The 67,157-nt window shown below is 41.4% G+C and overlaps 1 protein-coding gene across 1 annotated transcript; it reads left to right on the top strand.

Moving 5' to 3' along the window:
- The first annotated feature begins 7,804 nt into the window (after window positions 1–7,804).
- PTCHD1 (patched domain containing 1) lies at window positions 7,805–60,118 on the top strand. The gene is made up of 3 exons (XM_012656329.1): window positions 7,805–8,157; window positions 45,917–46,577; window positions 58,344–60,118. Exons 1-3 carry the CDS (start codon window positions 7,807–7,809, stop codon window positions 59,996–59,998), a joined length of 2,667 nt encoding a protein of 888 aa, XP_012511783.1. The 5' UTR covers window positions 7,805–7,806; the 3' UTR covers window positions 59,999–60,118.
- The last annotated feature ends 7,039 nt before the right edge of the window (window positions 60,119–67,157 follow it).

Here is a 67,157-nt window from a genome sequence, read left to right on the forward strand (position 1 = left end):
TGTTGGTCCACAGAACTGCTCTAAAGAACGCCAACATTAGAAATGAATCCAAACACTGAAAAACTGATTAATGGATAGGCCACAATATTGCCACTTTACAACACTATTAAATGAATAGCAAATAGAGAAATAATATCAAATTGTTTATAATATTAATGGCACATTATATTATCTGATTAAGATGTTTTGACACATTATAATATCCAGTCAAGGCATTTTAGAAAGCAAATAATCAAGTAATTTTTTGCTTAAAAATAGAGTGACTGAACAGAAAAACACATATTTGGGTATCAGATAGTCCTGAGTTCTATTTATACTTCCATTACAGTGTAACCCTGGAAAAGATATTTAATCTCCTCAAGCCTCAATTTCCTCTCTTTAAAATGGGTATGACAATACTTAATGGCCCACAGAGTGATTTTGCAAATTACATAGGCTAAGATATTTGAAAGTGCCTAGGGCTAAACTTGGCACACAAAATGCATAAAAATGTTCTTTCCCCATTTTCTATAATTCCTGTAAATGTTCAGCACAATTACTCCTAAAATGCAAGAGATTATATTTTGGAGTCATTTCTAACATTTCCCTTTAAATGTCCCCTCCCCATACAAACACATCACAGGGCATAAAAGTATTGGGCACAATTTGAAATAAGATCATATTGGATCAGTGGTCCATGAATTTGAATTTATTTACATTTTAATTGGCCTGGATTAGAAAAGATGATAAACTCCTGGATTATATTAGTTTAAAGAACTTCTTTAGCCCTAAAATTTCTCTAAAACCAACTTGAAGTGACGGGGGCTGGAAAGGGTCGGAGCAGCTAGATTGAATCAGATCTGTCCCTGGTGCTGAAAGTAAAGTGAAAAATGTTCCTAAACTCTCCTCATTTAGATGCAGCGGAGGGAAAACTAGTGTGACTTTATGAAAAATCTGCATTGTACTTTGTTTGCTATTAGGAAAGTTACATTACTCAGGTATCCCCAGAATAGAGTGATCATCCTCTTTGACCAAGCTTAAAATTTTCGGACCACCCAAAGAGAAGAGAGAGGAAGGAGACCTCTACCAGCCTAGCCCAGTGATCAAAAGGCTATCAAAAGGCTGATGTGTGCTGAAACAGGATTCCCTGCCCATCCACTTGAGTTACAGATTCGTTTTTAAATGCATATACACTTTACTGCTTTTAATGTCCCAAGTACGTCAAACTATTCCTTGTAAAATGTGTCTAAACCAATGTCCCATTCAGCCCACTTTAACAAAAAGATGCTCATTGATAATTAGCAACATTTATTTGCATAATAAAATGTACATATCCAATTTAAAGGGTTTCTCTTAAATCAGCAACCCCATCTATCTTATTTACAGCCCAAATATCTCATTTGGATTAACACATATTTTGAATATGTGAAATCAGAATTGTTAACTTCTTCCTTTATTTTATCACTGATCGCTGGTTCCAGTAAAAGGATTTTAAAACTATTTGTCTAAATGTGGCAACACCCTCATCTTCCTTGAGTGATTTATGTATTTTACTCTAACAAGCCACCAACACGTATTTACTCAAGCTGGCTCCATGCAAGTCCTGACATTGAGGGTCTGAAGGTGAAATCAAAAGTTCAAGATAAGGTTCTTGGCCTTTAGAAAATTAAAATCTTAAGAGAATAGGAAATATATACATATACACACACGCACGCACACACACACACACACACACACACACACACTATAACAAAGAAACTCAAAAGAGTAATAAGCAAGATGTAACTCTAGGTTAAAGGTATTCTAAGACCAGGGACCAACCAGATATCATCTATGCTTTCTGTGAGCCCCACACACCATGGTCCAAGACCTCTTCTCTGGCATTTATCTTACACAGGTTTATATTTTAATTCTCTGTATATTTCCTCAACCATATTAGACTACAAATTCCTTGAGAGCAGGGAATCTCTTGCTCGATTTCTCCTAGTCTAGTCCTCAACCACAGTAGGAACTTGCTCACCGAAATAATTCAAATAAAATTGCTCAACAGAGTTAAATTAATCAATGTCGGTTATAGTAGTCAGAGAAAGGTTATTAGATATGTGGTCTGGGATTTTGAGAGAACCTTGAAGGATGGAAGGATTTTGAAAGGTGCAGAGAAGGTATGGCCATGCTTTCTGTTAGGAGGAAAAAGCAAAGCAAAGGTTTGGACCTGGCCACCTCAACCTACCAGTGGCATTGTGAGCACAGACATCCAGAGAATGTGTGAATATATGCCAAAATGTTTTCCTGTTAATCAATGGATGAAATATCACTCTTTTAGCCCTGAGTTCTATGTTTATTCAGGAAAATAATTTTTCATGGCTTTTTTTCCTTACATCCTCATGGATCATTCTTCTAAAAGACTCATGATGATATTGAGAGCCTGCTAAGTTGGCAGAACATCCTGAAAGACCCAGACATGATTAGCACACTTTTGAGCTGCGATCATCCTACACATAGCAGTGTGTCTCTTTACCTTAAGCAGACTATTAGAGCTTGCCACAAATGCTTTCTCTGCAAGTCTCTGCTTCAACTGCAAGTTTAAACTACCTTTAGAAGTCTCCCTTTGGGTACCATTTTGGGGAGTACAGCGTTGCTCTGCATAAAACAGCTTCTTAGTCACAACAGAGCTGAGACCCAGTAGATATTTCATGGAGACATCCCCACTCAATTCTCATGTTTGCCAGAGGAGCTTCTGCATTTTGAAAGCATAATCCTTGCTATACTTTGGCCTTCCCTGCATATGTTTCCATGTCCAAGAAATCTTACCTAGATCTTTTAGGATGGCAGAAACACCCACCACTTAGCAACGTATCAATGTTATTGAGATTAGGATGGCATAAAATAATGATAAACACACAATACTAAGTGCCACCTTCGATTGCAGGCTCCCAAATATCCTTTGCATTATATCACCTGCTATGCATAGTGACTTCATGGTTGACTTACAACTGTTTAGATTTAAGATATATGCATGAAAATATTTTGTTGTTTCTCAGGCCCAAAATGGTGGTGTGATTAAAAGCTAATGCCTGAAGCATTCGCTGGATAAGAGTAGACCCTTATTTCTAGTCTTGTCAAACCAAATAACCTTTTTAAAAAAATCCATACTCTGCATTATGATAAATCTCTCTGGCATATCTGAGCAAGACTGAGCCAAGTGACTGATTCCAAATGTAACACATGATAGAAATCCCTGTAAAGTAGGATTCAGTATTTTATCAAATAATTTAATCTGGGTGAAAGAAAGCCCTTGTCCCTTTCAATTTAACAATAATTAGAAAGGCATCTGTTAGGAGTAGTGTACTTCGGTGGTGGATATTTGACCCTAAAAAAATAATTAGAGAAACAGGCAGAGATTTATATACAGGATGTTCATCTCAGTGTTACTTACAGTAGCAAAATTAAAAAACAAAATGTCCAACAGTATGGTATAAGTTTAATAAAGTTCAGCCATATTACGGAATTCTATGCAGCCATTAAAATCTTTAATAGCAATATTAATTGACATGAGAAAATGCTCATGGGAAATGCTTAATGAGAAAAAAATGGTTACCAAACAGAATGTTTACTATGATACTCAATTTCAGAAAAAGAAAGTTTATAAACATTGTATATACATTGTTAATATCTCCTGCCAAAGACCACTAGGACCACACCAGTCCTTGATCAAGCCGGGTTTATTTCTGGTTGCAGCAAGGGACAACACACACCACAGAGAACTAAGGGGCGTCTCAATAAGAGGCTGTTAGAAAGGACTTATCATAGGATTTGGGCTTGTATTAAGTGATTTGGAGAAAGGTTGAAGTCAGCAGGGGGCTTGCTCTGAATTGTATGCCATCAGGAAGCAGGGATAGTTTTATGATTGGATGTCTTAATGAATCTTTATCTAGAGAGAGAGAAAACTAGAACAAGGCTAAAGGTGTAATTTGTTTTAAAAAGACCACAATTGCTACTCACGTTAGCCAGGGTAAGGACATGTTTAGTCATTTTTGTGATTCGGACAAGGTTCATGTTTTCTCTGTGCTCAGACATGATTATGGAGTGGTCCTAATTTTGTCTTAATCCATCAAAGTTAAAGAACGCTCTTATCTGACATTAATGTTTTGGGAAATGGTTTATGTTCAACAAGAGAACACCAAAGCTTGGTTATGAGTGCCAGGCCAGCTCCTAGCAACACCAAGGCCCTGTCGATAATACCAGGCCAGCTCCTGGATGTCAGGGACTGATTTTCTTTTCACACACACACATATAGAAAAGACTAGAATTATTAAAAATATCATTTATCAAATGCTTGTGATATTTCAGGCACTGTTTTAAGCACTTTACATCTAATCTATTTAATCCTCACAGCAACTCTATGGGTTCAGAATTATTATCATTCCCATTTTCCAGAAGAGAAAAATTGTGGCATAAAGAGGTAAATTTATTCACCCAATGCATTGTAGCTAGTAAGTGGTGGAGAAAGGATTCAACGCAGTGGCTACAGAACCAATAGCTTTAATCTCTATATTATATCATCTACATGTACAGTTAATTATCAACAGAGGTTACCTTGAAAGTTAGTGGGTGTGCACAGATACAGGTGTTTTTGCTTCCTTCTTTTTCTTGTTCTTATTTTCTAAATTGTCTAAAATTAATACGTATTAATTTTTAATCAGAAAAAATAATAATTTGCGAGCATACTGATGGAAGGTCTGTTCACAAGGTCACTGTCACAAATGCAAACCCAAGTCTTTGGTGGTGGCAATGCTCTCCTGAACATCTGAATCAAAAGAGAAGAAAAATCGGGAGGAGGCAACACTATCCCTCCCTCGCTCCCTCCCTCCAACTCAATTTAGACAACACTAACTAGTTTAGACAACATTAACTAGATCGCCCGCAGTAAAAGGTGGTCCAATATCCGTTCTCGGGCAGTTTCTGTCTCTGAACTGAAAGAGGCAGGGCGGAAGTTCCCCGAGAGTATACATAAGGACAATTAGGAATAGAGTTGGGAGGATTAGAGGAAAATGCCTTGGTCTCAAAGGAAAGGCCTTTTCCGTGTGGGAGGACAGCGCTCCCGCCCCCACCAGCTGAGCAATGCAGGGTTTCTCCCGCTCTAAGATTCAGCCCAGGCGCTGAGAGAGGGCACTCTGCTCTTCAGCCTGCCTGAGAGCTGACATTAAAAGGCTGGAAATTCTAGGGACGAGGGTGAACCAAAGTTGGGAGGGAACCATTTGAGGGTCAAATACTTCATGATGAAAAGAACTTCGCCAAAACGTTAAAGGCGCCGAAGAGACCCGTCGGCTGGTTTTCTTTCTCTTACTTTTGTCCCTGCGCTAGCATCAGGACACACGAAACGTCTCTGTTCGTTCCCTGTGCAGAGACTGATTTTAGGCCTCCTGAGAGGTGCCCACCCACTAGATGCCGCTGGCTTAGTCTCAAAGAGCCGGGTTCCCAGTATTTCCCACAGCCACCCCCCTCCCCGCCCTTCCGTCTTTCCGTCTGCCCGGGCTAAGAGCCACGCAGGGCATCCACCCTGTCATTTAGCACCTCGGCTGCGCAATGGTGGGTGGTTTCCCAAAGCGCGTGCCCTCGCAGCCACTTGCGCTCGCCTCGCCGCTTGCAGGGGCACAAGTCAATGAGGCTTTTCCCTCCGCGATCATCGTGAATCAGCAAAGCGCTGCAGAGCAGCGGCGTCTCCGCGAGCAGAAATTAAGATGCTGGGGGAAGGGCACGAGTGGAGTGTGGCAGGGGAATTTCTAGCCCCTTCAAATGTGTCCCTCCCGGGGATGGCAATACTGAGGGAGAAGGGTAGGCTGGAAGCCGCTAGACTTAAGCGTCCTGGGGAGCCTTTGGAAACAGAGAGCCGGGTGGGGGAAGAGCGAGGATGAGCAGAGAACTCCTCCGAGAGACGGGTGGAAGGACCTAAGGAGCGCAGGCAGAGCAGGCAGGTGCGCCAACGGGGTGGGCAGCGCAGCAGGTGCAGATGTTGCCGAGGGACGGCATAGGAAGGAGGGTCTGGTATGGAGGAAGGGAGGAGAAGATTTTTAAAAAGAAGGATTTCCCAGCCCGTGACTTCCTTTTTCCAACGTGCAAGTTCCCAAGTTCAGTTTGAGAAGTGGAGGGCTGCTTAGCGTAGGGGAGTCTGGAATGGGAACGTTAGGGAAATGCCTCCCTGAGGCGCGTTCTCCCACCCGTTCCTCCCTCTCTCTCCCCCTGTCTCACTCCCTCGCGCTCTCTCTCTCCCTCTCTGCCTCTGTTCCTCCTCTTCTTCTTCCTCCTCCTCCTGTCCCTATTTCGCCTTCCTTCAGCTTTGATTAATATGCAAGTCCATGCTCAGTAGTGCGGTCCACCGCCTCCCGCTCGACCCTTGGCGCTGGGAGGCTGAGCAGGAATGGGAAGGGGAGGTCGAGTGCTCAGAGCGCGGACAAAGCCAAAGAACCCCTTGTCGCGCCCAGGTCCCCACGCCCTCCCTCCCCCGGCCACAGAAAGCGCCTCAGTGACCAAGACTCCGAGATCCGGCTCGGTCTGCGTTGCAGTGGACGGACCCAGAGGCTTGGAGCGCGAAACGAAACGCGCTAAATTGTACCTGTGCGTGGCCGTTCCCGCCGCCGCCGCAGGTCTATCCCGGGCCCGAAGCCGGCGCCCGCCTTCTCAGGGAATTCTCTGGAGGGGGAGTGCGAGGGGAACCACAGTGGCTGCCGGCTAGCTCACGGCTGGCGCGCACACACACACGCCCAACTTTGCCAAGCCGTCGGCGCCCCCCGGGCTCCCCCGCGCCCCCTGCGGCTCGACACACTCGGAGACTTGTATCTCCTGTGGTCTGAGATAAGGTTCCCCCAACTCTCACACCCTCGCGTGTGGAGCAGAGGGCGGGGTGAGGGAGAGAAGAGGGTTAAAGCTACTGACTCCCTGGCCAGCCTTTCTCAAACACTCGACACCCGCAGAGACGCCCGCGCTAGCCCCGCCACACCAGGTCCCCCAGACCTGCCAGTGACGACAGAGAGAGGAGGAGGAGGAGAAGGCCGGGCGAAGACCCGGGAGCCTAGGAGCCCCGGAGCCCAGGAGCCCTAGCGATGGACGGTTCCATCGGCTGACCACCATTATCAGCACTTTTATTACTGGGGGGGCTGGGTAGGGAGCTTTGGGGTGTGCAGCAGAGCTACTCAGCCCCAATGCACTCTGGAGCGACCATAAATTAGGGGCAGAGAGATTCTCCACGGACACCTTTTGAGTGGACGTGCTCCAGACGCACACCCGGACCCTGTGGTCCCGCCAAAGCTGCAGTGTTGGGGGGTATTTTAAATGGCTCTTACTTGGGAGGAGGCGTGATTTCCACGTTCGAGCGTCTTCGCTCCCCACCCCCTCTCGGCACCAGCCAGTGCGCGCCACCACCTGAGCCTGGCGAGAGCCGGGGCGCACGCAGTCTTCAGCCAGCTCCTTTCCGCCTCTGGGGAGACTTGGCTCTCAGCGGGTCCGCCCGACGCCCCCCCACCTCCCTGGGAGAACTCTTTACTTTTTGTTTGGAAAATCGGGGCCATTTCTTTATTTATCTCTGGGTCTCCCAGGAGTAGGACAGGGGAGGGGAGCGCGAGCTCGGCGGGCCGGGACGGGGGAGGGGAGCGCGGGGAGGGGAGGGGACTGGGTGTAGCCTGGAATTCTCCGTCCTCGTGTTCCTGGGCTGGCGCGCAGAGTCTCCTGGCGATAGCGCCGCCGCCACCGCCGCCGCCGCCGCCGCCGCCGCCGCCCGAGCCCGCGCCGAGCGTGCGCCTCGCCCTCCTCCCGCGCCCGCTCTGCTCTAGGATGCTGCGGCAGGTTCTGCACAGGGGCTTGAGGACGTGTTTCTCCCGGCTCGGCCACTTCATTGCCAGTCACCCGGTCTTCTTCGCCTCGGCGCCGGTGCTCATCTCCATCCTGCTCGGCGCCAGCTTCAGCCGCTACCAGGTCGAGGAGAGCGTGGAGCACCTGCTGGCGCCCCAGCACAGCCTGGCCAAGATCGAGCGCAACCTCGTCAACAGCCTCTTCCCGGTCAACCGCTCCAAGCACCGGCTCTACTCGGACCTGCAGACCCCTGGGCGCTACGGCCGGGTCATCGTCACCTCCTTCCAGAAAGCCAACATGCTGGACCAGCATCACACCGACCTGATCTTAAAGGTGAGATGGGGGGGGCGGGTGCCGGCAGCCTCCGCCGGCTCAGCGGCCGCGGCTGGGCTGGCTCTGCGCTGGGGTCCCAGCTGAGAGCGCCACCTCTCCTATCCCGGGCGGTTGCCGCAGGGGCTCCCCTGCACCGCGCGCCCCAAGGCGGTCGAGCGGAGCCTCCCAGACTCCTGAGAAGGGAGCGTCCGGTCCGGGTCCGGCCCAGCCGTGGCCCTGTCCGCGTCGCCTCCGCCGCCACCCCGCAGTTGCTGCAACAGTTGGGGCGGCGGCGGCGGCCACGGTGCCGTGGTCGGTGCGCTTGTTTTGGTCACAGTGGGCCTGGGGGCGGGGAGGCTTTGGGTAACTGGGCCAGGAAGGAGCAGAACAAGAGAAGACATTCTAGCCAGTCCTGGTACTTGAGAACAAAATACTATGCTTGGAGGGGATCCTGAGATACCCCTCCCTGTCCCCAATTTTTTTTTCTCCCTTCCTCTGGCCCCCGGAGTGTTTGGGGAAAGGCTGCTGGGGCGGGTGGAGGTTGGAGGCTGAAGAAGAATGTGAGGCGAAATGGTGAGGAAAATGCCTCCCACCCAACCGGAAAGAAGTGTGGCCCGTGGCGAAGACAGGGGGCTGTCCTGCTGCCCTGTTCCCCCGAGCGAGAGAGCAATCTCTGCCTTCTCGGGTAGGAAATTATGTCTGTAATTCGCAGTTATTTCATCTTTCACAGTAGCTCCTCTCCTCTGAAATACAAAAACTTTGGGAAAAGAGGGAACTGATCCACTTTTATTTAGGTGCATTTGAGAGTGGGGGTGAGGGGAAGAGCCAGAGAGTGAGAACAGAAGCCATGCTGTATGGCCCTGAGAAGAGCACAGGAAACAGCGCAGCTAGTTAAGAGAAGCCGGTTGTGCCTCCAGCTGCCGCAGCGGGAGGTGGGAATTTGTTGTGAAAAGTGAGGTTAATGGTGGTAACTTTCGGGAAGTTCCTAAGAAAAGCAGAGGAGTGAGGACTAGAGATGGAAAAGTGGAGATCCCAGCAGAGAAAAGTAAAAATAGGTGAGAATGTTCCGTCTGAACCCCCGTGGGGATTGTGGGGTATGTTTACTTAATGTTCTCTTTTGGGGAGGGCAGGCGGAACCAGCCCCAGCTGGGACCCTGGGGCAGAGGCATGGACGGTGCTGGTTTTGTGTGGGTCTCTGTCCGGATCTGGGAATAGAGGACAGTTAGATTTCTAGCGTACTTATCCCAAGGGGAAGCTACCAGTGAACGTGGGGAACACTTTCCTCTTCTTTTCCTCTACAGGTAACAGTTTATCCCTAGAGACAAGCTAATTTGCCTCTATTATTTCCCTCCCTCTGTTTGTTGACATGTTATCAATCAGCAATTAGTAATGAGGGGAATCTGACTAGGGAATCACTGGAAATAGGACCTTTTTACATTGAGTGGCTCATGATATTTTTAATGGCATACAAATCATCACGCATTCACTTATCGCAGAACCTTGGTAACGTTAATCCTGAGATGTTTGCTTTTCTAATAATTATACTTCCAACATCAGAGTGGTTTTTTTCAATACTTCAGTGACCATATTTTGACACACAGATAAACTGCTCCAAATGCTTTCCCAAGAAAACATGTAGTAGATTCATCACGGGCTTAAGGAAACTATAATTTAGCCAGTCCTGACAGTTGGAAATGCCCCATCTTTTGATGAATGATCTACCAAATGATATTTCTCTTTGTATTTTTTTTCAAAGTGATGTTTCCACTGGCTTTTTCCCCCCTAACAAACCATCAAGCCACTGTGACAGGCAGTCACCAGTTACATTCACTCTCAAGGTTAATGAGACATCAACAGGCACATACATCAGATCTCTTTTCAACTGGGTTCCATTTCCCCTATTTGATTTTGATCAGTTCAGGACAGAAAATACTATTATAGGTAAAGGTTGGAACTGGAGACAGAGGCTGGGTTTGCCTCTGTGCCTAAAGGGCAACTTTAAAGGACAGTGGTTGAATCAGTGGGTTCTTTTAAGAAACGGGATGGTTTTTCATGTTCTAGGTGTCTGGGTAAAATCAAAACCAAGCCTAATAGTGGTCCAAACTCATTTGTAGCTGATGACTCTGGTCAAATGAGTTCATACAGCTTATAAAAACCTTAACTTACGAAACCAGGGAAATTGCCTTTCATTTTAAATTACATATCCATTTTTTCTTCCTTCATCCATCCCTTATTTTTGGTAGGTATAGAGCCTGGGGACAGGAAAATGGACCTTCAGTAGTCATGGTAATGTAAAGTGTGGGAGTGATCACATCATTTTTTTTTTCCATTTAAAGACATGATGACTTGTCCTTTACAAAAGGTGTCAGGAGTGAAAGAGTCACTGTTACTGCCGTTACTAGTGTTATTCTGATACTTCATTACTGGCATCAAGGATAGCACTGACAGTTAACACTGTACACAACACCAAACAGTCCCTGCCTTTTTTATGGCATGGCATTTGAAGTGAAGTGGACAGAGCATAAGCAGAGTTTGAGGTTTTCTGAGGCCCCACTACAAAACTGGAGGAAGTAACTTGTCGGGCTATGTAGGGTGCTGCTTCAAGCATGAAGAATAGACCCATTCTTTCCTTATACTGTTTTGGGGTTGTACCTGTTTAGTAAAGGAGATCCTTCTTGGGATATTAGTCCAGCTACTTGCTGACCAAAAATAAACCAGGAAGGAGGGGTGATGACAAAAAATGAAAAACCAGTTTGACTTTTTAAAAATGTAATTGAGAGTATTACAGAAAAAAAAAATTATGTTTGAAAATCCAGCTGACCCGGTTTGGAGGAGCTTTCTCAAATTTGTGCAAGTGATGTGATTACAATACTCTGTAGTGCAGAATTTGACCCCACACTACAAGGGAATGACTTTCCCTAGCAGTGGTTGGTTTCCTCTGGAGGCTACAGGGCAAAGATGTAATTTTAAGCAAAAGTGGGTGGGACCTAATGGTGGTAAGGGCTCAACCATTAATTTCTGAACCTCTTTAAATAAATGCTGCTCTTCAAAAGTCTTCATTTCGCTAGGAAATTAAATTTAGCTCATTATATCTTTTAACAGAAAATCTATGATGTTCATCTCAGAGCAAATTTGAAAGTAAGGCCTCACAAGCTTTTATAGATATGTTTCTTTTCTTCTTTGTGAACACCCAAAATGAAGTGTAAGAAGTGTAATTGATCCAGGCTGTGACCAAAACAATACTTGATTTGTTCCAGTATCATCTGTGTAGAGTGAAGAATCAGTATAGCCCAGTCCTTAAGATAATGATATCAACTTTATGGTACTTTATAAGTCAAAAAATACAGTATGTTTAAATACAATAAACTGGGAAAAGTACTGTTATTCCATTTTATTGATGGGAAGACTGCTCCTTAGAAGTTTACTGACTTGTCCGTGGAAAAAAGACAAGGACAGAACCAGAACTGGGACCCAGGATTTTGGATTCTAAGTCCAGTGCCCTATAATTGACTTTCATATGATAAACTACTTGAAAGATTTAAAATGTAAATTTTTTTATCCAAACGAATTATACTTGACCAAAGTCCCATCCCATACCGTTGTTCTAACAGTGGTAATTGGATCATAAGGACATTTTCTTGACTGATTCTGTCTGGTGTCAATTAAAATCCACATATAGAAACTCCAAATGCCAAAAGTAAACCATAAGATATTTGTAATTAGCAATATACAAAGACACAAGATTTTACTGGAAAAATCTCTGGATGGTTGAGGGTAACTGCTTCCTGTTTGAGTGCTATTCATTGGCAGGGTGCAGGTGGATTCAACTCTACTGCCTCACGCAGTCCATGGCACATAGTAGCTGCTCAAAAATTACTTGTTGAATGGACCGACCCTAGTTTACTCAGACATTTATGTGATGGGTAAGGAAAATTCCATAGAAACTACTTTGAAATGTATTTTTTAATAACATTTTTATTTTTACAACTTTACCAGCAGTTTCTAGGCTTCTTTTGTGCAAGATACTATTCTTCCATCCTTGATAACCTCTGTGGTCATAGCAAAGCATATCTCAGTTTTAAAATTGGGTAGGGGCACTTCCTTTATACAACATCTACTTCTTCAAAGGAAATTCAGGATGTTTTATTCCAAACCAAGGAAAGGACGTGTCCTCACTAAGCAAACCTTCTTCCATTTACTAGGGAATGTCATTTTGTTCAAATATTGAGTCCATTTTATTTAAACCTTTTTATGTTTAAATACATTAAGTAGAATTAAGTTGTGGCTGGGCACTGTGGCTCACGCCTGTCTGTAATCCCAACACTTTAGGAGGCCAAGGTGAGAGGATTGCTTGAGGCCAGGAGTTCGAGACCAGCCTAAGCAAGAGCAAGACCCTGTCTCTACAAAAAGTAGAAAAATTAGCTGGGTGTGGTATAGCCCTAGCTACTCGGAAGGCTGAGGCAGGAGAATGGCTTGAGCCCAGGAGCTGGAGGTTGCTATGAACTATGGTGCTTACTGTACTCTAGCCCAGGTGACTAGAGGGAGACCCTGTCTCAAAAAAAAAGAATCAAGTTGCAAAAAAGATGAATAAAATCTAACTTGGAGTTATTTACTTCAGGTTTTCCAAGAAGAGCAGCATAACTGCTAGCTCAGGATCACAAGGACCCGATAGCTGGATCAAGATCCCAGTTTTTCCAAATACTGTCTCAACACTTTGAATCATTACAGGAATCACCATCATTTCTTCCTCTACAATCTAAGATAAGCAAATTCCAGCCTATTTTTGAGCTTAGAGTGTGTTTGTACATTTTTAAAAGATTGTCAACAAAATAAAACAAAAACCAAGAAGACTATGCAGCAGAGACTATATGTGGCTTACAAAGCCTAAAATATTTACTGTTCTTTACATTAAAAGTTCCTATGTTGTATTCCAAAATTGAATTATTAGAGCAATTTTTAGAAAGTTAATACTGTAAGGCAGTAGGTCTCAACCGGGGGTGACTATGTCCCCCAAGAAACATCTAGCAATGCCTGGAGACATTTTTGTTTATCAAAGCTGGGGAGGGGGCATGTGCTACTGGCATCTAGTGGGCAGAGGCCGGGGTCACTGCTAACCATTTTATAATGCACAGGACACCCCCCACAATGAAGAATTATCTGGCCCCAAATGTCAGTAGTGCCAAGGTGAAGAAACACTCCACTTTGTGTGTGGTTTTTTTGGTTTGTTTTTAGGATTTTGTTTTAGCTAAACTGATTATGTAAAATAAAAAGCCAAAGAGAAGTTCATATCCAAAAATCTTATAGAACTTTCACTGGGGACAAATATTACAACTTCTGAGGTGATGCTCTTTTGGGCAGTTGGGCAGAGACCAGATTTTCCAGTATAATCTTTCCCAAGATGCAGTTATCTTGCTCTCTCCTATAGCTCTGTCCCCTGCCACCCACTGTAGAGGAACCCAAGAAACTGAATGCATTATAACTGCTTGAATGACAATACTGCTAAATTGACACTGGCCTTTGAGGCTTGTCAATTAGTAAAGTGCCATTATTGGCATGCCTGAAGCCTCAATCTGTAGCCGTTGCCCACTTAGGCCAGGGTACTTGTGACAGTGTGTAAGACCCTACTGTGAGTGATGACCTGCCAAGGAGGCAGGAAGCAGTGCTTTGTTGCCTATTCCAGCTGCTCTGCTTTTCTGAGTGTAAAACGACAATAGAAGAGCTTGCATCCAAGGAACATGGAATCAAAGAACCTTGGGTTTAAAAGGCTCCTTAAAGGTCATCTCTGCAGATGCTAATGCTAGAATCTGCTTTTAGCATCTCAGGGTGCTTTGTCTAGTGACAGGTGCTATGAAGCCTTGGGCAGTCTAGTCCCTTCTGTGAGTTATCCAAGTGGCAGAAACTCTTAGAAAAGATTGAGCCCAGGCCGGAAAGGACAGCATTTATGCATTTGCTGGACCAGTCAATTGCTTTTACACTTTATTTTTGCACTAGAGGAAAATTAAGGAGAGATTGAGATTGCTTTTCATTCTCCTGTCATTTCATAGGTTTGCATCCAAATAATCTAAATACAATCTCATTGTAAGGTTATCTCACTTTGAAGCATGTTTCATTTCTGTGGCTGGCATGTCCAATGCCCACCCCACTTGTCTCATTTAGATGTGGGGAATCAATCTTTTACTTCCCCATTCAGGTACACATTTGGGACAAGCTTTAGTTAAACTTCTAATTTAAGGTGAAATTTAAATATAAAGCCATAGTGTGAGAGGAAGCCCACCTAATGACTCATGGTATCTTGATAGATGCCCTGTTAGAGTTAGGGAAGGATGATTATTTTTTAAACGAACACAAAAACTGAACCTTTCGGGATTCACCAGACCTATAAACCTCACGGAATTGTTGAGCATTGAATTGGTAACTCCTTGATAAGTAAGAGAAGGAGAAGTAAGTTAACAGAAGTTATTTGTTTTCTACCTGAGTGGTTGCATCATCCTTTGGTACCAGATCTAGGCAAATGTGAGATACTGGTGAGCTGATCAGCTTTGACTTTGTGGGATGTGCCATCTGGTGCCTAACTTTGGGGCTCAACGTGAGCCCCAAGTGATACTTGAAATAGGCTTAAAGCAGACCTTTGAAGTCACCTGCCTGCAGCACTGCCTGTATCACCACGACATACCCGGAAGGCCACAGAACTACTGAGGAATCCTGCCAGACTGATTTAATGACCAGCAGGGGGGGGTGAGTAATCTCTAACCTTTAAAAGACAAGAAAAGAAAAAAAGGAAATCAACACCAGTTGTTATTTCATATGGGAAACCCTGAATAATAAGTCATGCTTTCAACTTCAGAATTCATATTTTGAACAAAAGGAGGCAATGAGGGAATAGAGAAGCTATTTTTATCTTCTTGCTCTCTAAGAAATCCTCTCAAGAATATTGTTTCTGGTATTTTGAAAGATCCCCATTGTTAGGTCTTCCACTTTAGGATTAACTCATGGGCTGCAAGTACAGTGGAGATGCAGGTTTATTCAAATGCAGTCAGTTATCTTGGGAGGTGATATTAGAAAGGCCAATAGGGGAGTGTGGAAGTAAATAGTAGCAGGAAGCCAATCAGAGGAGTATTTATCAAGCAAGTGTCCACTGTGGGCAGCCAGGGCTCAGTCTCACTGGGGAACTCTGGGAGACACCGTAGAACACGTGTTCAAGGAATCTCAACTGTGGGTAAAGAAGCTGGATATTTATTCCCCAACTCCAGCCATCATTGGTTGATCCGGCTGCATACAGGAGCATTAAATCTCTATCATTTCCATATGCTATATTTGTCCCACAACTAGAATTTAAAAAAAAAAAAAAAGCCTTGGGCACAGAGCTACAGGTGTTTGTGTTAATAGTAAGTGACCTTGGCATGTAGAGGTAAGTGTGAGCTGAGACTATATATGGGTGGAACCCTGAAAGCATCAACCCTAAGTGTCTTACACTCATCCGGAGTTATACATCTAGTGATTTAGGGCTCAGATTTCTAAGATATATTCATCCCTTCACTCAAGATGGCCACGACCTTGTCTCCATGAAGCTTACAGTCAAGAATGATCCAACATAGATGTCTAGTTATTCTTGAGTTTGACAAACACCACTGGATGCTGGTAAAGATGATTCCAAATAGGGCCTAGATGCCACCAGGAGGTGTGGTTTTAGATGCCAAACCTCTACATTTGAGTGACACATATCCAATCTTTCTTTCCTTTATGATTATAGGAGTGTGCAGGCCCCCATCTCACAGCCCCCATCTTTACACATCTACTTCTGTTGTTCTTCTCCCTAGAAATACCCTCCCTCCTTCCTTTAAGGTTCAACTCACATGCCTCCTACTTCATGAGGCTTTCTCAGATTCATGGCTTCTTCTCTTCCTTAAGTCTATGTGGATCTCATTTGTATCCACATTGTTTAATGCTTAATTGTAGACTCTTATATAATTTGCTATGTTGTCATGTGATCATTTCTCTCAAGCAAGATCATGAACTCTTCAAGGGCAGGAACAATGTCCGATACTGCCACATCTCTCCTGGAGACTAGCATAATGTGGAGTGTGCAGCAGGTGCTTAATAAATTATTGCTGGTTAATGGCTTATAAGATAGGAAATGTGCTCTCCCTCCGTACTGATTTGTTTTGGTCAACTATAATTTTGCCTGGTAGCATGACCATGTGATTTCTTTATATCTATCCTCATTTTTCATCCTTGACAAATCTTGGTTTCAAACTTGTTGATAAGCAATAAGCATCCATTCTGCTTCCAGATCTTGCCATTTACTTTACATGAGGAAAAATTCTTAGAGAACCAAACACCTTACCACTTTCTCTGGTCCTAGTACAGTTTGGGAAGGTGTGAAGTTGACCTCAGTCCCCATTCAGCAGCACATTTCCACATGGGAGGGCAAAGCACTCTGCATTTTCCAGTGAGCACCCTGGAAGTCAGCTCTCTACAGTACACATGCCCTTATTTGCTTGAAGTAAAGTCTCGAAACATTGGCCACACCCATACCCAAATGTAAACGTGAAACACACTTTTTTTTTAATTTCAGCATATTATGGGGGTACAGATGTTTAGGTTACGTATGTTGCCCTTGCCACCCCCCAAGTCTGAGCTTCAAGCATGTCCATCCCCCGGATGGTGCGCATCGCACTCTTTGTGTATGCATACACCCATCTCCTCCTCCCCCCTCCCCCTCCCCTTCCCCCCTGCCCGGCATTCAATAGAAGTTATTCTTATATGTGCACTTATGTGTTGATCAGTTAATACCAATTTGATGGTGAGTACATGTGGTGCTTGTCTTTCCATTCTTGGGATACTTCAATTAGTAGAATGCGTTCCAGCTCTATCCAGGAGTATACAAGGGGTGCTATATCACCATTGTTTCTTAAAGCTGAATAGTACTCCATGGTATACATATACCACATTTTATTAATCCACTCATGTATTGATGGGCACTTTAAAAAATAAAAAACAAGGCATTCTCCTGACCATAGCACCAATGTTCAAGAGTTCACCATTCTGATGTTACTTAGCCCCTCTCTTCTTAAGACTGAGCCCAGGGTAATAGAAAGTATTGTTCTAAAAGGTGAACTTAAAAAAAATGATACTGGTAGAAAATCAGCATGTTTTGGTGAATTTAATGAAAACACTAAAACTGCTAATTTTTTAGTATTAAAGGTGGAGATTCCTTTGCCTATTCTTTCTTGAGGCTCTCCTGCTGTCACTAATACCATGGCTTTGTCAGTTCTTTCTAAGTGTTTCAAGAAAAAAATGCATCTCTGCTACAGAGCCATCATTATAAGCACTCAGAAAATCTTTGTAATATTTAGTACCTTAGTTTTGTGAAGTTTGAGCAGTTGGCTTTTGTTTTGTTCTTATTGTGGTATAGCACCTAGGCAAGTAGTCATACTGAGTAAAGTTTGCTTGCTCTCAGACTTTGTAACATGCACACACATCACCTGGGCATCTTGTTAAATACAGATTCTGATTCAGTGGATCTGGGATGGGACCAACAAGTCTACATTTCTAAACAAGCTTTCAGGTGATGCTGATGCTACTGGTCATCAAACCTCACTTTGAGTAGGAAGGCTCATATTTAGCTATTGTAAACAGAACACTGGATTTGGAATTCAGAAAGCCAAGCTCAAGTCCCCATTCTCCTAAGTATGTGACTTTGGGCAAGTCACCTAACCTCCCTGAAAACAAGATTCCTCATTTGCACTGAGTGTAATAGCATCTCCTTCACCCACTTAAGATAAAGATACAATGAGATAAGGTATATGAAGGCACTGTGTAACCATAGCCTTCTGTAAGGTGTATTATCATTATCACTATTTACTTTGAAAATTACTGTTATTTCCTCATGTGTGCCAGCTCTTTTGGAGCCATTATTGCCTGTTGAGTAAATACACATGTAGGCATTTTTTCTTCTTTGATCCAACAGGCAATAATGGGTGCTCAACCTACATTCTCAATACTCAGATTGCCAATTTGTTGGTCTTTAATGACTCCATGTGAGTCATTACAGATGATTGGATTTATCCTACTGCTGAGCATTCAGCTCCTCTTCTCGCAGAAAGTTCTTAGGCAGGCAGAGTTGTGGATCAGTATGGGTGCACTGCATTCCAGCTCACCAAGGTTGCTTCTCTGGGCTCAGAGCCTCATCTTCATGCGTGACAGGGTTTTGCACACAAAGGAAGCCTTCACTTCCTGCTCAGGGAAGTGCCTTTGGAATTAAAAGTTATGGGATGCTGTGGGCTCCGGTTTCAAGATTCTATTCACCACATCACACAGCACAGCATACCAAAAAGGGATTCTCCAGCAATTTAAATGACAGAGTTAACAATTCTCTTTTCTTACTTAATTTACATGACTGCAGTGTTTCCCTGGGAAATCTTGCCCACATAAGTAGATCTGCAAGCATTTTACAGGGAAGAGTGTCATCAGATCAGAACCATGCAAAGCCCTTTGAAATTGAAATATAAAATTTTGCTGACTGGGGATTTTGATCATTTCGATCTGTGTGCTTCCCCAACCACCCCTTCCCAAAATTTCTTTTTATAGGGTCCTAAAAGAAATCTACCATTATTTAGGCTCCACATCAAAGCCACCAAAGAAGATTCCTCTGCCTACCTGGTTCTCTATGCTTAATCTCTTCAAACAAAACTAACCTCACTGTAAGTAAAGGTTAGCAGGGCTTCTCAAATTTGACTGTGCTTCTGCATTCCCTGGGAATTTTTATTAACATGCAAATTCTGATTCAGTAGGTCTGGGCAGCAACCCTGAAATTCTGCACTTCTAACAAGCTCCCAGGGATTTTGATGCTGTTGGTCTGCAGACCACACTTTCAATAGAGCAGTGGTTTAGTGGACCTGAGGAACCTTGCTGAAACTTTGTGTATCCTGACTAATTATGCAGTGCTATTTAATTGCTTCTATAAGCTAAAGCACTGGCTCTCCAACTTGAGAGGAGAGCTCCTGGATGGCTTGTTCAGACACAGACTTTAGGCTTCATCCCCAGAGGTTCTGTGTCAGTACGTCTGGGGTGGACCCTGAGAATTTGCATTTCTAACAGGTTGCCAAGGTGATGCTGTTCTTGCTAGTCCAGGGACAATACTTTGAGAGCCACTGCTATAAAGCATCCTGGTAATTAGCTGCCAGGACTAATTCCAAAAAATGCAGTCTCTCCCTGTAGAAGCTGGCCAACAGACACAAACAGGGTGCAAAAGTTATTTGTTCAGCAATTATTTCTGAATGATGCTATAATAGCATATTTGAAGTTTGCAGTATAAGGCAGGCATATTGGACAGAAGGGTCTGCTCCACTGCCTGTCTCCACATTTTTGAGTTCAGGAGAAAGGGGATGAGTGGAGGAAAGGACACCCTGAGATGGAAGAAGTGAGATATCCCCCCTATACACACACACACACACACACACACACACACACACACACACTCACTGTGAATTTTGTTGCTATTGTCACCACATATGTGATTTCCAAAACTTCTTTTCTTCCAAAGATTTCCCACACAGGGTCATCTGCCATTTGCCTTTGCAGAAACTTCCTTTAAAGCAAACCAGAAGGCACAGCAGGCACAAATAGGAGCTACATGCTGCGTTTCTGAGACAGGGCCCCAGCTCTGTGGTTGTGTTAAAGAAAAAAATTACTCATAACACTTGTTACAGAATGGTAAGGCAGAGTTTATTCAGGGGGAACCAATGAGAGAGGTATAGGAACTACTGCAATGGGATTTTGCAGTAGGGGAGAGAGATCAGGCTCAACTCTGAATACAGTAAGGAAAAGTGGGAATTTTTAGCTAAGGAGCAGGGTGGGGTCAGTGGATGGAAAATTACTAAGAAGAAACTTCAAGGGTAAGGGGGGATTCTGGCTAAACTGACCTGACAGGATTCTTGCTGATGGCAGGCCAGAGTGATCAGATATCAACTGAGACATGATGGGAGATGAGGAATTTGGTGAGATATCTCGAGTAATCAGATACAAAGAGTAGGGGATTCTGGCTAAATGCACTTAGCAGAAGTCTTACTAAAAACCAGGTGATGCAAAGACAGATAAGGAAGTCTGAACGCCAAAGCATAGTTGGAAAAAAGGTTCAGAGGAGCCTGACTAGAGTTTGGTCAAGGAGAGAGTCTTTGTGAGTTGCAAGGCACAAAGTGTCCACAGGGAGGGCCCCGGCAGCTATTGTTCAGTTTCAAATACTGTTTGATATCAGTGCTGTTGAAGAGAGGTCAAGGAGAGCTGCAGCTAAAGTTCTGTAAGTACTAGTTTTAGCATAGTGGAATAGGCATTGCTTCAGAACCCCAAAATTTTCTGTTTGAGGCTGTGAACTATTAATGTATTCTAGATCAAGTCACTTAACCTCTCTGAGGGTCTCAATTTCCTCATCTGTAAAATGGGATCAGCAGTATTATCATTGTAAAATCCACTCAATCTTCTCCATAACAAAGGCTGCCTCTCCAGGGGAGTGGACTTACGGGAGCAAAATTCTGAAACTTTATCTTAGGTTCCTCCCCGCCGTAGCCCCCTTCAGCCTGCCTGTCTTACCTAAGGGTTTTGGGGAGAGTCAACAAGGGCCAGAGATTCAAAGAAATATATTTGGAGCACTACGGCCAGGGAAAGGAGTAGAGGACAGGGAGAAAAGACTATATACCACTAGAGAAATACTTGTGAAGGTCACAGCCTCAAGGCACAGGTCCACTAAAAGACTAAGATTTCACTGGCAGATTATATAGCATTTCCTCTTTCCACATTTTACCACCACATCAACAGGGCTCCAGTATAACAATAGTGGATTACAGCTGAAAGAGTAACAAGACACTGACTCTGTCTGAGGAAGGGTATGATGGGAAGTCCAGAGTCAACATGAGAGACAAAAACAAGGACAATAGAGGAACTTGAAGCTTCTGGTACTATAATAAACATTAAATATATCTCAACTCCTAGATTAACAGAAATCCTCCCCATAAAGGCCTCTTTACCTCAGTTCCTATGAACTGATATAACATGTCCAGCTTTGGGAAAAGAAAATTGCAAGGCATGCCAAAAGAAAAAATATATATAGTCTGAATAGACAAAGGAAGCATCAGAACCAGACTCAGATATGACACAGATGTTACAATTATCAGACAGGGAATTTAAAGTAACTATGATTAATATGGTAAGGGCTTTAGTGGAAAAAGTAGACAACATCAAGAATGCATAGGTAATATAAGCAGAGAGATGGAAACTCTCAGGATGAGTCAAAAGGAAATGCTAAAGATTAAAAAAACACTAACAGAAATGAAGAATGGCTTTGATGAACTTATCAGTAGACTTAACATAGCAGAGGAAAGAATCAGTGAGCTTGAATATAGAGTGATAGAAACTTCACAAATTGAAACACAGTTAAAAGTGTAAAAAAAAAAAAAACAGAACATCCAAGAATTGTGGGACAATATTATCAAAAGGTACAATATACATATAATTGGAATACCAGAAGGAAGAGAGGGAATGAAGCATAAGACATATTTAAAGTAATAATGGCCAAAAACTTTCCAGAATTAAAGACACCAAACCACAGATCCAGATAGCTCAAAGAACACAGAAAAGGATAAGTATTCATAAAACTGCAATTAGGAATAGCATATTCAAGCTATAGAAAACCAAAGACAAAGAGGAAATCTTAAAGAAGCTAGAGGGAGGGAAAGAGCTTACATATAGAGGAATAAGGATAAGAACTCCATTAGACTTATCAGAAAAAACACAAGCAAGAAGAGAATGGAGAGCAATATTTAAAGTGTTGAAAGGGAAAAAACCCACTAAGCTAAAATTCTACATCCAGCAAAAGTATGCTTCGAAGTGAAGAAGATACAAAGACTTTCTCAGGTAAAAACTAAAGAGAATTCATTGTCAACAGACCTGTCCCACAAGAAATGTTTGAAGAAGTTATTCAGATAGAAGGAAATAGATACAGGTCAGAAACTCAGATCTACATAAAGAAGAATGTTGGAGATGGAATAAATGAAGGTAAAATATTTGTATTTTTATTCTTAATTAATCTAAAAGGTAACTATTCATTTAAATCAGTAATAGTAACCATATATTATATGATTATAACACAGATAAATGAAATGAATGGCAGCCATGTCACAAGGGATGTTAGGGAGAAATTGGGAATACTCTCTTATAACATAACTGTACTACATGTGATGCAATATAGTATTATTTTAAGGTGAACTTAGATTAGGTATAAATGTATATCGTAAGTGCTAGGGCAACCACTAAAATTTTTTTAAAAAGAGGCATAATTCATACACAAAGAGTGCAATGAGCACCACTCGAAGAATGGACATATTTGAAACTCGGACTCAAGGGGGGAGGTGGGGGCAAGGGCAACATACGTAACCTAAACATCTGTACCCCCGTAATATGCTGAAATAAAAAAAAACAAAAAAAGGCATAATTGATATACTAAGAGAGGATATTAAAAGCTCAATTAAAACCAGAGAAGGCAGAAGAGGGGGGAAAAAGAAACAAAAAACAAATGCCAAAAAACAGAAAACAGTTACCACTGTAGTAGATATTAATTCGGTTGTATCAGTAACCCTTTAAATGTGAATGGTATAAATATAACAAGTAAAAGACAGTGATTGTCAGAGTGGATTATGAAAAGACAAGACCCAACTTTATATTGTCTATAAGAAACCCACTTTAAATATAAAGACTCACATAAGTTAAAATTGAAGGGATGGAGAAAGATATCCCATGCAAATACTACTAATCAAAATAAAGCTGGAGTAGCTATATTAATTTCAGACAAAGCTAACTTCAGAACAAGGAAAATTATCAAGAATAAAGAGGGGCATTACATAGTGATAAAGGGATCAATTTTCCAAGAAGAAACAATAATACTGAACATGTATATTCCTAACAACAAAGCATCAAAATACACAAGGCAAGAACTGGTAGATCTGACAGGAGAAATAGACAAATCCACTATTCTAGTTGAAGACTTCAACATTCCTCAGTTAGTAACTGATAGAATAAGCAAGCTAAAATTAAGTAATGATATAGATGACCTTGACAGAGTAATGGAAATGATGTCTACTACTCTGGAAAGATTCATGATCAAACTTTTGTAAGAAGTGTCTTTACCGAAGTGTAGAGATTAAAGTGGAGAAGCAAGACATTGCAGACAGGAGACCCCCTCCTGCAATGAGGGAGCTGTTGTAAGTCTGTAAGCAAGAGGTTTGGAATAGGACAGCTGCAGAAGGAGAAGGAAGGAGATAGATTAGACCACCATTTTCCAAAATGATTTCTGGGAAAATTCCCTTTGGTGCTGCAAAAAATAAAAAATAGGAAAAAAAATCGAGCTATATGGCCAAGTAACTTTGGCAAATAATACTTGTGGTATCTCCATAAAGATCCCCATACTGAATGCACATTATCATATTAAAGGCTCTAAAAAATTCCTCTGTAAAGAAACTTATTTAACTCTATCCAGTTTAGCATTTCTCAAATCCATTTAATGTGGATACTTTTTACTTTTCTGGTGACCCCTATTAACATCCCAAGAAATTAATGTGCTTCAGAACATACACTAAAAATACTGGCCCAAAAATATGGAGATGGAATCAATAGGACTTGAGGATCATTGGATATGGGAATAAATGAAGGGAAAAGGGTGACATTGGCTTAGAAGTTTCCCACCTGGGTGAGTAGAAAGAGGATGATGCTGTTTAACAGCATGGTTACCATTACAGGAAACAGGTAGAAGAACAAATTTGGAGGATAAGATTCAGCTGTTGGATATATACCAGTTGTAATACTGCTGTAGCATTTATTTGAAAATCTTCTGGAGGCATATGGAAATTCAGATCTGGAGTTTGAAAGAGGTGAGGTACTGATGTGAACTCGAGATTGGTCAGCATAAAGGTGACAAGTCAAACCATGGAGGGGGAATTCATTGCCCATGAAGAATTTATCATGACAAGATCAGAAGTGCCAGAGACAGAGTCTTAAGTAATACCAAATTTACAAATATGCAAAAGTAGAGGAGTCAGATAGACACTTAAAGCTAGGTCGAGAGGTAGGAGGAGAGGAGAGAGTCAAAATCATGAAATTCATTATGGCAGAGAAAAAGGGTTTCAGTCAAACTACAGATATTTACTCAACACCTTTGTTTGCCAGGCACATATTAGGGAATGCAGCAGTGAAGAAATCATGTCCATGCTTTAATGGAGCCTACTGGATTCCCATAAAAAATATCAACATGCTTAACTATCTCAGATATTTTAAGTACTTCTTTGACTTTGTATTATTAACGTAACTCTGCTCAGAGTTTAAGAAGATGAGAATTAAAAAGTAGCCATTGGATGTATCTTCTTAGAAGTCATTGTTGAGTTTTGGTTGAGCTAGGATAGATTCTAGACTGTAGTGGTTTGAGAAGTGAGTGGGAGGTGAGGAAATAAAGTTAGCAAGCATGAATTACTCTTTGAAGTATAGAGACAACAAATGTAAATGGTTCTTTAAAGAAGGGGAGATATGGCAGAAGTTGGAAGGGATGTGGTGTTAATGAAGCCTTTTTAAAAAAAATATGGGAGAGACATGATCATATTAAAAAAAGTAAGAAAGAATTAGTAGCGAGAATTTGGGACATGGGAGAAGAGGAGATAAACTGTACTGGGAAGGAGAGGAAAGGCAGAACCCAATGAAACCAACTGATCTTAGAGAAAGGGAGAGTCATGACCTTGATTTTCAGAGGAGGGGAAGATGGGAACAGATATAATTATTTATATGGTGACAGCAAGTTGAAGGTAATTCCCACCTGATGACTTGGGTTTTCTATGCCAGATAGGAAGCAAAGTCAGCAGCTGAAAATGAATCTTGTCAAATGCTAGAGAAAGAACATTCTAATGTCTATGGGCGTGGCGACCAATTGACAGAGAATGAGAAGAGACTAGGTACTGAAGTGGAAGCAATCTCATTTATGAAATTTGCATATGAAAGCAAAGGGGCAGTCTCTCCTTCCCATTTGTCTCAAGGTGGGAAACGTATAGAGAAGAACTTGAAGTGAGGCAAGCTGAGAGAGTTCACACAGGATATATTTAAATTTCAGAAGAAGAATATGGATTATAAGGAAGGAAAGAGTTGTTAACTCCAAGAGTTGTTTGGCATTTGAACAGCTCATCAGAGGAGACTAAAATGACCTATAATGGTTTAATAAAGGTTGGGATGGTGTGACCTCCAAGGACCACACAACCTTCAAATTCTATCACATACTTTAGTAGTTCTCAACCATGGATACATATCAGAATCACCAGAGTAACTCAAATATAACCATGTCCAGGCCTCAAACCCGTAGATTCTTATTTCAGTGGTCTAAAACCAGGGTGGACTACTACAAATGTGGTCCAAGGACTGGCAGCCTCATCTTTGTAGGCATCCCCTAGGACCTTGTTAGAACTGCAGACTCTCACGCTCCACCCATACCTACTAAATCAGAATCTGCATTTTAACAAGATCCTCAGTTGATTCGTATACACATTAACGTCTAAGAAGTGCTGAACTAAAGCATGGTCTAGGGTGGGCCCAAACACAGGTACTTTTGAAGCTCCCTTAGGTAATTCTAATGTACAATCAGTGTTGAGAACCACTGCTGGATAGAAAAATAGATCATTTTTTAAACTATTAAGCTCATGCAATAAAATCTCATTGTATTCTACATGCACACAAAAAAAGAGTGCATGTAAAAACTGGTGAAATCTAAATAAGGCCCCCATAGTTAATAGTATTGTACCAAAGTCAGTTTTGTGGTTTTGATAATGTACTATGGTTATGCAAGATGTTATCATTAGGGGAAACTGGGTGAGGGGTACATGGGAGCTCTGAACTACATTTGCAACTTCTCATGAGTCTTAAATTATTTTAAAATAAAAAGTTAAAAAAAAACCATTTTAAGCTAATAAAGAGCCTGCCTAGGATGAGGAGCAACTGTTGTCCATCATCATCTAAGAAGTAAACAGATTCCATCATTCTTTCAGAGGAGAGCTATTGGAGGATTTAAAGCAGAGGGAAGGCAAGTTTGAATTTGTTTCAGAAAAATAAATCTGGTGGCAGTAGACTGAAAGCAAAAAAAAAAAGGTAAGTTAGGAAGCTGTTTCTGTCATCCAGGTAGATTATAAGGGCTAGAACCAAATCAGGAGCAATGAAAATGGAAGAGAGGATGGATCTGAGAGATTTTGGAGGTGAAAGTGACAAGACTTGATCAATGCAAGCGTTCTCAACCTTGGCTGTGTGTTATAGTCCCCTGGGACGCTTAAAAAAAAAATACAAATGGCTAAAAGTCTGAGATTAATCACCAGGAGATTCTAATTTAATGGTGTGAGGGTGGACCCAGGCATCTGAGCTTGTAAAGTTCCACAGGTGGTTCAAATGGGCAGGGTTGTGCAGGGCTGGATCAGAGGCTCAGGCTCAGGAAGCGAGACGTGCAGAGCAAGCCTCACAGGTTTTCGATCAAGGGTGTCAGTAACCAGCACAGGATGAGGAGGAGGCAGCAAAAATACAGCCAGGAAAAATTAGGGAAACAGTCCTTCCTCTTCCAGTTGTTTTATGTTGGGAAAAAATCACAAAACTTTGAGTTAAAATGTGTAAAGCCACAATCCTTGCAACCTAGCTACCTTCCCATGGCCTATCTAAACAAATATATTTTTAAAAGGAAATAAAACCGGTCAGTTGTTTGTGCCAACTAAACATAACTTCAGCTTATTTAAAGAAAAACACACACAACTTTCTTAACCCCCAATTTTGAAGTATATATACAAGGAAATCTTCAGGAGGCTGAGCTAGAATGGGTTGGGAACAAGGTGAAATACTTTGTTTTTACTGCTATTAGACACTGTGGGTATTCTGGAAAGCCCTTCCCAACTTGTCTCCTAACTGTTCCCACCTTCCTCTGCTAAATTCTTGTTTGGGGTTGGTTGGTTTTTGCTCCTGTGAGGCTTTTTTTTTTTTTTTTTTGGAATCCAGCCAAATGCTGCAACAGGTGCAGATTGCAGGAGTTCCTGCTCCCTGCCCTGGGGCAGCGGGGCAGCAGGCATAGCAAAGCTTCCTCAGCACTCACTGCTAATAGACCCCAAGATTCCGTGGAAGGTGTTCTGAGAACATGCACCCTGCCCTCAGACTCACAAGTGGGAAGTGGCCAATGGCTCACAGTCTGTCTTTTACAGGGTGCTCTGCCAAAGCCACCATTCTCCACCTCATAAAAAAATCTGAGACTTCCCTACGGAGAGCTGTTTATGCTGCCTATTGGGATCTCTCAAAAAGTTGTGTACAAAGCACTGTGAAAATGTTTCCACTTCAAAATGGTCTGCTCTTTAGCATTTCAGTTTTCCTCTTTAAGGACATTTTTATTCTCCATTTTTTTTAACTTAGAAAAGTTACAAAACCCACTAGTACCCATTATGCATAAGCACCTCATAATAGATGATAGGCCCATCACAGATTTTGACAATTATTTTAAGTGGTTAACATGAGATGGAAAACATTAAGGTGGCATTTACAGAAATACTGCTGTTCCACGTTCTTCTATTACATTATGTCTCAGCTTTCTCCTAGCTATGTTATTTACAAGGTAACAGAGTAACCCCTAAGCTCATCCATTTCTTAAATGAACCCAAACTGAGTTTGAGATCTGTAGGCTGTTTTATATTGATTCTGACGAAGCTACTTCAGCCTGGAAAAGGAGAGAAGAAATGATAGACTGAGAATCTTAAAATCTCTTTATTCCTAAGCCCAATATGCTATTCTTTCTAGAAATACCTGTATTAATGTCTACCTGTGTATTCCCTTGAGAGCTGGGCTAGAAAAGTATTGTTAATACTGTTTTGTTTTTAAATTGCTACAGTATCTTTACTTTTATAGGCATAAAAGTACATATACCCATTTTAACAATCATCTATTCCTACTTGTTCTGGTTCCTCATGTTTGTTTGTTTGCTTTTTTGGTTTTCTTGTTTTGCTTTTTTATTCCCTGAATCTCTGAGAACTAGCTAGTACTTTTGCTTAATCACTTCTCAATATTTAACTAGGTTTCAGGACATCCAAGGGGAAGCTGTTTAATGCATGCTAGTGATGCCAAGAAGATTGTACATGAGTATGTTGGCATGTCCAGAACGTTTCTATCTTGAGTTTTATGTGCCTACTCTTTGCGTGCACTGTGCTGGGAGTGAGGATATAACAAAGAACAAGACTAAGTTCCTTCCTTCAAAGAGCCGAAAGAAGATGCCATTATAATATGGCAAGTGATGAAACAGATGTGTCCACACACAGGGGATCAGGGCCTAATCTGTATTTCCAGGGCAGGCTTCCTGGAGGAATGACACCTAAGCTGAGCCCATCATTCTTCACAAGTCCAAACTCTTAGAAGAGAGAGTGGGGGACTGCAACTTGGCTGCTCACTATGCAGCCCTTTCCGAAACAGCCTGTTTCTTATTAGTGCTGATTTGCAACAGCTTCTCCCCCAAAATAGAAGACAGGGCTCTAAAAAGTACCCTGTAGATCCTTCCTGCCTCACATCAAGTAAGTTACGGCAGAATCAGCAGAGTATCAGATCTGGTAAACCTTGCCATTGTAGCTCCCACAAAAAGAGAAGTGCTACTTCTCACAAAGAATACAATCCTCACATCATAAGAAGAGGCACTTGCTCTATGACAGTAACACCACTAGACAGTCAGGAAGAATATTGAATTTCTAGGTATTAAATTAAAACCATCATGCAATTCATGAATAGCAACTCCTTGGTGAAGTTGCCAACTACATTTTCTGATTGAGACAAGGAAATATTTCTCAGTACACAAAAGAGTGCTGAGCACCTGTGGTGGGCTTTTCTTCTAGGCATTTTATCTATATCGTCTCATTCAGGAAATCAACAACACCGCAAGACAGTAATCCCATTTTGATGATGGGGAAACTGAGGCTCCAGAAGGGTGATTTCCTCAAGGTCATCAGGAAGTGACTAACTTAGTTAGATATGAACACAGGTCTGTATGACTCCAGTGTCAGGCTCTTTCTAGCATGCCAGGCTGCCTCTGGAGCTCTTCTCTCTTGCAGTGTTTACAGTCACTCTCACTGATCTTGAACTTGGATATTCTTCTACAAGTCAGTAAGGAAAAGACAGTACAGCCTAATATCCAAAGGAGCAAAAGGCTTGAACAGGCACTTTGGAAAAGAAGATAGCCACAGGGCTAATAAGCATGTTTAAAGGTGCTTAGTTTCAGTCATCATGGAAATGCAAATTAAAACCAAAACGTGATACCAGTATTCAACCACCAGAATGATAAAAATTAAAAAGACTGATAATACCAATTGTTGCTGGGGATATGGGGCATCCAGAACTCTCATACATTGCTAGAGGAACTGTAAAATGGTAAAATCACTTTGGAAAACTTAAACTAAATACACGCCTACTCTATGATCCCGAAATTCCACCCCTGGGTCTATATACCCATTGGTGCGCTGGGGCTGGCTCTTACTGGCCCCTTAAAAGATGATTAGGTACATCTCTTCCTAACTCACATCCCCCGGTAGCCTGAAATTGACCGTGGTGGGGGTATTTACAAACATTTATAAACCAGAGCTATTTTTGTTAGGGAATTGATTGTTAAACATTTACCAACACAACACTGTATATACCTGAGAGAAATAAGTGCATATGTCCACCAAAGGCTATGTACAAGAATGTCCATAGTCGTTTTATTTATAAAACCCCCAAACTAGAAATAGCCCAAAAGGCCTACCGACAGGACAATGGAAAAATAAATTGTGGTATCTTCACACAATGGAATATTACACAGCAAAAATAAATAAAAATAACAAACTACTGATAAACACAACATGGATGAATTGCATAGGCCATTGGTTGAAGGAAAGACAGCAGACAAAGGAGTACATACTACATGATTCCATTTATAGGAAGCTCAAGAACAAGCACAACTAGTTGAAGCTGATAGAGTCAGAAAAGTTTTCCTCTGGGGGGTGGAGGGGTATTGACTGGGAAAGGATATGAAGAGACCTTCTGGATGCTGTAGATATTCTATGTCCTGATGTGAGCAATATTTATGGGTGTGTACATATAAAAATTCATTAAACTGTACACAAGATTTGTACACTTTACTGTATATAGATGTTATACCTTAATATTGAAGAATATAGACACATAACACACACACGTTCTGGTCAGTAACCCTGTTAGTAAGGTGAAAGAGTTAGACTACCATCCTAGCAGTGCAGAGCATCCAACAATGGTGAGTACCAAGAAGAAAGGCAGCCTGAATCTTGGCAGACAAGGCCGCTCAGTTTTACTGACATCCAACACACTGCCATCATGGAGACTTTCAACACCTGTACTGGCAGCAGTGCCGATGCAAGGAGAATTTGTCTCCATCAGCACATACTCCCCAGGCACATCACTGCCTGGGAAAGAATCCAGTGAACACATCAGCTGTCTCTCCCACACACCTACTGCCATAACAGCAGAAATCCAAAAATGTAAAGATAGGGACTCTCGTCCAACTTGGGCAATATTCCAGCATTTGCTGTCAACAGAGAACACTGAAGCCTGAGACCTTACCTGCTGAGATGTTCCAGAAGGATGCAAAGAGGCTTCTAACTATGTTTCTCAGCATTTTTTTTTCAAATAAAGTAAAAGCCAAAGAAATGCCTGCCTCCTTTATCATCAGCAAGAAGAAAAATGAGAGATCATGTCATCTCGCAATTCTCCATTCCTGGCAGGATGCAGGCCTAAGCCCTTCTTGAGGAGTTATGTGTATTCTTGTCATCAGTATACCCTGGACCCAACATGTGATTAGCTTTAAGCCTTAATGAAAATATTGGACTATGTCCCAAATGAGGGGAAAGTGCAGTTGATAGCATCAGGCCATCTATACTCATGAACTTATCAGGGCCTCTTGGAGAAATATTTACTGCATACCTACTGTGTGCATCATCAGAAAAACGTGTCCACCAACAAAACGTTGAGTATGAAAAGAAGCCCACAAAATCCTAAGTTAACTCACTAGGGGTTAAATTTTGTTTTATTTCCACATAAGACATTGGGAAGTTGGTTTTAAAATGCTTTAATGTTTTGAGGACACTGGAAAACTCAGACTTGGAATATTATTGGACATTGTCTTAATTTGGGTTTCCCCAGAAGCCAGCCCTGAAACAAAAAATCAAGTAAAAACAGTTTATTTTGGAGGTGAAGGGCAACAACAAGGGGAGCAAGACAGAAAGGAGACAGAACCTAAAAGGGCATGTAATTAAGCAGGCCACTGCTGTGGGCAACTGGAGCATAATCCTACTGGGGACGCTCTGAGAACCAGTTTAAAACATACTCACCTCAGAGTGATCCCCCCCATGGGGAGGGAGCTGGGTATTTATAGGCCAACTCCCATCTGTCATTGGTTGAGGGATGCTCCCAAGAGGTGTTAATTCCCCAGCACTTCTGGCCTGCCAAGCAGATGGCAAAGTAGGCTCTCTGACAAAGAAGTGTGGGTGCTGGCATTTGAAGTCAGGCAGGTGTGCTCTCAAGAGATAAGGGCTATGAACAGGGTGCCAACCACATCTGCTACAGAGGAACTTGAAGCAATTGGCCAGGAATTTCTGTGCTTGTATGATCTATGACTGTACTTTAGAAGTGTACATACAGAAAAGTGAAAGGCCGCACATAAGCTAAATCTGCGCATCTATAAATCTGCAACTGATAGCACATTAAGACCCAACCCTGGGAAATGCATCCCAAATGTTTAATCAGTACCACGGAGCTGAAACTTGTCATCCAATTCTACTACCTGGCTTACTCCCTGGGCTAAGCTGTCCAGATCTATAAAAAAGTAGGAACATAAAACTTTTGCTTCCTTCAAGCTAGTATTCCACTGTGGTTCAGACCTTTTCACCAGTGAACTAGTTATTGCATTAGTGTTTCGCTCCATCTCCCTGAATGCACTCTTCACCCTTCCCAATCCAGCTACCACACTTCAGGCAGAGTGATCTTCCCAAGACACAATTCTAATCATCCCCCGTCTAAAACCTTTCATTGGCTCCCACTTGCCTGCAGGAAAAAATCTGTCTTCCAAGTTCAACAAACAAGGCCTTGTGTGATTTGGACCTTGCTTGCCTCTCTGACTTTCCTCTCAGTTTATTTCCATTTGCCCAGACATCCTTTTTGTGCCTCTGAAATTTTGCCCATGTCATAGCTTCTGCCTAAAATAATCTCTCCTTCAGTTCCACACCCCTGGCCAAGCCTCTGCCCGTAATGAACTTTTTCCTCATTCTTAGGTCCTGATTTAGAAGTTAGTTCCTCCTAAAAGGCTTCCCTGATGATCGCAAGGCCAGTGTGGGTACCCTTCTCTTAATACCCTCTACTTCTCCTATCTTAGAACTCCACACAGATTTTCTAATTGCCTCACTGCTTGTCTTTATCTCCCTTAGTTTGAATGCTCTGTGAGGGAAGAGCCATATCTGTCTTGTTCACATGGATTGAGGTAAGATTTACTAATAGGTACTAATAAATTTCATTGAATGGATAAATGAGAAAATCTTCCCTCATCTGGCTCCTGTCTCCTGTCCAACTTTGTATTTCATTGCACTCTCGCCACTGCTGCACACGTGCTTCACACACACACCCCTACATCCCCCTCACCAACATACACACACACACACACACACACACACACACACACACATCAACATATTAGACTCCCTGTACCCCAATGCACCCTTTAGCTACTCCTATCACAGCACTATAATACTTCACTTTGTGATTTGCCTGTGCTAACCAATTCTGAGAATCTGCCTGAAGTTCCTCCACTAGACACTAAATTTCTAGAGGGTAAAATTATGTCTTAATGTTCTTTATCTCCCCGGGACTTACATAATTCCCAGCACAGTGTAGACACTTAATACATGTGGAGTAAATGGGTCGTTGCTATAATTGGTGATGAGGTGCAGAAGACTTTATCCACATGATCTCTAATTCTCAACAAAGCAAAAAAAGCTCTGGCCTCCTACCTGCCCAATGTCTGAGATCCATCACAGACTTCATATCTGTGAGCCTTGAAAATTTTCATTAGCCAAGTCAGCGAGCCACTGTCAGCGTTAAAGCAAGATAGAATCATCCAGAGTGACATCTTCGGACATGAAAGCAATCTTTGCTCCTGGCTGAGCAATCCACTTCCAGAAGCAACATGTCAGTGAGACAGCTGAGTGGAAGCCATCTGTCAATTTCAGCAGGGGTGGTGTGCTCAGGGAAGCTAGATGAAATGTTCTAAGGGTCCTATGGATGCACCCCACCTCTAAAGTAGCGAGTAAAACTGAGCTGCAGGATAGCTGAATCCTGCAAAACATCAGAGCCTTGACGTGGAAGGAAATTGCAGTGGTGGGAAGGTAGTGTGGCTGGAAGTGGTTGGAGACAAAAGGAGTTTTCCCAAATTATTTTCCTGGAGGCCTTTATGATGACAAGGTAGTATCAGGTGCAATATTCTAGGCTTCATCAGCAGTGATGGGGCTGCAAACCAAAGGATTGTCATCTCAGGTCCACTGCGAGGCGTAAACAGATGAAGTTACATCAGTGCTTGCATCCTCTTAGACATCCATGGACAGGGAGAGTATATATCCTGGTTTGCTTGGGTTGGTTCCATTTTATGCTTGCTGTTCCTATAAAATTAACAGTGCCCTCTTGCACTTTTCAAAAGTGTTCCAGTTTGGGATGATAAATTATATGGTCATACTACCCATCAACAACCTTAATAGCAGAAGCAGAATCTTCAAATAGACATGACATTGGGTGGTAGGTACACAAGATTTTTTTATATTAGTCTCTAGACTTCTGTATTAAAAAAAAAACTTTTCAAATAAAAAAGAAACCCAAAACACAAATACACATGAAAAATTCAAACTACCCTATAATTAAGTATAGCACATAATTATTTCAGTCCCCAATTGCCTACCTAAATTGTTTCTCTGCTCTTACATTTTTTAGATTATAGTCTAATCATATTCATTTGTCTAATGAGACTAACCAGTTGTCTTCAGCATGTAAGCAACAGGACCAAATTCAATGTCATCTGTTTATTTAAGATGTAAATTATATGCATGTAGCACGGTGGCCTTTGGGTACAAATGAAGTATCATTCAGTGTCACCAGAGAAAATATAAATCAGCAAGAAGGAACAAACACTGAAGGTTCAGCCAGCACGTCTTTCTTGGGCTCCTTCCACGTGCCAAGCACTACTCTAGGTGCCTAGGATACAGGATTGAGTGAAACAGACAAAGTCCCTGCCCTCATGAGCATATATATTCTAGTGTTAAACTGCCTTTGGGGAGGGATGATACCCAAGTCCTGTAACACCCTCAACTTCAATCTGATGTTTTCAATAAATCCACACACTGCCAGGCCTTTTTACTAATATTTTCTGTAAATGTTTGTTTTGTTTTTTCTTTCCCCTTGTGTGTGAGTCTGGGTGCGGTGAGGGTAACATAGGAAACATCCATGATGCAAAGGATGCTATCTGGACTGATGAAAGTCTTGTCTCTTTTCACATCTGTTTTCTTTGTCTCTAGCTGGTTGAGCATGCTTGTCATTGGTAATGGGGTTGTGGCTTCTCTCTGAGGTTTCTGTTGTAAATATCTGACATTTGCTGGGCTTCACTATTTAATACAGGTCAGAGTCTTGTTGCTTTTCCTAGGCTGCTTTGTCACGTTTGACCCCTTGACTTTGCTGCATCATTACCATCTCATGCTATGGGCTGCCCGTGCTTAAGCTTAATACCAAACAGCAAATTTATCAATATTGAAATGCCCAAAGCAGAGAGATTACGGGATTTTGCCAAAGGAACTGCCATTAGGGGACAATCTTCTGAGCCCAGGATTTAAATCTGGGCTGATACACTTACTAAATTTGTGACCTTGGGCAAGTTATTTAAGCTTCTTGAAGCTCAGTTTCCTCACCCAGAAATGGGAGTATGATATCTACTTCTCTTAGTTGCTGTAAGCATTAAATGGGAGGATAGATATAGCATTCTTTCAACAATGTCCAACACTTAGTAGGCACTTAATACTTTTTGGTTTCCTTCTTTTACCCCCACCATCTTTACCTGCCTGCACTGGATTCCTTTACTTGTTGTGCATGGTCATCTAACTAGGGGGCTAACCTGAAGAAGAGGGGATAGTTTTTAGGCTGGGAGCTTATACTGGAATTAGGAAGTGCCAACTTTTAAACACATACTATCCTATCCAGCTATTCTCTTCAAATATTTGTACTGATGCATGCTTCTAACCCCATTTTATCCTTTAGTCTCTCATCAAAGATGTGAGCAAAAATCTGTCACCTTTACATTTCATTGAATATACTTTTCAAGAACTGAGGAAGTTCCATTATTTGAATGAAAAAAAAGTTGGGATGGAGCAAGGCAAAACCAGAAGATAGAAGTGGAATTTTCTGTTTATTCTTTTGTGTTTTTTTGGCTATCAAACATTTACTAGGTATCACTTGTGTGTCAGAGACTACCGAGCAGTTTACATTCAATTTTTCATTTATCCTACAACAATCCCAATGAGACAGTACTATTATTGTCCCCATCTTACAGATGAGGAAACGGAGGCACAGAGATAGCCATTAAATAACAGCTTCGTGTCCGAGATCATTCATCTGCTAGGTGCCAAAGCTGAGATTTGAGTCAGGCAGTCTATCTCCATGATGCCAAACCATGCCACCAACATCAGCATCTCCCAGAAGGGTCAAGGCCTTAGCAAGCTGAATCACAGAAACTATCATAGCTTGACCTTTTGCTCTATAAGACCTCTCTTTAGAACAGGAAATGGAGGGCAGCAGCTGAAATGCCGGTATGATTTTTAAGGGCAGTAGCTTTGTATGAGAACCTTGAGAACATAGAAAAATTATCGTTGGGAAAAATGCACTATCAGATATTAACGCTGTTTTATGAATGACATCAAGTACTCATTCTTGTAAGGCTCATGGTCCATAATTCAGGAGAGCCATTACCATCTCATTAGGTGGAACTTGTTTCTTATTTTTTTTTCATCAGCCATAATTTTCATTATTCTCAAGCTCAGTGCCCATAAGAAACTTAGAAAATCCTTTCAAGGAAAAAAAAGTTGCCAAAGAGCTCATCTGGTAGAGACACATATTCATAATTTTTTTAGATTTAATAGTGTTATTAATTATTCACAGTTTCGGATATTTCACGGATATGGCTTATATGGCATTTTGACTTTTGGTTTTTTTTCTTAAGCTGAAACTACTAAAAGCGTGAATTACAATTGCATGTGGGAGCTTATGCCCAAATGTGTGCAGGTCTGTTTTTGCTTTTGGAAAAGGGAATGATTGGATAGATTCGTGAGCTCCTTCCTAGCCCAAAACTGTTGTCTGTTTTCTAAAAGCCTGCCCTGGTACCACCAAATTGTCTCTTGGAAACCAAAACATTTTTCTGATACCCTCTAGGGAAACTTAGGTTCTGACAGGAATATTGGGGAGGAAGGGCCAGGAAAGGGAAAGAACAAACACTCACTGTAGGTCAGTTAGGTGAACCACATGAAACTGCAACTATTGAACCACTTTTTAACCTACACAAATGGCAATTTTATATGGTTTGACCTAATACTAAATGCCAGGCCAGACACCTTTTATATGTTATCATAATGACCCTATGTGGTAAGGATTATCCCCATTTTACAGATAATGAAACTGTATTAAATGCCTAAAGTCATTGGCTTAGTTTGGATTCCCCCAGAAGCTGACCCAGAGTCAAGGACTCCACGAAAATAGTGTATTTAGAAGACAATCCCAGGAAGCACCGAGAAGAGAATGGCAGCACGAGACAGGGAAGGGAAGCAGTCAGTTATGGGGACATTGTCAAGCCATTTGCCCGGTGGGCAACTGGAGCCTAATCCTGTTGGGGAACTCTGGGACACAGTGAGAAATACATGCTGCAGGGTTATCCCACCTTGGGGGACATGTGAGCTGTTTATACACAGACTGTCTTTAGTCACAGGTCCAGGCTGCTTGGGACTGAGATAGTATGTTAATACCCCAGTATTTCCACAGCAGACTGGAAATAGGGCTGGTGCGCTAAAGTGGTAAGGGCAAGGGGATGTGGGCAGGGCCCAGCTGTGTCTGCTACAATCCCACAGCTAGTACTAACAGAGGTGGGATTTGAACTTGTGGCATTCTAATGTCATAACCCACATCCTTCCCACTAAAGCACAAGATGTTGTCAAATTGGGAAAGATCAGGGGTCCAGGGCAATCCGGAATCAACTCTAGGTTATGTTTGGACAGCTGTAAGACCACTAACCAGAGGAGATATTATCCATGCTTCCTGCTATAGGATAACATAATTACATTTGTGTAGCCCTCCAGAGTTTACAAAAGGCATGCATATCCGTCATCTCATTTGGCCCTCATCATGCCCATGAGACAGACTAAAGTCCATTCACTCACGAAATTATTATGTTCATGTGTTTAATCCACAGCTAACTGAGTATGTGTTCAAGGCACTGTTCTAGGTAACGGAGATGTAGAGGTGGACCAAACACACACAGGTTCCACCACAGCAGAACTCATATTCTAGTGGGGGCAGCAGAATAAAGAAACAATGGTCAGTACTTTCTTTCCAGTGTTCAGTGACCATCTTGTATCATTACATGTACTCCCTAGGAATTTGGAACTAATTGATGGACACACATGGGCACAGAAAGAAGTAAAAATCGTTGGAAATCAAGAAGGGGAATGGGGAGAGGAGGAGGGGAGGAATAAAAACCTACCTAACAGGTACAATGAACAATGTTCAGGTGACGGGCACACTTACAGCCCTGACTAAAGCATTATAAAACTATCTATGTAACAAAAACATTTATACATTTATACCCACCTAATATTTTGAAATAAAAATATTTTTTTAAAAAAGAAACAATGAAACCTTTGATAACGTCCTATCATGATTGGGGCCATGAGAAAATCAGAACAAGAAAAGATGATGGTGATGCCAAGGGATGCCGCTTTGTTTTAAATTAGCTATGCAGTCAGGGAAGATGATTGCATTTAAGCAGGGAAGTAAAGGAAGTGAGGACACAAGTTTTATAGGTGTCTGAAGGAAGAACATTCCAGGCAGACTCAAAAGCCAGACAAGCAGTATGATGTGAGAATAGTAAGACACTAGTCCAGAGAGGTCAGCAAGGATACTTTCTCATGTCATTGGCCATAGTCAACACTTGGGTTTTTGCTCTGAGCATAATGGGGAATCCTTGAGGGATTTAGAGCAAAGAAGTGGCATGTTTTCATCGGTTCATTTTTTGTTTATCTCTAAGTCACATGACCATCGAGATCCAGAACCAGGGCTAAAATTGAAGCCTTCTGACTCCTGATGCAGTGCTCCTCCCACTCAGGTCATTCGCTAGACCTAAACGTCCTTGGCATCCTGTTTGTCCTGTTCTTTGCAATGATTATTTGTGTTCTCCTAACCAAATCTTAAGACAACTGTTGCCTTTTCCCTGCACACTTGGCTCTTTGGCACTTCCATTTGCAGTTTGGCCCCTCAGTCAGCTTTAACATTCTCCCGTTTCTCTGAGCATCCAGTCCTCTTAGAGCTATCCAGCAAAACTCATCACCCACAAACGTGCTCAACTGAAGTTTAAGCTTGACCATGAAATCAAGTGAGAATTTAGAGAATTAAAAAATAACCACTCGGCCGGGCACGGTGGCTCACGCCTGTAATCCTAGCTCTCTGGGAGGCCGAGGCGGGCGGATTGTTTGAGCTCAGGAGTTCGAAACCAGCCTGGGCAAGAGCGAGACCCCCGTCTCTACTAAAAATAGAAAGAAATTAATTGGACAACTAAAAATATATAGAAAAAATTAGCCGGGCATGGTGGCGCATGCCTGTAGTCCCAGCTACTCGGGAGGCTGAGGCAGGAGGATTGCTTGAGCCCAGGAGTTTGAGGTTGCTGTGAGCTAGGATGACGCCACGGCACTCTAGCCAGGGCAACGCAGTGAGACTCTGTCTCAAAAAAAAAAAAAAAAAAAAAAACACTCTAATCAGAAAGTTTAACTTTACAGATTGCCAAGCATCTTCACGATCTCAAGGATTTTTAAAAAATCAAGACCAAGTGAGATTTTTCTCCCAGATCATAGAAATAAAGAGATTATTGGACCTGTGGTTCATTGTATTATCTTTCTCATCCAGACCAATATGGAGTCAGGCAGAAGTTGCAATGAGATATTGCTATTGCATTTTCTTTCACCGTCATTATTTTTTTGTTTCTAAAATCTGAGATTTATCTGCTTCAAATCCAAAGCTGCTTTGTTTTTTTCAGCCAAGTCTGCAAAGACAAATTCAGCTTGTTTGGGGAATTACAATGTGGGGCTGCCTTGGCTGCTTTTCAGTGTCAACACCCGCAAGAACAGCGTTTACCCCTCTGTAAAGTAAGGAGCAAAACAGAAGCATTCCACTCTCCCAGACTTGCACTCGCATTGCGGTATTGACAGAGGTGACCATTTGTCTTTTGTCACTGGAACAGGTCAGCATGACACCAGGCACACATGTGCAGAGGAAGCGTGTGGATAGATAGTCACTTGTTTGGCTACATCCACAGCTTAAATTTGGTGTCCTCTGAAAATGTAATGTTTCAAAGGCAGAATGATATTTCTGTTCACTTATTAAGGGATGACTAACTTGCTTTTGGCTGCACTACAAATGAATCATGGTAACAATCCCCAACTTGCGACTTCTGGTGTTCTGATGTAATGCATTTCTATTAAAAGAAGAGGAAAGAGAGTGGGTGAGAGTGAGATCATGCAAAGACAGAACATAATACCAAAGGAGTTAGCGTAATTTATGAACCGCAGTGGCCAGATCCATCCACTTCAAGGTGTTTTCTTGTGTCCTGGGTGAGGATACCTTGCCAGGTAGTACCTACCCATTTACAGTTGCAAAATATAGATAGACCCAGATCAAGACCTGGGATTTGGAGGGATTCAGTGAAGAAAACATTTCATTTAGGGGTGAAAAACAGATATTCCTTGAAAGCATTCTTAAGCAATTTTGATGTAGTGTCACTTGGAAGGTAATATTTGGGGGCAAATGATATAGGTTAGGAAGACAAACCACAGTCTCCTTTTTTACATTTTTAAAATGCATGCAGCTTCTTTGGGAGTAGCAGAAGCGGGGGTGGGAATGTGAGACAAGGAAGGGAAGGCAGCCCATAAAGGGGGGATCATCAGGCTAACTCCCACTGGAGGTGACTGGAGCTCCATCCTGCTGGAACCTGGGGAACCCACACCTTCTCCGAGTCTTCCCTAGCACATGAGATTCCTGGGGACTGCTTAAGGCTGTTCCCAGAGCATATTAATTGCTCTGCATGGGCACAGTGGCCATCCTGCCTTCCCTCTTCTCTTTTCAACAAGAAACAAATACAAAAGAGCTGAAAGGTATTGTATAAGATCCTCTAAACCCACAGGTATTTTTCCTATGTTAGTCACCACTCAGGAGCAGATACTTCCTTCCTCCCAGATCCCTTCTGTACTCTCCTCTACAAGGTGTCCCTGCTGTCTTCTGAGGAAGATCCGAGTGTGCCAAGGAGAGGCAGAGAGGAAATTAGACTCTGGCCTGTCATGACCGGCAGCCCACACTGGCTTTGTCCCAGGCTCTGGCAGAAGGGGATTATAAGAGCCAGTGCCTCCCCAGAACGAGAAATCACTCAGAGAAGGGAATCTTTTTTTTTTGGTCAGGAAACCTATTTTCTTTACCCTATTTTCCTTCTGGGTTTCATCTACTATCAGGTCTGTCATTGTCCTAAAAAGAACATCAATGTTTTAGAAAAGCATACCTCAAGCAGCTGTAATAAAATCTCAGACTGATAAAGTTAACTTTCTCACTCAGTATCTGATTGTATAGTTTGTGAATGTCATTCATCTTAGAATTATATAGTGTTAGAACTGGAAGGGTTTGTCCTTACAGATTAGCTAGATCAGTACCCTTTTTTTTACTGATAAATCTGAGACCTGAACTCTCAAACCTAAAGAAGTAGAGTGACATTCCTAAGGTCTCTGATACTTCTAAGGTAATTAGCAGAAGCCATACTGGAAGCCATAACTTCTTATTACTGAATTCGTTGTGTCCATGGCCTTTTTTCTTAGTAAGCCTGTCTTTGAAATGTTTTATTTAGTAATTTCAGAGGCTACATGGTGATTAAGAAAAATCAATGAACTCAAAACCCATCCCCTTCGTTTCCTATTAATATTGCCATATAATATTGCCATCTGGAGATGTGGTTTGGCTGTTTGGATTATTTCTGGTGTCTCTTATTGGACCCCACATCTCCATGTGTGACCGTCCCACGGCTCAGCCATATCCACCACTAGTTATTTGAACCAGGCGGGCTGACTCTTCTTCTCTAAATTCTCTACATCCTCACTGCTGAATTTGTGTTGGTCCAGGGTAAGTGTCCTGCTGTGCAGTAAGACATGATTTAGAATCCTGCATCTGCCTTTTACTTAAACTTGGTCGTCTTAGGTGAGTGATTGAAATTCTTTAGGCCTCAGTTGCACCAGCTGTAAATTGAGGATAATCATTTAACCATTTTCATAGAGTCTTTGCATTGAATAAATTTTTGAAACTGTACAGAAAGTACTACTGTTATCATTATTCTTAACCTGAAGGGTGATGAGAGCAAAGCAGCTAATAATTTAAATGCTATGTTCAGAGCTTTAGAATGAATCTCAATTTAACGTTCAGTCCGGCCTCTTTCACAGCAAATGCAATAATAATCAAAACCGTTCTGATCAGAATTGACATTGGATTGGGCTTTACTAGTACAAAACGCTTGGCATTGTTTACTGTTAGGATATTTCCTTTGTTTTGGACATTGTATTTAGTGATTTTTCCATGCAAGAGTACAAGCACACTAAATTCAGATAAATTATCCTGCTATTGGCAACATAGGGGATTTGATGAGTACTTGTTGAATGTGTGTTGGGTGAATCATCTAGAATCTATATATAGTGATAGAAACATGGATTATATGTTGCTTCGCATGACAGATTCAGACCACATCAAGGGTGAGGACTATTACTTTGTGTCATTTTCCCTTCGTTTTCTGAAAAGAAAGTCTCTTACCTAGTTCAATATTAAGCTTGTGTGGATTGTGGTTGTCCATTTTGTGTATTATCTGAAGCATAGCTTTGATCTCTGGCTTCCTTTTTCCCCTGCGAATATATCTGGTACCATAGTTTAGAATATCTACTAATGTTTCTACTGTCCTGAGTGGGGGTCCTTTAGGAAAGTCAGGGCATTCTAAAACCCTATATGGGTAGATGTTCGGGTAGCATGTGCAGTTTGTCTGCCCATGACTTTGTGGATGTCCAAGAGTGGACTGTGTGTATACTTGATGCACAGTCATAAGAACCAAAAATCAGAACTCAGCTATCAGAAGTCATAGAAGGGAGTCCGTCTTAACTCTCCTTTCCCATGCCTCTTATTATCCTTTCACCTTTTATCCCATGGTAGAATCCCACAGACTCCCCCTGCCAGGTGGGTGGCCTCAGCAAGCACCCCCTCTCTGGCTGCTTTGTCACTCTGTATCACCCTGCCACTCAGAAGCAAAAGTGACACATGTTCTGCCCACCACTCCATCAGAAAGTCAAGGCAGCCACATCTTACAGCAGCTCTGGTGCTCAGTTAAGAAACCTGCCCTCTCAGACTTCAATAAGGTTCTCATTTTCCTATGGTCTGGTGGTACAGGGGTTAACGTGGTGCCTGCTTTCTTCAATGTATGGTCTTGGGGGTCATAGCAGTAGATCTGCAGAGTTGGCAGATCACTAAATACTTTACAACTCCCCACCCAGCAGGGCATGGTCAACTTAGAGAATGGATGGAAAATATCCCCTTGCTATAATTGGGTTCAGCCCTGTGGCTTAACACCATCTTATTTGGCAATCTTTTTCTCTTGACATATTTAGTAATCACTCTAAGGAAGATTTATTACACTGCTCATGGGAACAAACAATGCACTAAATATTACACATATGCATGCTTTCAATACCACTCCTTTTCTAGCCTCTTTTGAATCTTTCCCCAAAGTCTTTCTTTCATCTCTTATCAAAACTCTCTTGTCTTTAAATTCCTTAGTTCTTCTCTTGTCCAAAATAACCTTTTACATTTTGGAAATTTTTTGTAGTTAGGGGCTCTTTTAATCAAAATTCACTGGGCCATGCTTAGAAAAGAATGGATAAAAACACACTTTCACAGCTTAAAACCATTGAAGACATTCTGTTCACCATTAGTCCCAAAGCATCAAAACAAACAATTAGCATATGTTTAGGGTTGTGAAAATAGCCCCTTAGATATCCCTGTGTATGTAGCTATAATATTAATATTCATATATATTAATATATATGAAAGAACTCAAAATATTTCAGCCAAACATAATACAATAAAATGTTTTATGAACCTGAAGGTTGGTACCCGTGAAGAGATGTGAGGGAAAGAGGCACTGAAAATTAGGATTAACAACTCATGCTCTCTGCTAACAAAAAACCTTTGACAGGCCGGGCGCGGTGGCTCACACCTGTAATCCTAGCACTCTGGGAGGCCGAGGCAGGCGGATTGTTTGAGCTCAGGAGTTCGAAACCAGCCTGAGCAAGAGCGAGACCCCGTCTCTACTAAAAATAGAAAGAAATTAACTGGACAACTAAAAATATATAGAAAAAATTAGCCGGGCATGGTGGCGCATGCCTGTAGTCCCAGCTACTTGGGAGGCTGAAGCAGGAGGATCGCTTGAGCCCAGGAGTTTGAGGTTGCTGTGAGCTAGGATGACACCACGGCACTCTAGCCCGGGCAACACAGTGAGACTCTGTCTCAAAAAAAAAAAAAAAACTTTGACAGCCGGTGCCCCTCAGACATTTTTTTAAAAGCATAATATCCCACTCACCCAGGCACGTGCACAGCAAAATGTCTTAACAAATTACCTATCTAGAACAGAAATCTGAGAAAATTTATCAGGGTCATGGAGACTCTCAGAAGATTATAAGTTGTAATGGCACAGCTCCAGTATGGCTACTCTGTGTATGTTAAAGTCTATTTTCTTTACAAATGAAATGTTCTTCGTTCATCAGATATGCAATAATGGCTATCTGTGCTTTTGGGGGAGCCCACACAGTGCTAGGCACAGTCCTAGATATACTCATTTACTTAACACTCAACTACATGTCTGCCACTGGCCTCATTTTCCAGACTGGCCACATTTTACACAGAGAAGGCAAAGCCACCATAAGGACAAGCAGCTGGCTAGTTGAAACAGTTAAATTAGGGACCTGTGTAGCTACCACTGAAACAGTAACACAATGCCATTAAAAAAGATAGCGATTGGCCTTATCACCCCTACCTGCATGCCCTCCCCAGGCCTCAGTTGTCTCATCTGTAAAATGAACTGTTGAGAGAACTTAAGGTGTGAAGCCCTGACACATGGCAGTAGCTCATTTAAGTCCCTTGCTGCCCCTACATTGCCTTGTTTTCTTATCTTAGATTACACATATTCCTACTTGTGATTTTTAGGGGTGGGATAGTAAAAGCACAAATTCAGGAATTAGTTGCTGGCAAGAACCTTCATTCAGCTACTGGCATTGCCAGCCCAGAGGTGTATGGTGAGGAGCTAAGAGCACAGGTTCCGGAGCCAGACTGCCTGGTATAGCCCAGCTCTGCCTCTTACCATGTGTGTGACCTTGGGCAAGTGACTTGGCTTTTTTTGTCTCAATTTCCCATCTGTAAAATGAGGCTAGCAATTGTACCTACGTTGTAGTTTCTTGTAAGGATTAAATGAGCTAACCTGTATAAAGAGCCTAGAACTGTGTCTGGCATGTAGTAGGGGCAGTTAAATTTGTGCTTGTATTCTCATGTGCACTTTGATGGCAGGCATACAGTACCTGGGCAAAGCAAATTCAACGTGGGGGTAACATGCAGAATAAATCCCATTGTTCTCATTTCACATGATTCCCATGTATCCCAGCCAGGCTCTTACAGTTACAGCTTTCTTTATTCCTACATATACAGACAAAGAAAACCAAGGAATACAAGGACCCTCAAGGTGAACTTCTTGTCTTTTATGGTAGAGAGTGATTGAATTGCATGAGGAGATCATTTAGCTGCCCTGCAAATCAGCAGCAAAGGATGGACTTGCAGAGGACCTCTGCATTCGGAATTGTACCTTAGTTCACTTTTTACATCACATTTTCAAGAGGGAGACTGAACAGGGGACCTATGTAAGATTTCCAAACATTATAGACCAATTGGGTCGCAAATAAAGACCATATGGAAATAATGCTGGTGCTTTAATGTAGCACTTCTCAAACTTTAGCTGCATCAGAATTTCCTGGAGGACTTGTGAAAACCCAGATTCCTAGGCTCCACCCCCCCCCAAGAATTTTCATTTCTGACAAGCTCCCAGGTTGTGCTGATGCTGCTGGTTTAGGGGACACACTGTGAGAGCCACTGGTCAAGTGTGTGTTTTGCGTCCCTACTATCTATTTCTTATCTCAGGTTATAATATTTAATTTCAACTCTTTAGCTTAGAAATGGAATGAATGACTCCCCCCTCAAAAAACAAAAAACAGAAATATTCAAACCCACAGAGCTGATGTCTGTCTTATTAACATCTAATTTTTCAGTAATAAACACTGTCATTTTTTCCCCACAGTTGCATGCTGCTGTGACCAAGATCCAGGTTCCAAGGCCTGGTTTTAATTACACGTTTGCCCACATATGTATCCTGAATAATGATAAGACTTGCATCGTGGATGACATAGTGCATGTCCTGGAAGAGCTAAAGAATGCTCGGGCCACCAATCGGACCAATTTTGCTATCACATACCCAATCACTCACTTAAAGGACGGGAGGGCCGTGTACAATGGGCATCAGCTTGGAGGTGTCACCGTGCACAGCAAGGACCGGGTGAAATCTGCAGAGGCCATCCAGCTCACCTACTACCTGCAGTCAATCAACAGTCTCAATGACATGGTGGCTGAGAGGTGGGAGTCCAGCTTCTGCGACACTGTCAGACTGTTCCAGAAATCCAACAGCAAAGTCAAAATGTACCCTTACACGTCCTCATCACTGAGGGAAGATTTCCAGAAGACCAGCCGTGTGTCAGAACGTTACCTGGTCACCAGCCTGATCCTGGTGGTCACTATGGCCATCCTCTGCTGCTCTATGCAGGACTGCGTCCGCAGCAAACCCTGGCTAGGTCTGCTCGGGTTGGTGACCATAAGCCTGGCCACTCTCACTGCAGCTGGAATCATCAATCTTACTGGTGGGAAATACAATTCCACCTTCCTGGGAGTCCCTTTCGTCATGCTAGGTAATTACTACCCTTTATTTTTCTGTTTCCTCCTACTGTAGTGCTATGTTCCTAAAAGGCCAAGACTAGCCATCTAACAACTTTGTTTCATTTATAGTGTCCTCATTTTGCCAAGAAGTCCTGCAACCAATTCTGTAAACTGCTGGTCATTAGCAAGGGGCAACCTAATCTGGTAAATGTACCAGAAATCCAAAGTCCTGGGTTCCAGCCCTCATTCTCCATTAAGTAGCTGTGTGGTATTTAGCAGATATTAATCTTCTCTGTGCCCCAGTGTCTTAGGTTGAGCTTCCCCAGAAGCAGACCCTGAGACAAGGATTTGTATACAAGTAGTTTATTTGTGAGGTGAGCCCTGAAATCACCAGTATGGGAGCGAGGAAGTGAGACAGGAAGGTGGACAGTTCAGGGTATGTTCATGAGCAGCTTATTGCTGTGGGCACCTGTGGATCAATCCCACTGGGAACCTTTGGGAGACACTGTGAAACACACTTCAGAGAGGACCTCCCTGAGGGACGAGGAAGCTGGGCTATTTACCCAGAAACCCTGTGATTCACTGAGGGCTGCTCCCCAGGGTAGTTAACTCCCCAGCACTTCCCAGGGAAGACTGAGCCTACTCTTGCAGCCAGAGAAAGGCCTCAGGTGACTTTGTAGTAATAAGTCTTCAATGATTTCAAGAATGGTGAATAGAAGTGCACATGGATTGGGCACTAATAGTGTCTCCTACTCTCAGTTTCCCCACCTTATGAAAAGAGCGGATGTGAACATCACACAAAAGGACGTGCTAAATGTGCAAGAACTTTGAAAGTAACATGTGAGATATCAGTAGGAAGGTAACTTTTTTCCTGTTCTTCCTATGAACTCAGAGGAATATTTTAAAATGATAGTGACAGTTATAGTGTGCTTCCAGTATATTCACTTTGGGGGTGCTGCAGGAATTCCATGATAGAGATAATGGTCAAAACAAAGCCAATAGTGGTCATAACATCGGTTGCTCTGTCCATCTGGTATCCAAGATGGCATGCCCAGCAAGCCTGATGGCAGGGTTTCTGTGGGCCAAGTATTCAAGCAGTTAGCTTTCCTCCTTTTCTGTGGCAACTTCTCATCAATTCCTTTAGCAAAATCAAAATGCCGTTTGGAATCAGATACTAATATGACAAATGAAGTGGCACTTTTCTTTGACTGAGAAATAACCATGGTTGAGTTCGTTAGTATGCCTTATGCCCTGTTTTGGAGTAGTAGAAAAGACAAGAATTTCCTTGGGAAATCTCGGTTGTGTTATGGTTAAATGATAACAAGCAGGGCTGGTGGGGCTGTAAGGCCACAGAATTACATACTGCCCTCGGTGTTCTGTGGCCTGTGGGAATTGAGACCTAGTCAATAAACATAGAACTAGTAGCTTTTGTGAAAAGTTGGGCACTGTGGGGAGACTGAGCAGCCTGAGAATTTGCTCGATCAGTTTACTTGTCACTACTGAAAACAACAGAGAAGGAGTCTGCTGTATTTGTTCCTGAATCCAGTCTGTTAAAAAAGCAGCATAACTGGCCTCTTTAAAACAACCTCAAGACCATGTGGGTTGATTGTAGAATACAAGGTGGTTCCTTGAAGAATGAGTAGGACTGAGTATTAGTAGCTTCCAAAAAGGCTTGAGTCAAAGTGTAAATTAAGATGTTTTGCCCATGATTAGTCACATGCTTGAGTGTTTTGGGGATTTTTTGAGTTTTTTTTTTTAGCTTTCAATTTTCAAAATACAGTGTTTTTTGTTGTCACTTTTGCAGGAGGAAGACAAACACGAATGAGAAAAGGGTGGGGAACTGAAGGTAGATAGTAAGGTTCTTAAGGGGAGAAAAAAGGATGTCAGAGCTAGAAAAAGGACCATGGGTGCTGGTTTTATGACATTCCAGGTTGTTACCAGTAAGCCCAAAGCATATTAGAATACATAAAACTACTTAAAAATTAATTATACTAAGTAAAATGAAATTACAATATTCAAAACTTCCTAAAATTAATTTTATTAAATAAAATAAATTACAGTATTTCAAACTTTTTTTGTACCTTTTAAAGAAGTTTTAAATATTGTAAGTAAAAGTCAACACGAAAAGACTATGCCAGATAGTATTGATATAGAGAAGGAGGTAAGAGATGGCAGAATGAAAAGATGCTGTTAGCAGGAGAGTGTCTTTTAAAAACAAATCCAGAAATAGTAGTGCCATAACTCCACAGACACTGGGTATCACTGAACTTTACGTCAGAGTTCAATTGAGAAAAATCTGGCATTTGCAGTGAAAGAGACCACGCACCGCAGGTGCCCAATACGCCCTTGTTTGCAATTTGTGAGGAATGTTACATGCATTGATTTGACAGCAGTTTTCCCTGCTGACGATCAGTGTGCAACCTTTATATTTTCAGCCCAAAGAGTTCTCAAATTACTTAGTCACAACATGAAAGGAAGCTACATGTTTTAGTAGCTAAAGCCCATTTGCAATAAATACTTCGCACGATATAATGGGTGCTTATATGCTCATAAAGCTAACAGTGCGTGGATTTAGGATGGTTGCCCTTCTGTATTTCTCAGATAAACTCTTCATTCTTTAGAGTTTGATTGTGAAATGAAATATAAGCAAGAACAGGTTCACAAATGATGCATTCAAGGCCAATGTTTCATTCTGGTTTTTTGATGACCAGTTCTAAAATGCCAATAAATATTTCAAATGACCAAGAAGAAATGCCATGCTAATGGTTTTGCACTGGGTCAATAAACTGTTTGTCCAGTATTTAAATTTGCCTGTCTATAACATAAAATGGCTACAGTTAACCTAAGCAGATTTAAGCAAAACTACTTGATTTAGTATGTTATATAAATACAATATCGAATTAAATAAAAAAAATATAGCCTCATTTAGAAGGAAAAGTATCTTAGAGTCTCAAATGCAGACATTTCCTTGGTTGTCAATAGGTCTATAATGTGATAAACATTATAGATTTAAAATTCAACAAACTAAACATACTCAGTGTGATTCTGGTCACATAAGGCCAGATTCAGCCAAATGCCAAAATGGCAGTAGATTTAGAATGGAAAATTTTAAGACCACATGTGTCAAGCGGTATTAACCTGACAAAATTCCAGAAGAGGAAAGAATTTGGATAAACTCTAAGAGTTCACCATAATGGGATGTGACTGTGTGTTTCTAGCCAAGACGATACGTGACATCTCTGGCAGCAAGAATATATCCTACACAGATGAATCATTTTGGCAATGATGTAAGCATAGATACATCATGATTTAGAATGTTTTTAATCAGTGTTGTGCATATTAGACGATCCCACTTCTGCCAAAACCTCTGTCCAGATGAGTCAGATCAGTTTATTTAGAGCTGAAATCCTAAAAGGTCTACACTATTAAAAATGCTCATTGACATTTTTTAGTTACTATAATTTGGAGAAGATTTTATTTGCTATATACCCATTATAATGCATAAAATAATGTCCCTTCTTTCCAAACTACATTGATATCAAGTAGTGAAGTACTTGAATTATCATTTGTAAACATATGATACTCATCATTTTAATCTGTTATGGAGTTTCCTTAAAGGATGAAGATTTATGCCATCGATTTCTAGTTGGGTATGATTTAAGAAATTGGCATAGGTTTTGTATGTGCAAGCTCTCCTTACAGTCTTAGTATTTCCACAGCTCTGCTAATCAGACAGACACAAATCAGGAAAGGGATGGAATGTTAGAGAATATGGAAGGGAACAGAAGGAAGGTTTTCTTCCTTCTGTGTCTGGAAAGTGTGTTGCTTCATGTACATTGTGTACAGCTAAAAAGGGAGAACTGAAGTCATAGTGAAAGATAGTTTCAATATTAGTTTCTACTTGGTAATCTTATTTATAAGGGTCACTTTGCATTTATCAAGATACAAGAGCCCTGGAGATTGGATGAGATAATAAATACTCTTCAAGCCCTTTTTTAAATGTTTGGGATTTTGAGGTCAAATGTCAGGTCCAGGGTGCCCTCTTTCTACCTGTTGAATTATCCACCCAGGCCTCTCGGAGTCAAGGATGTGAAAGGAAGAAAGAATGTGGATTAGTGTTAGGAAAAGAATAATAGGAGGGAAATTTGGCTGCTTTCAGCTGTATATTCTAAGATGATCTGTATTTAGCAGAAACCAGGAGAGAGATCGAGTTCAGTTCTTGAAGAATTTATTCTCATATGATCCCACTTGAAATAGGATGCAGTATATGGAACTTATAAAGGGGGGGCAAAAATTCTTGGTGCAAGAAATTTAGTTCCAACTGGAAAACTGGAATTCTTAATTATTTTTGCTCTAAACTTAAGCAAACCTAAAAGGTTTTGCTTTCCTGATGAGTATTCTGATATATTCCTAAAGTCATGAGAACATGGGGGAAAAATCACCCAGATAATAATAAAGTTTAAACCATATGAAATTGCCAATATCCAGCCATTTTTGACCTATAAAATTGGTACCAGTATATGGCTATTTTTGAACTACAAAAATGGTAATTTTGTATGGTTTGACCTAAAACATTATTGTAAAAATCCATTCCTTGCAACAATATGACAATCTGCCTGATGGAGTAGAAGTATATTAGAGTGCTGTGAAAATACTCTGCTTAGATATAAATCAGTAATAGGTTCAGTAGTTTCTATGAAAAAAGTTGGTTTATAAGGGGTTTTGTTCACATTTTTGGTATATCTGGTTTAAAATAAGATATTTTATTTTATAATATTTTCAAAGTTTGTTTCTTGAATATCTTTTTTTGTAATGGCGCATGGTCATTATGTGACTAATTTACAAGGAGATTGTGTAATCTAGTTTTTTGATTAGTTCTCAGCCTTTTATTTTTATGCTTCATCAATCATATTATGGTGAGGGATGGGTAGAGATAAATAGGTTTGGGAAGATGGAACAAAGCAAGTTCTGTTGTTCTATTCTTAACCATAAAGTAAAACAAGAACAGGACTGAGGATGCAGGTCCGAAAAGGCAGACCTCAGGCAGAGGCTTTGTCTTTGACTCAGGACCCCTAGGTTTCCTCTGGGTGGTCCATCTAAGGAATGAAGGAGTAGCAGACCCCATAAAGGTCAGGTAGCAGGAAACAACATCAGGACACTGAGTTAAAAATAGAACACGAGGAGAAACACCTCGTATCTACATTTGGATTAGAATCTCAGAAAGTCACAGCTGGGCAGTCTTGACCAGATGGGTCTATAGGACCTCACAACCCAAGCAGATTTATAGTTATTGTCAAGGAAACCCTGCATTTCACTTAGGTTACTTTGTCAGTCAAGAACCAAAATGTAGACAGATGGAGCCCAAGAGAGGGATTCTATAACCCCTTCTTTGCTATAGCAGCACTAACATTTCTGTGCTCGTCAGGAAAATAATTACACATTCGCCTACTATCCATCTCATGTGTGCATGTGTGTGTGTATGTATATAATCTGTGTGCATAATATATATTATATATCACAATAGCTATATTATATATCATATATAATATGTCATAAGCCCATGTTATGTATTTATATGTATGCATATAATACATATATTATGCAAACATATTTCATAATATATGCAATGTGTTTATAACATATATTATGTAATATATATTGTTTGAATGTTTAAATGCTATTTGTCTTCTATATGATATACTATATATTCAAACATGTTATATGTAAATATATAAAATATGTTTGAATAGGATATACCACATATACATATATTTATATATTACATCCATTTTCTATATGAAAAGATATTATACAACGACCACAGCATATATTATGGGCCACATTTATAGACACTGGTTTCATATAGTGCATGTACACACAATATCTAACTACCTTATCTTTAAACAAGGAAGAGCTATTAGCAAATTCATTTCTAGGGGGTTTTTTTGCAGCTATGTAGTGAAGAAAAATCATTTCTAAGGTTAAAACCCAATGCTGTGATTAAAATTATCAAAATGTGACAACGCTCTAGTACAAAAAATAAGATATGTATATTCCCCCTCATGTGAACATCTGTCTTTACTTGAGCAGAGTACACCTTTACTCTTACTCTTAACTGTGAGACAAAACAGGCTGTGATAAACCAAACAATTCAGCTTAGAAAGTAAATGTTTATAACTGGCAAAGTGTAAATGTAACCCACTTAATGAACTTCTCCCTGAAAATAGATGTTACTCAATCCAGACATATATATTTACTTTAAATTTCTTTGCAAAAAACTCCAAAATCATGAATTTATGTGGATGTCATCAAAAGACAAGCATTTTATAAACATGAGCTACTTGGTGAAGCTCATCTAAGAATAAAATATGTTTTAAGCAGATTTTGCTCATGCATTATATTCTATGGATTTTCAAGAATAATGTAGTAATTGTATTTCCATCTATGAAATTTGGTACTGCCCAGGCATGCTATAAATGGCTTCATTGACGCATGATATTAAATGTTTTTACACTGAAACTGAAAGATCATCCATCAGCAAACCATCCCATTTCACTTCCTCATCTTCTCAGCAATTCCTCACTCTCAGGAACTCAGGATGAGCAAATCTTGCTAGTGTGGAAAGGATTAAAATTTGAGTAGTATCTAAAGGCATCAACCAGCCTCTGTTTATGGCTGTGTGTACTGGGGAAGGTGGGAGAATCTGGACCTGAAGAAAAATCAGACTTACAAAATCCAGATGTACAAAGTAGATCAATTTGCCTATGAATTATTCATCAAGAAACAACAACAAAAAACACAAATCACCTAGAATGTCACAAATATGATTCACTTTACAACTTTACAGAGGCATATCTACTGGGTAAAGTTAGGTTAACTTTCAACTATTTGTTAGTGGATTCTTGCCTTACTGAATTATAAACAACCCTGAAGGCTTTGGTCAGGCCCCAGAAAAGGGTCTGGGTGAGAGTGAGATTTAATCTATGAGTGTGCCTGAGAGTCACCCCATGTGACTGGAGGATTAGCCACTTGAGTTTTTTCCACCATCAGTGTTATTTATCATCTGTGCTGCTTTTCCTCTCCATTGGCTCCAAAGCCTGAAAGTTAACTGCACATTCAGATATAAAAATTCTTTGCGAAAGAAGAAAAATTATTAGCTTAAATCCTTTAGTATTTGATTTTACTAGATAACAACCCCCAAATCTGCTGCTAATAAAATTAATACAGCAATGTCCTTTTTAAAATCACACTCCTGGCATAAATTGTGTCTGAACATTGGTGAAGCACTCTATTGTCCTTAACGCAGGCCCTGACGAAAAGCCCATGTTGCCTCTAAGCATTCAGTCATGAATAATTAGAACTTGGACCTGTGTGTTTGTGTGTATGTGTATGTGTGTCTTGACATGTACCGATATGCATGTGTTCATTTGCGTGTAACAATACAGACATGCAGTGTAATAAAAATAGAAACAAACATCTTGAATGTGCATTTAAAAGACAAGTGAATGCTTTAAAGGCCTCTTTATCTTCAAAATTTGATAGAATCAGTATGTACTGTTTAACAGTTCCCTTTGGCAACTCTTCAGCCTGATGCTGTGACTGAGTGTCCTGGATGTTGCATCATCGAGGACGTTCTTTGGAATGTGAGGGTGTCAGGATGTGGAGCTTCCTGACATCCTTGCTATGATACAGTCTTGTACTTCCAGGTTTCGGGCTGTCACCTGCCCCTCTGATGATAAGCCATGACTCCCATTACCACTGTAGGGACTCTGGTCACCAAGGTCAGAATCTATTTGGAACTTCGTATCTAGGTAGCTCCTCCCCCATAAGCTCTGCTTCCAGGAAGTTTTTGGGAACAGAGTTGGGACCCTGGAGATGAGAAATTGTCCCTTGCCAAAGTGATGCTTTCTGTCAGTGACACAGGCCCTTTGGTCAGACTTAATAGAGAAGCGTATAGAGCTCAGACTTCACAGAAGAAAATTTTAAGCTAGAGCACAAAGAAAACAGCAATACTTTTGCTTTTAAAGCGCTTTTTATAAATGGGGGAAACAGTAGTCAAACCTCTGAAAAATATCTTCAGTCCACATGCAGTATCTGGTTGCCTACATCTGTAAGATTTGGCTCAGAGTCCTTGCTGGACTCCAGCTCCAAAGTTAGGAGAGTAATGGATGATGGTGACACTAAAGAAAGGAGCCACCTGCTGAGAGAGGAAAGTAGAGAGGAACGGAACCTAAGAAAACCTTACTTCTCTGCCTTTCCTTGGCTCTGATGGGCCCAGTTTCTGGAGTGGCAGTAAAAGATAAGGCCAGAGCTGGCTGGAGGAAAAATCATGAAGAAGTTAGTCTCTGTGAAATTCTCCTACCTACTATTTCCTCTTCATTCCCTCCCCATTCCCATTCTCTGTCCCATTTCCCACAGCTGAGAGAAGCCGCTTCAGTAGACCACTGTCCCAAAGCAGTCTGCATTTAAAAAGATACCCTTGGCTGGGCGCGGTGGCTCACGCCTGTAATCCTAGCACTCTGGGAGGCCGAGGCAGGGGGATTGTTTGAGCTCAGGAGTTCAAAACCAGCCTGAGCAAGAGCGAGACCCCGTCTCTACTAAAATTAGAAAGAAATTAATTGGACAACTAAAAATATATATAAAAAAAAAAATTAGCCGGGCATGGTGGCACATGCCTGTAGTCCCAGCTACTCAGGAGGCTGAGGCAGGAGGACTGCTTGAGCCTAGGAGTTTGAGGTTGCTGTGAGCTAGGATGACGCCACGGCACTCTAGCCCGGGCAACACAGTGAGACTCTGTCTGAAAAACAAACAAACAAAAAAAAGATACCCTCGAAGGCCAAAACCAAAGGTAATTCAGCTGTAATTTGGGGGGATCAGGGTGTTCCTCATGTACTAGGGCTCATGGAATGTGTGTCCCCGCGAGTTCAGGCCAGGAAACAGAGGTCTGTGGCCCTAAGGTTTTCCTTTAGGGCAACAGACTGACCTCTTTAGCATAAATACCCAGCTGTGAGTTGGGTCTAGTGCCAGGCAGGCACTCCAGGCTGTTAATCCCTGAGAGGCATCTACAGCTATGTTGGCACTCGTTCCTCCCTTGAATGACTAAGCTTCAGGAAGGAGGCCCAGTTAAGGCATCAGCAATCGTCCCAGAAATCCAAAGCGTTTTTATAAGACACCATACAACTCCAATTTGGGGTTTAGGGTATAGGAATCTGCTAGAGAGATGTGGCTGGAGAAACAAGAATCTGATCTATCAGGAATGGTGGTTGGGGCCTTTGAAGGCAAGGCCAATGATGTCTAGCAACAAATGCTGAATGATCTGGTAGAACAGATCTTTCTCAGAGCCTCCTCTGGCCTCTGTGAATGTCAGCACACATACACACCTGTAGCAAAAGGACCAAAGAAAGGCATCAAAAAACCAAAAACCCCTAAGAATAAAATTAGAATTCTGTTTGGAGCTGCCCTCGAACCAAGAACATATGCAAAAAGTCAGGACTCAATACAAAAGATCACACTATAGAAGGACAAGGCATTTAAAATGCAGCAACAGAACTCAAGAGACGAGCTAACAGCCTACTTCCACCTTTTCTTGAGTTTGATTATTTTCATTCTGGACCCTGGAGCCTCACTCTTGTCACCGAATAGCTCTGTTAATTCAAATGTATTTTCTCAATTAGCTTTTAAGATTATTCAACAGAAAGGTAAACAAAAAAATGAATTCTTATTGTATTTTTCCAACAAGACTGAGGGTCAGATAACGTCATTATAAAACATCACACTGATTTTTAAAAGGATGGCAAAATAGACTTAATTTAAATTCTACTATATGACTAATTCTAATTCTGCTATATGTATCCTTATTTTCTTACCATATTTAATAACACAGTACTAAAGCTCTGTTTTAAAATATATATTTTTTTGTTTCTGGCAAGTAAATACTGTAAAAAAATTCATTTGCCACTTACAGTGACCCCTTGAAGTGTGATTTGCCCATCAAAGTTTACTTTGTCTACATGGTCCCAAATAAAATATTCAGTATTATTTCCCCAGGGTGCCAATGCCTCAGAGGCATTAATTCTCCTTTTACTCTCGTTGTCAAGGGATCAGTTACTATTAATAAAAGGTCAGTTAGTCCATCTTGAGAACATAGTGGAAACAGATTTAATAGTTTTCCCTCCCAAGACTAGATGTTAACTACCTAAAACATAATTAACAACAGGATGCCAGGATGCCAGTCAATGAGTGTACTTTTTACTTTGTGTCTGGGGAGTTCAGGTGCCTCCAATTTAATAGGGGCCACTGTGCTAGTTATCAAATTGACAGTCTTGACCTGACCTCTAAAAGTGGCTGTAAAACGATGCCTAGTAAATTAAGACAAATGCCAAATCCCTCTGAGGAAACAGGCCTATATCATTACTATGAGACCAGGACTTCACAATAAGAACATAAATACCAGCCTGGGCACGAGGGAAGACGTGTGCTTAGTTATTGTACACACAAGATAACAGTGACTCACTTCATTCAGCATTATGCTTGGCTGGAGATTTTAAATTCCTTTTTAAAAACAAGACTATTGTACCACAGGGTAAAGATTTTATTAACCTCAGTAATGGGATTGAATATGCCAAGGCGTGGAAGCAGAAAATTAGATCTGCTGATCCCATTGCCAAGACAGGGGTTATGGAAAGCTGCCATGGATCACTTTGCTGGGCTTTCCAGTGTTTCAGACACCTGAAAACCCAGGAAGGTGCAGCGGCGAAGTGTCTAGCACCTACAAGAAGAGGTAGTGGAAGTTGTGCTAGATCAGGTCCCAGGCAGCAGAATGGAGTCAGAACAAGGGCACTTAGTATACCTCTGCTATTCCAGTTTTGCAGGAATACTAACCAGGGAGGCAAAGGCACCAAGCAGTTAAGGAAAGAGGTTACTGACCTGGCTCTCTCCCACAGAGGCCACTGCCAAATGGTGCAGAGAAGCCAGCAAGCAGAGTCATTATGATATGTCATCTATGGACAACCAAAATTGGTCAAACAGATCCCTAAAGACAAAATACAAGTCATAAACCTTCATCCTGAATTCTACTTTTTATCAATAGCCAGAAGAGTTCATATGAATCTTGTTCTGTCTGTATTTTCTCCCATGTTTCTTCTTCACTCAAACTTGTCCCTACTTATTTTACTTTCTTCTTTCTCAGATTTATTGCTTCCTGCCCTGATATTTGGGGAAGAAAAAAAAAAAAAAGAGGCTGTGATTTAGTTTCCTGTCAAGACTCAAATTAAATACCTTGCCTCTTTCTCACTAAAGCCCTCCACTTGGCCAATTTTAAATAAGGTGACGGGACGTTAATTCAGAACTCTCTGCCCACTGCCTTCCTCTGTACTGACCCCCAGCCAAACCTGTGGGGATGGAAAGCAAAACGATGAGTGTCCAGACATCTTCTCTGGAGCGTTCTATCAAACTGCACCAACAACCCTAAGCTATCAATGTATATAATCCCCAAGAGACATGGGCACAAGTCTACTCATCTTTCTATAGACAAAAGTTCATCCAGCATTCTTAAGCCAGAAAGGAGCAAGAAGATCTTTGCCCCTCTAGCTGCCCTTTACTATCCATTAACAGTTATCATTCACCAAAACATGGGCCTATCTCCCCATAGGAGAAATCATTGGCATTTACAAACCTGTCACCACTAGGGCTGGTTATATTTCCCTTGACCCAGTCAACCCTCATGATCAAGTTGGTTCCCCTCTTAAAAAAAGATTATTTCTTTCAACTTTTGCTCTGGTCTTTTTCTGCCCTCTCAGGTCATGGATTATATGGGACTTTTGAAATGTTATCCTCCTGGAGGAAAACTAGAGAAGACCAACATGTTAAAGAGAGAACTGCAGCAGTCTATGCGGACTCCATGCTCTCCTTTTCTCTCACCACTGCCATGTACTTGGTCACCTTTGGCATAGGGGCCAGCCCTTTCACGAACATTGAGGCAGCCAGGATTTTCTGCTGCAATTCCTGTATTGCAATCTTCTTCAACTACCTCTATGTACTCTCGTTTTATGGTTCCAGCCTGGTGTTCACTGGCTACATAGAAAACAATTACCAGCATAGTATCTTCTGTAGAAAAGTCCCAAAGCCTGAGGCATTGCAGGAGAAGCCGGCATGGTACAGGTTTCTCCTGACGGCCAGATTCAGTGAGGACACAGCTGAAGGCGAGGAAGCGAACACTTACGAGAGTCACCTATTGGTATGTTTCCTCAAACGCTATTACTGTGACTGGATAACCAACACCTATGTCAAGCCTTTTGTAGTTCTCTTTTACCTTATTTATATTTCCTTTGCCTTAATGGGCTATCTGCAGGTCAGTGAAGGGTCAGACCTCAGTAACATCGTAGCAACTGCAACGCAAACCATTGAGTACACTACTGCCCAGCAAAAGTACTTTAGCAACTACAGTCCTGTGATTGGGTTTTACATATATGAGTCCATAGAATACTGGAACACTAGTGTCCAAGAAGATGTTCTAGAATATACCAAGGGGTTTGTGCGGATATCCTGGTTTGAGAGCTATTTAAATTACCTTCGGAAACTCAACGTATCCACTGGCTTGCCTAAGAAAAATTTCACAGACATGTTGAGGAATTCCTTCCTGAAAGCCCCCCAATTTTCACATTTTCAAGAGGACATCATCTTCTCTAAAAAGTACAATGATGAGGTCGATGTTGTGGCCTCCAGAATGTTTCTGGTGGCCAAGACCATGGAAACAAACAGAGAAGAACTCTATAATCTCTTGGAAACCCTGAGAAGACTTTCTGTCACCTCCAAGGTGAAGTTCATCGTCTTCAATCCATCCTTTGTGTACATGGATCGATATGCCTCCTCTCTGGGAGCCCCCCTGCACAACTCCTGCATCAGTGCTTTGTTCCTGCTATTCTTCTCAGCATTCCTGGTGGCAGATTCCCTGATTAATGTCTGGATCACTCTAACAGTTGTGTCCGTGGAGTTTGGAGTGATAGGTTTCATGACATTATGGAAAGTAGAACTGGACTGCATTTCTGTGCTATGCTTAATTTATGGAATTAATTACACAATTGACAATTGTGCTCCACTGTTATCCACATTTGTTCTGGGCAAGGATTTCACAAGAACTAAATGGGTAAAAAATGCCCTGGAAGTGCACGGGGTAGCTATTTTACAGAGCTACCTCTGCTATATTGTTGGTCTGATTCCTCTTGCAGCTGTGCCTTCAAATCTGACCTGTACACTGTTCAGGTGCTTGTTTTTAATAGCATTTGTCACCTTCTTTCACTGCTTTGCCATTTTACCTGTGATACTGACTTTCCTGCCACCCTCTAAGAAAAAAAGGAAAGAGAAGAAAAATCCTGAAAACAGGGAGGAAATTGAGTGTGTAGAAATGGTGGATATTGATAGTACCCGAGTGGTTGACCAAATTACAACAGTGTGATAGTGTCTGCTTGGTATATTTTCACCTTAGGTCTTATCAAGAGCAAGGAGGTTATATTAATGAAACAATTAAATTCAAATTTGATCCTTTTTTAAAGGATACTTAACAGGCATTGCCAAACGAATAAAAGGAAAAAACAAGGAGGGAAGGTGGGAATGGCATATTTTCAATCTTTAAAACAAAAGGTTGTTACGAGAATTTACACACACAGAGACAGAGGGAGATCTTAGGAGACCCACAGTCTCTTAAACTAAGATCAAATAGAAGAAAGCTTATTAACAAGCAGGATCCTATTTTATCCACACTGCGGATATTGCTGGTATTGTGACAAAACCTACTGATTGAAGGGTCAACTGCAAAGGCAGAAATAGCTTTAAACATTGTTCAAACAATAAGGCTTCCAGAATGTCTGCACAGCAGTAGCTCCAGTCATGGTCTGTGGTTTGAAGTCCTAGCCACCTCACCTAGCTCCCTGCCACACAAAGAGACACTTGTGAAAGTTATGACCAGCAAAAAGCAAGCCAGAGCCTTGGAAACAGACATGTGATAGGGTGGCCATCACCCATAGACTGAAATTGAGTTACCACTAAATTCACCCAGGTGAGGCAGTTTTGTTGTCTAGAATGAATTTATAATGTTCCCCCATTGGTATACTTTTAATATTTGTATAGTTTGGTTAATACACCTTGAAACCAATGACAGCTCCAGCATTGTAGACTTGGTGTGATTATATTTTGGAATAGCTTGTCGCTTGTCACCAAATAGGTCTGCTTTATTAGTTACAGCTCTCGGCAGGAGGGACAGAGGACCCAAAACCACACAGCCAAATCCAAATACCTGGCATGATAGAGAAAAAGCAGGTGTATACTTAACCCAAAGACAGTGTCTGTATTTTAACAAAAACAATAGCAAGCTGGTACAGCTGTTTGTGGTTTGGCCCGACATGCATTTTTTACAAGGATGCCCAGAAACATCTGCCCACACATAGCTGAGGAAGGAAAAATGAACACTGAAATAGTTATTTGCTATTGCTTCCAACTTGTAGTGCAAGTCTGCTTTTGCTTTGAGACACGCCTGTTCAGAGACTTAAATGAGGAAGGAGGAAATATTTGGTGATTCTAAGTCCTAACACTGAGAAACTTTGTAGAAGTGCAGGGAGATGGCCCAAAAGGATATAGATTACATGGAAATGGCTGGGGAAAGTATCACCAATACAAATCTATCAATGATAGCAGTCAAACTTTCCTGCTAAACTGGCTGCACCTCACCCTCCTCGTCCCCCTACACACCTTTTTTGGTGTCCCCTCTGCTTCATCATAGCAAGACCCTTCTGTACATTAACAAGCCTAGATGTTTATACTGTTGGCTTCCAGTGTCTACAGGGGGATGGTTCACAGATGGAAACAGAAATGGTTTGATCTGAAGAGGCTATGATGTTGCCCCAAATCCCACCCCCTGTATTTCTTTATTAAAAATGAAGCTAAAGCCTGGTTACATTTGAAGCAAACATCTACAATATTTTTCCCTTTTAGAGATGTAGCTTATTTAGACATCTATAGTGGTAAGCATGTCCCAAAAGCATCTTACCTTTCTGGACCTTAGCAGACATACCGTGCAACTTCCCCATCCTCCACAGAGGAGGTAATTGAGACCTAGGAGAACAAAGTGACTCACTCAGGTCACACCACTGGAGGATTTCCATCATTTTAGCATGTCTAAGACAGGGCAGGCCAATTTTAGGTTTTCTTATAAGATGGCTATTACTCCCTTCAAAGTACATTTCTAAGGAAGGAACATAGGACATTATTGGCCACAGGGAAGACTTTTTTTAATGTCTGGGATTAAAATATGTGGGGTTTAGGTTTGCCATTATCTTTCCAAACAACAACAAAAGTCCAAATGATTCAGATGCAACCACACCAAGTGCAAACCTGTGCTTTCTATTTCGTGTACTGTTGTCCACATAGTTCTAAATACATGTGCAGGAGATCATAGCTAGTGCATTCCACACTTACTCAGTCTCCCCTGCAGACACACTAAACAATCATACCAACATGTTATGCACTCAACTAGATGATAATAAGCTTTAATCTGAGGACAAGTACAGTCCTCACAAAAGGGCAAGTTTGCATAATAGATACTCAATCAATTCTCTCTCCAAGGGGCCTGCAACTAGGCTATTATTTATAAAACACAACTGAAGAGGGGATTGGTTTTATTCTTAAATCACATGTTGTTAAATCATTTTCTGAACAGTGTGTTCTAAATCAGTCATTGATTTAGTGTCAACCACGTGGAGCACCTCAGCTTAAAGCGACTCCACAAAACTGACACAACACACACACCAATTAAATGGATTTTGTTGAGAATTTAATCATTCAATTTGGTCAACCAGGATGACTTACTGTGGAACTTTGTTTTATGACAGATAGTAGTTTTCCAACTTGATTGAGTCTCTGTATATCCTGGGATATTGTATTTTTAAATGAAGGGCATTTTCAAACTTGTCAACTTCGCTTTTCAGCACTTGAAATCAAGGCTTATGAAATTCTGACTGAAATGAATTTTTCTATTGGGGGACTATGCATGCCAAGATTTACCATTTATTGTTAGATAATTATTATTTATTTGTTAATATTGATTGTTGATTATTGCTCTGACAGCATTGGTTTAGCCCACTGTGGAGAAAACACTTTAGAAATAATTCAGAATCACCTCCTCATAAAATTTAAGTCTTTACTTCATCAAGTTTTACTTTTTGAATTGCTATAAAGAGGGAAGGAATGATCCCAGCAAACACTTGAAGAAGTTTTTTTTTTTCTTTCCATTAATTCCAACCAAGACATTAATGTCCACTTTACCAAAGAAACGTATTTGGTTGGTTTTGAGTTGGTATTTGTTGTTTACCAAAGAAAATATTTCATTCATCAAAAATATTTCTCCTGGTCAACTAAAAAACTGTGATACTTGGGCTTTCTTGGCCATTCATAAGGAAAATGAAAATATCAGGGTAAGGGTGATATTCTCTCATTTAGTGAAACTCAGCAGAAAATACAAATTCACAAGGAACTTGGGGTTTTCAAGAAAGAAAATGATACTTGAAATAGGGCATTATCGTTTAGTCCTACAGCAATGTTCCAACAAGTAGCATCAGGGCTCCTCAGGCTAAAAGAAGCACGGTTTGTTCCAGAGAGAAAATAAGATAAACCCTAATGAAAACTCCTCTCCATTGTTCCAGTTCGTAAGTTTTGTTTTGTTTGGGGGTTGGGGGTTTTTAGTTTATTTGTTGTTTGTTTTGCTTGGGTTCGGTTTGTGATTTTTGTTTGTCTGTGTTTGCTTATTTTGCTTCTGCCTTTGCTACCACTTATGCCCCCTCAATTTTCAGTCAGAAGTGAGATAATAAGATGCCATCCCCCATAGCCAGTTCTTTATGCAATATACTGCTCTAAACAAGCCCCTTGGTAACCCTATTTTAACCAACCACTACCCAATTATAAGTGGCATTCTGGGACCACATGACACCACTTTTCTCCAGCACCAGTGACAGAGCTTGGCTGTGTCCATCACAAGAACAGGTAGGATGGGCCTTGGGGGTGTGGCATGAGGCAAAGCCTTTTGGACACAAATGGTATGTTCCTCATAATGGCTTTATTACTTTGGATCCTATTAAAATATCCCTGCAGCTTGTATTAATAGTAGTGTTTGACCTCTGTAACTCTCTGTTTTCTCATCTGTAAAATGAGGATAATAACAGTAAATATCTTTAAATTCAACAAATACTGAGTGCCTAATATTTCCCAGATACTGTTCTAGAGACTGGGGACAAAACAGTGAACAAATCAGATTTTAAAAATCTGCCCTTGTAGAGCCTACGTTCGAGTGACATTGCAAGTTTACTGTGAGGATTGAGTGAGATGACATTTGGAAAGTACTCATGGCAAGGCCTGACAAAGAGAAGAAACTCAAGACATTATTATTTTTAATTCATCAATTTCACACAGTAGCATTAGGGCTTGGGATGTAAAACTACAGAGAAGTAGGTTTGGGTCCAAGATTAGTGCTATATAAAGATGAAATGAGTTGCTACAGAAGGTAGTTAATTCCCAGTCATTTTAGGACATTCAAAATTAAGCTGGATTACCACTTAATGGGGCAACTGTAATGGGGGTGCAAACCCTGGACGTTGGGGTTAGAATATGATCTTTGAAAAAAGGATATACATGCACTTGGGTTTGGGGGTCGGGGGGAAGAGCACTGATAAGTAACTATGCCTGGCTTGTCTGAGGGAATTTGAACATTCGCTTTGTATATTTGCTTTTAAGTTTGTGCTGAATAAAAAAGCACCAGGTATTTGAGGACATAAAGTTACTATTTTTAAAAAGAATGTTAAAGCTGCAATACAAAGAAAAATATGAAGTTAGTACTATAGTGGATTCGCTGGCAAAGAATTGAGAATGGCTGCAGTCAACACATTGCAGAGTTCCTCCCTGTGGTGGTTACAACTGTTTATTTCTGTTTCATGCCAGTCCAGGAGAAAGCAAAGAGGAAAGTGAATGAGCTAGAATCTGTTCACCTGAATAAGCCGTGTCAGAATGTCCTCCCCAGCCTGCCTCTCACCTGCCCCCCTTCTGCCCAGGTGATCTGTTTGAAGTCCTCTTTGATACCTATGAGGGTATCATGCAAGGAAGAGGAAGTGAAGTGACCAGAGAGCTATGGCCTCTGCAGATTTTTGATTTAGATTAAAATTAGCACCACCTGATTAGGAGCCTAACTGGTGGGGAAAGAAGCCTTCTTTTCAAAGTACAAAGAAAGCAAAATGTATCAAGGAGGCAACCCACAGAGAAACCTTGGTGGAAGAAGTGATGTTCCTGTGGAATCAGCTTCTTCTCCTTCCAGAATGTTGACACCAGATGAATGTTTGGATAGAATTAAGCCTACCCCTTTTTTTTCACATGAGAAAACTGAAACCTAGAGAAATGAAATTATATTCACAGAGCTAGTTAGAAGCAGATATGGGACTATAACTAAAGTCTATTTCCTAGCCTCAGTTCTTTCTCCATTCTTCCACTCTACTGCCAAATTCTATGTATCTAAATTATGGGGTCTTAACCTGGGGATCATTAATGAGTTGGTGGGAGGGGAAATTCTAAGCTCCCTAAAACTAAATTATATGCAAAAACATGCATATGTGTTCAATATGTGAATTTTCCCAGAGGACTCATAGCTGTCATCAAATTCCAAAAGAGGTCTGTGACCTAAAAAGGGTGAAGAACCACTGTCCTAAATAAAGACCTCATTGGGAGTGTGATCCTGGTGTCCTCATTTTGCCTAATGGGCAATGAAGAACATCTGAACCATCTTTTCTCCAAGGAGCCAAAAAATGCTTCCAAATATTGGTTTCTTCATGCCAAGCCAAGTGCCTACTTCTATTCATTTATTCTTCATTCATTCTTTCATTCATTCATGTGCTTATTTATTCTTCAAACATATTTTCTATGCCAATTTATGTTCCAGCACCAGCTAAACATGTCATCTAGGGCAGGACCAGGAAAGACCCCTCTGCATTGTGCTCTTATTGGCAGGAGGAATACCAGGTTGTTACCACATTCTCACTGTTGCAACAAAATATATATAGCCTCAGAATTACGGTAACCACGTCCCCACACACATACACACACACACGCAGCCAACAAAGCCAACATATAGAAGCGTTCCCTGTCAAAGAACCAAGGGAATAGCAGCCTATTTCCGGGTTATATAGTTACATGCTGCTTTGCGGCAGCATACCACAGACTTGGAAGGGCTGCTCCCAAGTAAGCCCTACTCTGAGATGTCTACACCAGGCATGTTTGCACACACTTGCAGCAGCCTACTTGCAAACAAATGTGAAGAGAATAAGTCTCATTTATCTTGATGATACTTGTAGTGGGCAAATGAGCAATCATGGCCATGGACAGATGGGTACATTTCAGGAGAGGTGTGTCTTGGACACAGATATGCAGAAGCCCAGTTCTCTTGACTCCTGGTCAGAAGCTAAGTATAATACAGATTGATGGAGGAAGTCGGAGAATAAATGACTGTACTGTACCTGCTGGCTCTGCTTCTACTGGCATAACTTCAGACACAATGGAATCCACATGGGTTGACGTAAGGGCAAAGCTGGGGGAATCACTGCTTGGCCTTCTCTGAAACACAAAGGAGGCACCAACAGATGATCAGTGCCACTTACAACATCTTCTGCCCTGCCATGATAATGGAAGCCTTCCATTGAAATAGAGGAATATTAGCTCCATTTTGTAACATCTGATGTGAGGTTCGAGGACTGTTCATTGGGATCTACAAATTGCTTTGTCTAATTTCTACAAAATGGCAAAGACTCAGTCCATTTCCATTACCCACTCCAGGATTATGCCTGAGAAAACTCATGAGATTTTCGTTGGCAAAACAGTATCCTTAATTTTCTAGGATGTACCTTGGACATGTTTGACTCAGCCTGTCAGATTTTTATTCTTTAAGTTAACGTCCTGCCAAAATTGCCTTTGCCCGCTGTTCCAGAATCACCAAGGCAGTTACCATGATGCCTCTCAGGACTGTAGATGACTGGACAAAACTGCTAATGACCCACTGGCTCTGCTTCAAACATACATAGACACACAAACACATACATGCACATGTACACACGAACACATACACAGACATGTACACATATATGTGTGCATAACACACCTATAGCAATTGGACACACATATACACACATACATATTTACACACACACACATAGAGCACAGACACGTGTGTGCACACAAACATGCACACCACTTTTTACAATATGCCTAACACTTTTGAGGCACATTAAAAGGTCTTGGCAGGGCCAGCCCTGTGGCTCTGTAGGGTTTGGCAGGCCAAGGGCTTCAACTGTCTGCAGGAAACGCTTAAAAAAAAAGTTATCTTCCCCTTCTGTGTTTCCTGTGCGTGGGCACATCTGAGAGCAGCCAAACAATTACACTTTAAAGAAAAGAAACCTGGGTAAGTGAATGTGCCTTGCAACTTAAAAATTGCTAACTTAGGCCGGGCGCGGTGGCTCACGCCTGTAATCCTAGCACTCTGGGAGGCCGAGGCGGGTGGATCGCTCAAGGTCAGGAGTTCGAGACCAGCCTGA

This window comes from Propithecus coquereli, unplaced genomic scaffold (assembly GCF_000956105.1).
Source record: "Propithecus coquereli isolate 6110/MARCELLA unplaced genomic scaffold, Pcoq_1.0 Scaffold50, whole genome shotgun sequence".
NCBI classification, from domain to species: Eukaryota; Metazoa; Chordata; class Mammalia; order Primates; family Indriidae; genus Propithecus; species Propithecus coquereli.

Coding starts and splice junctions, on each gene's coding strand:
- PTCHD1 (XM_012656329.1), top strand. CDS start 7,807: ATGCTGCGGCAGGTTCTGCACAGGGGCTTGAGGACGTGTTTCTCCCGG. Junction 8,158..45,916: donor ACACCGACCTGATCTTAAAG/GTGAGATGGGGG, acceptor TTTTCCCCACAG/TTGCATGCTGCTGTGACCAA. Junction 46,578..58,343: donor AGTCCCTTTCGTCATGCTAG/GTAATTACTACC, acceptor CTGCCCTCTCAG/GTCATGGATTATATGGGACT.